The sequence below is a fragment of the Lynx rufus genome, unplaced genomic scaffold, assembly GCF_022079265.1.
Source record: "Lynx rufus isolate CCGP_SWC_20201006 ecotype Redwood Valley unplaced genomic scaffold, mLynRuf1.p SCAF_12, whole genome shotgun sequence".
NCBI classification, from domain to species: Eukaryota; Metazoa; Chordata; class Mammalia; order Carnivora; family Felidae; genus Lynx; species Lynx rufus.
The window spans coordinates 67,653,887-67,719,404 of NW_025814826.1; the positions used below are offsets into that span (position 1 = coordinate 67,653,887).

Sequence of the window (65,518 nt, forward strand, 5' to 3'; positions counted from 1 at the left end):
GGTGTGACGGTGGGCACAGGGTGGGCAGGGCGCCGGTCTGGAGGTGGCAGGCTTGGGGACCCTCACCCCCAGAGGTCCCCAGAGAAGTGGGGCCAGGTAACCTGCTGAGGGTGCGGGAGCGGGGGGCACTGATAGGCCGTGGGCAGCTCCACTGTGGTGCCAGATGCCGGGGACCCTCGGTCACCCTCCACCACAGTGCTTGCGGGGAGAGAGGAGGTGAGACTCTGCAAGGTTGAGGGGGATGGGGTCAGGGGTGTCCAAGGACTAGAGAAAATGAGCACTGAGGGTTCCGGGGTGTGGATGTGTGTAGGGGGAGGTGGGGGCCAGGCTGAACAAATGAACGATGGGTGAATGAACGGATGAGCTTCTGAGACGCTGACAGTCACGTCACAGACTCCTGGGTGTGAGTGGGGGTGCAGGGCGGTGGAGACCCCATCTGTCCCCACAGCCCACATCTGCCCCCCAAAGCTCCATTCCCCCGTTCCTGTGTCCTGCAGGTGGGACAGATCCCTTCCTGTCCCCACAGATGTCAGACCTTTGCCCCTCAGCCAGAAACACTTCACCCTTTCCCAGGTCTGGATCAGATTAACAGAGGCCAACACAGGGAGGATGAGGGTAGGGATAGAATAGGGGCTCCGAGCGCAGGACAGCACAGTTCCCCAAGGAAAGCAGGGCCTGTGGCCCCGCCCCCACCGTCTCCTCCTCTGCCAGGGCAAGAGGAAGTGTGCCCGGGGCCACAACTGGCAGGAAGAGCAGAATGACCTGCTGAATCCACATGGCCTGAGGGAGGCCAGGTCTGGGGGTGGGGGAGCCACCCACTGGAGCCAGCGCGGCCAAACTGGGGAGAGCAGGCAGGACCGGGTCCGTGCCGTGCAGGGGTCTTCGGGCAGGGAGCTGGGGCCCCGGGGCTACCCCTGGATATGGGCATGGCCGAGGGAGGAAGCCCTGACCTAGAAGGGCTCTGAGCCCAGGGCACAGGCCATTTACCACGCAGGCTCTAAACATGGGCCCCAGCCGCCAGCCCTGAGCCCTGTGGGTAGGGGGTGGCTCCCTCTAAGGGAGCCAAGTCCCCGCGCTGGGGTCTGCAGGAGGCACCGTGTCCTGGAACCCCGGGCTCAGACAGGTGCCGCCTGTGGACAGTCAGGGACACCGACCCAGAGAGGCCAAGGGAGGGGCCTGGGCACTGAGGCAGGCAGCCCCGGCTGCCCCAGGTCCAAGCCAGCGCCCTGCCCCACCCGACTCCTCGGTCCCACCAGGAAGGGGGGAGGGGCTCTCGACACCCCTTCAGGTCTGTGGCCGGTAAAGGAGGAGGGGTGCCCCCGGGGAGACAGGTGGGGGGCCTGCCAGGCTGGCTTTCACGCGATACACCACCAGCTGGAGGGCAGGAGAAGGGAAGGCGGGTCCCTGAGGCTCCCAGGAAGCTTCCCCCCCCCCACCTGCCCGGCCAGCTCCCACTCAGCAAGCAGCATGGGGAGAGGCCGGGGGTACCTCCAAGGTCAGGGAGGGATGGGGTGTGCGGTGGGTGGGGGCTGGAAGGCCTCCCCGAGGAGATGCCGTCTCAGCAGGTGAGGGATGAGCTCCTCGGGTACAGGCAGAGCTAGCTGCACCCACCAAAGCCTTGGGGGGGGGCGCATAGCGGGCACAGCCATGGTGTTTGTATTAAAATACTCTCTGAGCAGCTGTGGAACGTTGGCGAGGCTGACTCGGGGTTGAAGGTCAGTGATATGCAGCTTGAGGGTCCGGGACGCCAAGCTCCGGTGTCTGCACAGCCGGGGCTGGCTCCCAGGGGGCGCAGGTGCAGGGCGGGTGGGCAGGACGGCTTCCGGGGCCAGGTTTGCGGGCCAGCGAGCGAGCCAGGCTGGGGAGTAGCGGCACAGGTGGACAGGACGCCCCCAAGGCCGACCACAGTGACTTCCCGTTCCCCCCGGCCCCCGAAGTCAGGGAGGGAAATGGCCGTCCCTGGCCTGATGCCTGGCTCTGGGGCCAGAGTGAGGCCCATTGTTTGAGGCTGGAGCTGGGGGGGGCCGGGGCCCAGGGGCCTCCAGGAAGCCCCCAGAAGTGCCCTCTGTCCCACTTCCCACAGATCCAGCGCCTGAGCAAGGAGACAAGCACACAGCCCTGTCAACCCCGGCAGGATGAAGGTGCCCACGGCCGTCCTCCTGGCCCTGCTGCTGTGCCAGCAGCCAGGTACTGGGGCAAGGGGACACCCCTGCAGCAAGGGGGGGGGGCGGCATCGTCCGGGCCCACGGGGCCCCTCGGAACACCCAGCCTGGGGCGGGACTGGGGAGAAAGGGATCGGGCTGGAATCTGAGGCCAGAGGGAGGTGGACGTCAGCTGTCCTGGGCTCCCACAGATCCCCAAACCTGCCCCTCCCTAGCCCCAGATTTCACTTCTTCAAAATGCAGGTCCCGGTCTCGGTTTCCTCTTCTGCAAACTAGCCCACCCTGAGGGGTTCCGGGTGGGGGGCAGCTGCTGCAAAGGGCTGGCCCACGGCCGCGGATGCTGTCGGTAGAGACAACGCCAGGCCACACGCCAGCAGGGCCGCCAGCTTGGGGGTCACCAGAGGGGGCACGGTGGGGAGGGAGAGAGCACAGAAGTGGTGAAGCACAGGTGGGGGGCGGGGAGGGGACACAGCCTCGAGCGTGTGTCCCCTGTGCGCGGGTAGCAGGGGTTCACAGACGTGCCTGTGTGGCCAGGCAGAGGGCAGGTGCAGGGCGAGGAGGAGGAGGACGACGACGCGGACTTTGGGCTGGATGGCTATGACGATGACGATGAGGAAGAGGAGGAGGAGGCCAGTGTGACTGCAGGCGGCAGGGGCAGAGGTGCCCGTCTCCCCCGACCCGAGGGCGCAGGCACTGTGTGCGCCCCGCTGAGTGCCGGGCTCGCTGGCGGCTGGCATAGGGGGACCGTGTGTCACCTTGCCTGCCGGGGGAGGGGGAGGAAGAGCCCTGGCCCTCGGCACACCCGTCACCTCTCCCCTGGCTGGGACCCTCCGCCACCGTCCAGAGTAGGGAGCCTAGAGTCGGAGCCGCTGCGGGGCGGGGAGGCCGTAGGGGCTGGCGGAGCAGAGAGGGCGCGGTGGAGGCCCGGCACGGGGAGACTAGCGCAGAGGCCCCGGGCGCAGAGAAGGGGGGCGGAAGGGGTGCGGGGAGGCTCCTGCAGGGCAGGCTCTCAGAGGGGTGAGAGCCGGCAGCAGCACGGGCCGCAGGGGGAGGCGCGGGGGGCGGGCCGCGGCCCCGCCTGAGCCCTCCTCGCCTCTCAGCCGTGCTGCAGTGTTACTCCTGCCAGGCCCTGCACAGGGGGGAGAGTTGTGACCGGATTCAGAACTGCGTCCACAGCCACAGCTTCTGCAAAGCCATCGTCTCCCACGGGAACACCGGTGAGCGGGCCACTGGGGTGGCCGCAGCGGGAGGAGCCCCGTCTCCCCCTGCCGAAAGCGCACAGCCCGGAGCGGGGCCTCCCCCCTGCCCCGGCCCGTCCCGGGTGATCAAGCCGTTCCCTCCCAGGGTCGGGCCCTCTGACCACCTACTCGGCGTGGTGCGCAGACGCGTGTCAGCCCTTCGCCAAGACAGTGGAGGGGACCCTGATGACCATGACCTGCTGCCAGTCCACACTCTGCAACCTCCCACCCTGGCAGGACCCACTGGGCCGGGGGGCAGGGAGCCCCCAGGGCAGCCCCACTCTGGTGGCCACTGTCCTCCTCAGCCTCCTCCCGGGCCTTCAGGCCGTGGGGTCCTGAGTGGGTGGTCCCACCCCGACCCCAGCCGGGCTTACACCCTGGATGGCCAGCACTCACTCCAGTGCCTTACCCACCTGCCCATCCCCCACCCCCCGGCTTTGGAGAATAAACGTGGAGCGACTTCAGGGGTACGGCCAGCACTGGCTCCTCCCTCCCCCGCGTGTCCCCGCGTGTCCCCGCGTGTCCGATCTGTCTGGCATCTGCGGCCTCTCTCCCCACTGCCTGTGCCAGGACGTGGGCCTCAGGTCCAGGCCTCAGCTGCTCAGAGGGTGGGTCCACACGGCCTGGGGAGAGAAAACACGTGTCATATGCCGGAGTCGGGGGCGGGGGGGGGGGGGCGGCCCCATTCTCTCCTCACCCTCCCGCCACTGAAACGCCTCCATGCACGTGACTGTTGCCTGGGTTCCTGAGAAGTGGGCGGTGGGAGGGGCTGGGAAGAGAACCCAAGTGTGCCCCAGTGTCCACTGTGGCCAGGCTGGCACCGTTGGCTGCTGGGCTCTTGGCCTTCCTGACTGGTGCCAAGACAGAGCCCTGGGACAGGAGGGAGGAAGCCTGGGTCTGGGCCTCAGTTTCCCCATGGATAAGTGTGGAACAAGGCCCTTGATCTCCACCAGCTCAACATCCCCAGGGTAGGGAAGCCCAGGGTCCTCCACTGCCTGTCAAGGATCTCCAGCAGGTAGACAGCCTCCCACTCTCTGTTTCCTTCTTTCCTTATTAGTGAAAACCTCCAGGTCTGGTGGGGGGGACAGATCCCTGAGGTGGAAGTGACATGTCTTTCTTCTTCTCCTTCCTCCTTCCTGTTCCCTGAAATGGTGGCTGGGGCTCAGCAGCCACTTTGCACCATGAGGCAGCACACTGAGGCTAGTAGGGCAGCATGGAGGAAGGGGCCTGGATCGCTGGTGACCAGGAACCACTGTACTAGCCCCACGCTGCCTACCTTAGGACCCCTTTCCTTGGGAGAGAAATAAATTGCTGTGGGGTTGAAGCCAGTTGTCTGGGTTTCTCTGTCATTGCCTTTGCACATTCTATCATACATGTTCACTCCCGCACGTGCGTCCCTTCTCACATTACTCCCGCTAGTGCACACACTCATGGGCACACACCCACCCACACGGCCCCCTACTAAAGCACATCAGAGAACAAGCAGAGCTCGGGGGCCACACTGAGTTAAAATGTTAGGTAAGCCCAGGTGCCCGGTTCCACGACCCTGGGTGAACGCTCCATGACCGAGATGAACGCCTTCACCCCCCAGCTGGGTTTCCCTGTCTACTAGGTGGGAGGGGAGAAGGGCCCTCCTGGCCGGGCCAGCCTCAGTGAGGCCCCGGGGAACGCGACACGCCCGGCAGGCAGTGCGCACTCAGCAAAAGTGAACTGTTGTCGGTGCCACCCCACGGGCCCCAGCTCCTGTGCGTGCTGATGGGAGTCCCTCGCGACCAAAAGAGACCCGATTAGCCTTGCTCCTCCCCCCTTAGAAGCACTGGGTGCTTCTGCGTCACAGAATTCTCCCTCCAGCTTCTGCCTTAGAGCCTGCTCTAAGTGCTCTAAGTCTGAGTGCACAGGACCCCCCAACATCTCTGGAGCCGACCCTCTTTCACGGTCCTCGGCACCGGGTGCAGGCTACAGAGCCCGCCCTGGCCTCGGGCTCCTGATTCTGCGACAGCCTCTTCTCTGGGGTCCTGGGGCCCTGCCAGGACCTGCCCCCTCCCCATTCCTGCCCCTAGGGAAGCAGAAGGGGCAGCCTGACCCCTCCCGGGGCTCTAACCTGCTCCTGAGGGCACAGGAGGAGGCAGGCTCAGATGTGGTGAGGACTTCACGCGGCGCAGAGAAGCCTGCCTGCCGGGCACCCTGTCCCGAAACACTGCCCCTCCCAGCCACCCCAACGAGCCCAGTGTCCCCGCCACCCCAACAAGTCCGCCTGAACAAGGAGACACTGAAATGAAGGCGTCGGCAGGCTGTGCTTTTGGGAGCTGCGATGGCCCGTTTTGCGTGTCGGCCTGACTGGATGGCGGGTGCCCCAGGATGTCTGGGTGTGTCTGTGAGTTTCCAGAAGAGATTAGCATTAGAGTAAAAAGATCGACCCTGCCCGCGTGGGTGGGCCTCACCCAATCTGCCGCCGACGGGAGGGCCCGAAAGGACGAAAAGGCGGGAAGGGCAAGTTCACCCTTCTGGAGCTCGATGTCCGTCCTCCCCTGTCCTCAGGCACCGGGGCCCCCACTCCTCAGGCTTCTGGGTCTCCAGCTCGCAGAGGCAGGGGGGACACCTCTCGGCCCCCACAGCCACGTGAGCCACCTCCTGTACTCAGTCTCTGGCCAGTGCCGCAGGACACCCTATTGTTTCTAGCAAGGAGCCCCCGCTCCCTCGCTTCCTCATGGCCTCCTGTGCTCCGGCTCGCAGCCCCCCTCCAACCTCTGTCTCTGCACCGTCTTCTGCCTCAAATCTCCCTCCACCAACCCCTTTCGAGGGCCTTTGTCGTGACCTGGGACCACCAGATAATCGAGAACAATCTCTCATCCCCAGACCCTCAAGCCCATCACATCTGCAAAGGCCCTGTGCCTATGAGGCCACACGTCCAAGGCTCCAGGGATTGGGACCTGGATGTCAGCCAGTGAGTTTAGCACCGCCCAACACAGACCCCCTGGACGCCTGCCTGGCTGCGCGCTGGGCCTCGGACCCAAGGAGGATAAAGCCCAGTCCCAGGGCCCAGTGGAAGGGCTCACCTGGTCACAGGGGCCACAGCCCAGAAGTCAGGGGTGGCTGTCAGCCCATGCGTGGCCCCTAAGTATACACCTGCCATCCAGACAGGATTCAGACGACCCTGCCTTTGCTCATGACCGGATTCAGGCTCCTAGAGGGTCAGGAGTTTTTTAAAAAATTTAATGTTTTATTTATTCTTGAGAGAGAGAGAAAGACACAGAGCATGAGCGAGGGAGGGGCACAGAGAGAGAGGGACAAAGAATCCAAAGCAGACTCCAGGCTCTGAGCTGTCAACACAGAGCCCGACGCGGGGCTCGAACTCACGAGAGCCGTGAGACCATGACCTGAACCGAAGTCAGACACTCAACCGACTGAGCCACCCAGGCGCCCCAGGGTCAGGATTTTTAAGGTTGAATATATGATGGGCCGGTGGGGGAGGGCGAGCCCCCACGCTGCCCCTGTGGGCACGGCCGCCTGTGCCTAGAGGCTGCAGTCACGCCCAGCCTGAGGTGACAAACACCCTTCCCTCCGCCGGATGCGCCACTGCCCACACGCAGCTGTGCCTGGAGCCACGCGCCACCGCTGGCTGTCACAGAGATTCCAATAATTCATGGGACAGATTCTAACCACACCTCCCTCCCGCGAGCTCTAACCATCTGAGGACACAGGCACAGAGACGTGGGGATCTAATGCCCCCCAAGGAAGCGGGCGGCCCCAGGGTAGGGGGTAGGGGTGGGGAGGATGCAGGCAGACCCCAGAGGGTGTGAGAGGGACAGTGACAGAGCCCGAGGGTGACAGGCCTCCCCAGAACCCACCCCCCTTGGGCACTGGGGCAGCAAAGGTTACCCCAACGCTCACCCTCCCTTGGAACCAGGTGTCTGGGGAATGGGACTCCTCCCTGGTCCACACAGGCTGGTTGTCCCCGTGTCCTCACATGCTCGTTCCCCCCCCCCCAGCATGTCTGCTGCTCTTCTTGTAAGGACACCAGTCGGCCTGGATCAGGGCTCCCAGTGACCTCCTTTACCTCAATCACCTCCATAAAGACCCATCTCCAAGCACAGTCGCCCTCTGCGGCCCTGAGAGCAGGACTCAGCGTATGGATCTTGGGGACGTAATCCGGCCACTAACAAGGGGCTGAGACAGAGCTCCGTGAGGGCAGCGAGAGTGGCGTCAGCCCTGGGCTGAGTTTAGGGAGGTGTTTGCCAAGGATGGGGGAGATGGGGCCTGATGGTGACAGCCTGGCGCAGGTGGGGGGCCCTGCAGACAGATGGGGGTGCTGTAGCACATGCTCAAAAAGCCAAGAATTCAGCTCACAGGCACCAGGCTCCCGCCCGTGACCTTTATGACCACATTTGGCCACCAGGCAGGATTACATGCTCCTGCTGGCTTCCTCAGTACTCCCTCCATCTGTCCATCAGGGTGCTCAGTGACCTGTCATGGCCCTTGTCATGCCCGTGTCCCCCATAAGTTCTGCATCCACCTGGCCCGAGAGCACTGGGTTCTGCACACAGACCTTCTCTGTAAATGGAGACACGCCCCTCTCTGCAAATCCCACCCGCAAACCCCACCCCCACCACCCGATTCCCCAGGGTGTCCCTGTCCTGCAGAGCTGGTGGTCTCGATGGTGACTCGGCCTGGGCCGGCCTCAGGAGGCTGTGCGGTCGCTCGCCTGCAGACCCCATGCGCATGCCCCATAGAGAGCCCCTCCCGACCGGAAGGCGTCCTCCCCGCCTCAGCCTGCTGGCAGGTACCCCACCTGAGAAAAGTCAGGAAAGGAAACCTCACTAACATGGGAGCGGGGAGTTTCGGCAGGGGGAGCTCTCACACCCGCTACTCTCCCGCAAATGCAACAGGAAGAGAGCGGTCCTGGCGGTCCTACCACTTTCCCTACTCCTTTACCGCTGGGCAGGTGGAAGGAAGATTTCCTCCTGCCCCGGCAACAGCCCAGCCAATGAGAGGCTGATTCAGCCCAGCCAATGAGAGACTGCCACAGCCCAGCCAATGAGCAGCCACTACACTTCCAGCTCCCAGTTTAGTCCAATGGACTTTGTGTTTACAACAGCCCCTCCCAGCCCCGCCTCTTCTCTGTAAAAGAGCCTTCTCCTTCCTGGCTCTGCGGACTTACTTGCCTGCGGTCTTGCTTTGCCGGGGCTGCGGCCCTCTGCCATTCCCGAACAAACCCATTATTGCTGGTAAGACGACTGGAAGTTTTATTTTGAAGGTTAACAACTCCCAGGCCCCGCTTCCGCACTGGAACCGGGATCGTGGACCCGCACCACCGCCCTCGGGAGCTTGTGGCGCGTGTGGGTGGTGGAGCCCCGCGCAACTTCCGTCCTCAGAGCGGCGAGGATGCCGCGCTCCGGAGGAATCTGGAAGCTGGCGTGCAAACTGGCACGATGTCTGCGGTGGGGGGGGGGGGGGGGGGGGGCTGGGCCAGCGCGCCCTGTGACCCGGCGGTTCCACCGGAAGAGGTCGGCCCTGCAGACACCAGGCCCTCGTCTGGACCGGCCTCCTGGGCAAAGTGCGTCAGCTCTGCTGGCGCCGCCGGTGGGTGACGGTGCGCACTCGTGTGAGGTCCCCGCTTCTACACTGAGCAGGGGGCCTGAGGCACCCCTCCAAAAGCCCGGCTCACCCATCGACAAGGAAGGACACGTGTCCCAGAGGCCAGCGGCACAGGACAGCGAGAGGCTGCAGGCGGTGGGCCAGCCTCTGGGCCTTGGTCAGGCTTGAGTGACCTTCAGAGCCTGCCCCTCACCCCAGGGCACGTGCAGGTACTGGGACCCTCAGAGGGTGCTCCTCAAGAGCCTGATGCTGGAAACTTCTGGAGCCTGGTGGCCCTGGGTAAAGGCTCCGCCCTGAAGCGTGGGTGCTGTCGAGGCTTCCTGACCTTTGTCAGTGTGACACGGGAGCTGCTAAGACAACAGAGGAGCCCATGCAGCTCCGGGGCTGACTGCTGACCGCTGCGGGCTGTGTGACCTTGGCCACCCATGTAGCCTGTCTGTGCTCAGTCCTCTTGTCCACAAAACTGGAGAAGAGCAGAACCCGTCTCCGAGGGTCCGTGCGGAGGCTGCCAGGCCCCGGTGCTCCAATGCCAGGGCTGACTGTGATGGCCCCTGCTCTCACCCCTGGAGCTGTTCCTGGGGGTGAGGGCTCCAGGCCCCCTCACGCTGGCCTGTGGAGGCATCGCTTCTCTCCCCTCCCAGCACTGAGTCCACCCACTCACCCGGCTCCCTTCTGTTGCCTGACAAGTGACCCCTAACATGGAGTCGACAAACAAGGCCGAGGGACCCCTACCCAAGGTGCCTCGCCACCGCCACCTTGCAACCAGCCTGGGGCTGCCTCAGGGCGCTGGGTGCCCCATCCAGTCCTGACACTGGGAGCAAGCTGAGGAAGAATGCTGTGCCCCCTTCCTTTCTGGGCCCACAGGACCTGCCAGCTGGGGGAGGGCACGTGCAGATCCTCCCTGGGCACCCCTCCCCTGCAGCCTCCGTCCTCCCCACGACCCTGAGCTCCTCCCCTCTCCTGCCCCCCCATTGTCCCCTTGGTGGCCTGCCATTGTCCACTGACCCAACCCCACCCCAGGATTGAGTCCTAAGGTGGTCTCAGGACTTCCTTTCTCCCAACACAGGAAGCAGGTGGCCACAGTGCACTTCCTGCCCTTGTTCTCCCTGTGAGGATGAGGCATTGACCCAAAAGCAGGACGCTCCTGAGGATGGAGATTGCTGAATCCCGGCCCTCTGGTGACCGCCAGGTTTGCAGAAGCCGATGGACCCAAGGCTCATCTGGAACCTCCCAGAAAGGGGGGGATCACGGGCCCCCACCTGAGAGCTGCGGAGGGGTCTCATTGTGGTCAGTGTCCCCTGACACTCAGGCCTCCCAGCCTCAGAGGAGGATCCCTGCACAGAGGTGCATCCCACCTGAGGGAGCGGCAGGGGGGCCGCCTGGGCTCTGTGATGGGCCTGCTGGCAGGGGTGGGGGGGCCACCTGGCCACAGGCTCTTAGAGAATGGGGGGAGGGGGGAGGAATGGAGACACGGGAAAGCCTCACTCATGCCTTCCCCTACTCCGTGTCATCGGTCCTCCCAAAAGGAGCCTGAGATGAGCAGTGAATGTGGCAGTGTCGGGGCCACAACCCGGCTCTCATCCCACCGCAGAAGACGCACCTGGAGAGACCCGATCCCAGAAATCCTGACTTCGGAATGTTTGCAGAGGAGGAAGCATCGAATGCGCCAGCCACAGGCGGGGGGCCTTTCCTTCCAGACGGCACGCCGTCACAGAGTCACGGGCTCAAGTGAAGGAAACAGAGTCACAGAGTGATGCCACAGGCTTGAGGGAAGGAAGCTTACCTCTTGGAAGAAGCCGTGCGAGCAGACCACAGCCTCTCGGCCCAGGGTGGGCCTGACAGTGAATTTACGCTGCGGGGGACGCGGCGGATGTCACCTGGGGGTGGGGCTGCCCTGGCCTGTTGCCACCCACGCGACACCCTAGTAATTTGCCTCCGGGGGAACCTGTCCGCAGATGAACATGGGGAAGATCACATAATTGGAGAATGAGTGTACTTACTGCCCACCTTGTCATAAACTGTAGGCTCCAGGAGTCAGATGTGAGTTTTTCTAGGTGTGTGACCCATAACTGAGGAACAAGCCCACAGGTAAGGAATCAGCGTTTCTTGGAAGCATACTAAACCTGATGGCCTCTTATGTCTCCACCTTGCTCCGCGTCCAAGGCTTCACTGAGCCCCTTGTGCGTCGCCACACCTGTGCTCCCGAACAGCGTGGCTCTGGACCTGGCTGCCCAGTAGAATCGTCCAGGGGCACTTTAAAAAAAATTTTTTTTTTCAACGTTTATTTATTTTTGGGACAGAGAGAGACAGAGCATGAACGGGGGAGGGGCAGAGAGAGAGGGAGACACAGAATCGGAAACAGGCTCCAGGCTCTGAGCCATCAGCCCAGAGCCCGACGTGGGGCTCGAACTCACGGACCGCGAGATCATGACCTGGCTGAAGTCGGACGCTTAACCGACTGCGCCACCCAGGCGCCCCCAGGGGCACTTTTAAAATACCAGCGTTGGGAGCGCCTGGGTGGCTCAGTCAGTTACGCGTCCGACTTTAGCTCAGGTCATGATCTCAAGGTTCGTGAGTTCCAGCCCCGCATCAGGCTCTGTGCGGACAGCTCGGAGCCTGGAGCCTGCTTCAGATTCTGTGTCTGCCTCTCCCCTGCTCACACTCTTTCTCTCTCTCTCTCTCAAAAAATAAATAAGCATTAAAAAAAATTTTTTTAATGCCAGTGTTGTGTGTCCACTTCCCCGCCCCCACCCATCAGTTAGAACCCCTGGGAGGGGGGTCCAGGCAACGGTTCCCTAAGCTGTGCAGGTGTTTGAGATGCACGGCTTTGGCTGAGCGGCACTGCACCGAGGGGCCTGCCTTCTGATGCCCCCTAAGCTGACCGACCACGAGGGTCACCGGGGGGCCTCTATGGTCGTGCGTCACGGGGTTCAGCCCCTATGGCATTGCTTCACGAGCTCTTGTGTGACACCTGAAAAAAAACTTTTTCAAGGATGCTAGGGTGATTCTAATGGACAGTTTTACCGTGGCCCAGAGTGAAATACTATCAAACAGCATCACCTGCTCCAGAGAAATCGTTCGTGAAAGGAAGCGTCCGCGGCCGTAGCAAACTTCACGCTGCCGTCTTATTTTGAAACTGGCCACCGCCTCCCCGGCTTCACAGCCGCCGCACGGACCACCCAGCAGCCGTCGTCTTCGGGGCAGACCCTCGGCCAGCAGAGACGCACTGGCTGAAAGCTCAGCTGGCGGTTTTAGCAAGAGAGTATTTTTGTAATGAAGGTACATACATTGTTTTTTCAAAGACACAATGCTGTTGCACACTTAATAACTCACAGTATTGTGTAAACATAATTTTTATAGCCACTGGGAAACCAAAAAAAGTCATTTGACTCACTTCATTGCAATATTTGCTTTTACTACTATGGTCTGGAACCCAACCCACCCTCCTAGGTGCGCCTGTACGTGATAAACACACTGATAAGGAGATTACATAGTGTGTTAGTGGAACGTGTTATGAGAAAATGCAGGACGGGTGGGGGAGTCAGGGGTGGGAGAAGAGACCAACTATGGTGTTATGGACTCTGCTCCCCTCTCCAAGCGCAAGGGGCACCTGGGACTTGCTTCTAAGGTGACACAGGTCGTCACTCCTGCAGTTAGGTCACATTGTATGATGGTGACAGGAGATGCCTATGGTTCTGTTGTTATATGAGGAAGGTACCAAGAGGTGGCCCCCCCGGTTAGACTATGTTCTGTGACAGTCCATCTGAGCAACCTGGGAAGAGAGGCTCTCCCACTGGCCCTGAAGGAGCAAACAGCCATGCTGGGAACTGGCCTTGGAAGGGGCCACATGGCAGGGAATGGTGGGTGGCCACCGGGACCTAAGGTCAGCCTCTAGCCAAAAGCCAAAGGAAGCAGGCCCTCAGTGGCACAGCCACCGGGAAATGAATCCTGCCAACAACCACGGGAGTGTGGACGTGGATCCTTCCACGGATGAGCCTCCAGCTGAGAATGCAGCCACTGACGCCACGACTGCAGCCTGGCAAGAGCAAGCAGGGAACCAACTAAGCCACGCCAGGACATCTGGACATCTATTCCAAGGAAGTGAGGGAACAAACAAGTGTTTTAAGCAGCTAAATTTGTGGGAACCGGGAAACTAAGACAGAGAGCAGTCGGGGCTCCCTGGAGACGCGGCGCAGGAGGTGGGAGTGCGCCAAGGAGATAGCTGGGGATGAGCATCCGGGCAGAGGGAACGCTGCCAGTGCAACTGAACAGGCCAAGTGCACCTGCTGTGTGTGAGTAGCACAGTCAGGTGGCTGGAGAGGGGTGGGTGAGGGGGCAGGGGTGACGGAGGAGTCTCAGGGGTGAGCATAGAGATGAGGGACAGGGTGGAGGAAGGGAGGATGGAGTGAGGGAGGGGCAGGCGCGAGGGAGGGGGCGCAGAAGTGAGAGCACCGACGGGCGCGGAGGGTGGACGAGCCGGCCCTCCCAGGAAAGGGCACCAGGAGCTGGGGGCGGGGCCGTCCACGGAGTACCACTGAGAGGCCTGGGGGCGGGGCCTCCTCCTAGAGCGGCGCCGGAAGGGGCGGGCTCTTCCGGTCGGCGCCGAGGCCGGCTGCTGGGCCGGTTGGGCCCCGGTCGCCCCGCGCGGGAAGACTGGCGCGCGGCGGGGCCGGGCGCGGGGGACATCGTTCCCGGGCGCCTTGTGGCGGGCGCGCTCGCCCCGTCCTCCAGCCGGGGATTCCGGGTTCTCTGGGCTCCCAGGCGCCGCGGGGAGGAGGGCGAGGACCAGCTCCGTGCGGATCGAGGTGAAGGCGGCGTCCCAGGGCCCTGCACACTTGGCTGACGAGGCCCTGCCGTTGGCGGGGGTGCGTCGTGCTGCCCCCTCGGGGTCCCTTTCCCCCTCCTCGGCACGGCTTGTGGCTGCTGGCCCGCGGGGGGCCCAGCAGACTGTTGGGGTGCACGTTTGCCCGTGGATCCCAGACCCGCTAGTGATGCAGACCCCCCGCCCCCCGAGACCCCGGCTTCTGAAGGCAGGGGGACGGGGCCAGGGTGAGCGGGGCTTCCGGGGGCCCCGGCCGCGGTGGCTCCCCAACGCTTTGTGGCACAAGGGGCCTGGCCCACAGAGTAAAAGAGCTTACCCGACGTTGCGCGGCGGGCACCGGCCCTTGGGCCCTGCGCCCCTGCTCCGGCCAGGTGGATTGAGTGGTCTGTGCGGCTGCAGCGGGCACTCGTGTCCACAGGCCTGTGAAGTGAGGGGCCAGAACCTCTGGTCTACCCCGTTTTTAACTATTTAATAAATTGGCGTGCTGTGCACTTAGAGAAGTGGGTAAATACCGTTGCTGCCTTCAAGCACCTGCCAGCTCGACTGAGGCAGACAAGTCGATTATCTAGAATGTTTCCTGGGCACCGGTATGTGCTGGCTCCTGCCCAGTAACCAGGGATTCGGGGGTGAAAAAGCCATGACCCTTGCCCGCAAGTAGCCACATCTCAGGGCAGCTGCTGCCCCGGTGGCAGTCCTGGCTGGAGACCGGAGCACAGAGAAACCCCACGCAGGCCCTCCGCTGGGTGGGTCTTCACTTCATGTTGGTTCTTGGTTTTCTTCAGGTTCCCACTGAAGCTAGAATCCAGCCTCCTTGCCTGGTGCGGCGATCCTCTGCCCTCGGTCCTCTGCCCTCCGTCCACCTGCCCTCTCCAGCAGGGGTCCCCTCTTACTTCTACATGCTCCCCTCAGCCCAGATGAGCTGCCTTTACCTGCGATTCAGGCTCCCACCTGATGCTCAGAACAGCCTCCCAGAAGCTGCCTCCAGTAGAGCCTTTGGGGCCACATAGGCCTGAATCCCAATCAAGTGTAAGTAAACGTTGTTTTTTAATGTTAATTCTTAGGGTATTTCTTTTTGTTGTTGTTTTTTAAGTTTATCTTTGAGAGAGCATGAGCGGGGGAGGGGCAGAGAGAGAGGGAGACAGAGATTCTGAAGCGGCTTCTGCGCTGACAGCAGCCAGCCGGTCTCAGGGCTCGAACTCATGAACCGCGAGATCGTGACCTGAACCAAAGTCGGACGCTCAACCTACTGAGCCACCCAGGCGCCCCTAAACATTTTTATTTAGAAGAAACTAGATGGGGCGCCTGGGTGGCGCAGTCGGTTAAGCGTCCGACTTCAGCCAGGTCACGATCTCGCGGTCCGTGAGTTCGAGCCCCGCGTCGGGCTCTGGGCTGATGGCTCAGAGCCTGGAGCCTGTTTCCGATTCTGTGTCTCCCTCTCTCTCTGCCCCTCCCTCGTTCATGCTCTGTCTCTCTCTGTCCCAAAAATAAATAAACATTGAAAAAAAAAAATAAAAAAAAAAAAAGAAACTAGATTCTCAAACTCCTTATCAGGATGGGAAGTTTCTACAGTCGTCTTATGTATTGCCTCTGCATGGGGGAGAAGAGGAAAGGCTTGAAGAGAATTCAGAGTATACCTTAAAACATACATCACTTGGGGGTGCCTGGCTGGCTTAGTCAGTAGAGCATCTTGGGGTGTTGAGTTCAAGCCCCACGTTGGGCATGGAGCTTACTTTAAAAACCTGTGTTTTCACGCACAGAGTTGGATAGACACACAGATTAAAAGGATGGTAAGTAAGTAGATGATGGAAAGGAAGTTTCAAAGAAAAATACAGCACCTGGAGTGTTATCATGTAGGGCATCCCATTTGGGGGTAGGACAGCTTGTCAGGATTATGGGCCTCCTAGTAGGTACGGGTAGTCGTCACAGGTCATGAGATACCTTTGTTAAGAAGGTCTTAACAAGGAAGGTCTGCAAGGAATATTGGAAAATTAAAACAGGACCTGCCTTTGGAGCTTTTTCTTTAAAAAAAAAAAAAAAAAGGCCTTAATCTCATGGAGTATCTTCCACCAACAGTTAAAGAGCCTGCAGCCTGTCAAGGCTTTTTGCTAGAATTCCATCAGTTAGCGCTGAGAGAAGAGGCAGGTGCAGGAAGCTGACGGATGAGACAGAAAAGAGACAGGAGAGGGATGGCAGCAAACACGATGAGACGTGCAGGTGCTGCTTCTGCGAACACCTGGGCTGTGTGAACCCTGTTTGAATTCGTGGCGAAATTGGGATGCTGTTAGAGGGAGTTAGGGACAGGGTCCGTCAGGTGTTTCAGACATGACAGTGTGAGCCAGGTCTAGGTGATGGTTGCCTGGGCTTTGGCTCTGGGAGGAGTTCGCTCTGGTGAAGTGCTACAAGGAAGTCTGGGGCCGGGTCAGGGAAGAGGGAGTTGGGGGGCACTGGTTGAGTCCGGGAGGCCTCTCTGGGCAGGGCCCTTGGAGCAGAGCTCCGAATGAAGTGAGGGGCCGGCCTCGCAAAAACCTGCGCTTGGCCTGTTTCTGGAATCAGCCCGACACTGAGGCAGGAAGCGCTGGGTATGGATGAGGAGTCTGAAGAAAGCTGGACATGAGGACGGGAGTGAGGAGAGGGCCGAGGGATGGGCCCGGTCAGGCGCGTGTAGGGCTTGTAAGTATGAGGGACACCGGGGCAGGTACGGGGTAGGGGGTTCACTGGCTGCTCTGTGGACACAGACCATGGGGGGAGGGCAGGGTGCCCACTAGGGAGCCACCCCCAAGTTTGATCCATCTCAGACTCCAGGCTCTAAGTGACAGGCACATGCCACCTCTCAGCCTAGAGCCCCAAAAGCACATCGTCCGGTCCCAAATACAGGAAGTGGAGATGGGAGGGAGAAAATGGTGGGGGAAACTCCCGACTTGGGGACCACATGGGATTGCTGGTCATGGTACGTGTCAGATCCTACCAGACACAGGCCCGGAGGCACCGCCCCAGGGAGAGGGTTAGAGCGAGCGTCCCGTTTGGTCACGTCCAGTTTGGGAGGCCCAGGAGACGTCCAAGGGGAACGAGCACACAAGTGGGGAAGGGAAGGGGCCAAATTCCCCAGCGCGCCCCGCCCCCATCCGTCCCTTAGTGATTCTGTGCCACGAGAGTCCCAGCTGTGCTCTTCCCGGACGCTGGTGCGATCTAACAGTCCTGCTGTGGCTTCTCCACCAGCACAGGGGTTGGTGGAGTCTCTCTCTGGTGCAGACGTTCCGTTCCAGAGCTTTCGGTACAAGCTCGGACAGATGAAAAGCTGTGTGTAAAGAACGAGCTTTCTGCAGAAGTGGAGAATCCGGCCCGGCCTTCCCCAGTAGCCCTTCCCGGCTTCCCGTGGCCCCTCCTCCTGGGAACAAAGGACGATGGAAAAGCCCGTGGGTGGAAGGAAGGCCCAGACCCCAGAGGAGGAAGTGCATTCACTGAAGGACATACCCAAAGGAGAGAAAGCATCGTCTGGGGAGGAAAGGCCAAGTAAGAGGTCCACGTTGGCAAAACACGGCAAGGAACCCAGCCCGAGTCCTGAGGATGAGGAACATTTGTTTGATGCCTTCGATGCTTCGTTTAAAGATGACTTCGAGGGGGTTCCCGTGTTCATTCCTTTTCAGAGAAAGAAGCCCTATGGGTGCAGCGAGTGTGGACGCATCTTTAAGCATAAGACAGACCACCTCCGCCACCAGCGGGTTCACACTGGAGAGAAGCCCTTCAAATGTGATCGGTGTGGGAAGCTGTTCAGGCACAGCTCTGACGTCACCAAGCACCAGAGAATCCACACCGGAGAGAAGCCCTTTAAATGCAGTGAATGTGGGAAGGCCTTTAACTGCAGTTCGAATCTCCTAAAACATCAGAAAACGCACACTGGGGAGAAGCCGTACGAATGCAAGGAATGTGGGAAAGCCTTCGCCTACAGCTCATGTCTCATTCGCCACCGGAAACGCCACCCGCGGAAGAAGCACTGAGCGTGGGGAAGCCGTCTGCCGAGAGTCGGCGTTCGCGCCCGTGAGGACCATCCGGGGCGGGCCTGTCCCGCCGTCCCCCATCCGACGTCTGATGGAGGCCGGGGGCCCGCGGGCCGTGCGCTCAGTGCACCTGTGCTTGTGGGTCTCCGCCACCGTCGGGACGGTCAGCCCAACCCGGTACACACGTGCTGGAGTGGGGTACAGGCCATCTCCAGGTCGAGACACCGTGATAACATGGGAGACGCGTGCAGCTGCGTCACCAGAGACGGTGAGTGTGATTGTGTCACGGCCGTCTGGGCGGGAGGGACAGCTGGAGCTTGCGAGCGGCCCAGCACCTCCCCCTGCGGCCTCCCTGTGGCACCCGCTCTGGTCTCTGCCTTTTCACCTGCTCCTTCGAAGACTTCAGGCTGCAGACTGCTGACCTGCTGGGTCCCGAGCCCATCCCCGCACAGCCTGGCAGGAGGCCTGCGGTCAGGTCCCCACGGCGCTGCACCAGACACCTGCCGTCCCCACTCGGCTGGCCGTGGTGACAGTCCTGCGGTTTGTGTCTGGCTTCCCTCCTTGGGCTGGAGCACCAGCCCTGGGACTCAGCTTCCCCTTCCCCCACTGCATCCCCAGGAACTGGACCCCCTGGCCCAGCCCCCAACCCCGGGTGAGCAGCCCGACTCACCCAGATGGACCACTCAGGACCTAGATGCTGCCACCGTGGGAGATTCCTGCCCTGGACGCGTGGTGGGGGCCCCAAGGATGTGAGGGCAGCTTCGAGCCAGCCTGCATCTGCCGTGGGGGTCTTCAGACGTGAGGCAGTGTGTGTGCCCTGCCCTCCGGGGATCAGCTCTCCAGGTTAGTTTCACTTCCTAATGCCTGCCCTCCGAGTTCCATCTTATCCCCCGGCCAAGTCCACATGCTGTGCCCACCCTCCGTTTTCCTCCAGCAATGGTCTGGATGGGGTTCCATGCTCTGCAGAGCGGGGTGCGGTTTGTCCCAGAATTTCTTGACGGCACAGGGGGAGTGAGGTGACTGTCGGCCAGGCGGTAATGCAGCTTTTTACTAGGAAAGTGTTGATACCTACACTTGCAGCTATTTGGACCCCCGAAATGGGGATTCTGTCCTGGAAGAAGGTCCTGAATTCGGATGCAGGCGCGTTTCCCAAACAGGTGGTCCCAGACGCCAGAGCGCAGGTGCTCACGGAGGGAAGGTTTCTCCAGGTTAGGTGTTTGCTCCTGTTGTCTGTAAAAGCTACGATGTTGTACACGCCCCTGCCTGAGCTGAGCCCCCCACGCAGCAGGCCCTCCCACACCTGACCCAGCTCGCCCCTGGTGGGACAGGATGTAGAGGGGAGACACGGCGTATGAGCCTGGGCTGGAAGGGCAGCTGTAAAGGACACGCGTGGGACGTCTGTGAGACCTGTGTCCACACTGTCCACTGGGCAGCAGTGCCCTCGGTTTCAAGGCTTCCCGTGTTGGTGTGGCTTGTGGCCCATCTCAGATGTCGTCCTTGTAAAAGGTGCGCGCTAAGGTTTCAGGGGCACGGGGTCATGATGCCTTGAGTACACTCTCAAGTTCAAAGAAACAGACAGACAAGTAAGACACGTATGTGTGCTGAGAGCAAGGAAGCAAATCGCTTGAGTGCCGGTCTGTCCTGAAGCCAGAGCAAGGCCGGCGGGTGTTTTCTGTTGAGAGCCGGATAGTAACTGTGCTTGGCTGTGGGGCCCCACGGGCTCTGTGTGCACTCAGCTCAGCTGTGACATGCGGCAGCACTCACAGACAACACAGGCGTGAACGTGTGCCAGCGAAGCTTTATTTACAGAGACCGGCGGCAGCCAGTTTGAGCCTGTTCTGGATGGAAAGTGTGTGAGGGCCACCCGTCGGTGCGTGTCGCCGCCCTTCAGAACTGGGTGCTGGCAGGGGAAGCTGGGCGCAGAAGGTGGAAAGAAACCCTGTGGGGGGAGCCCATCTTGATGTACTGGAAGGCAGGGTGTGGGCACACGGACGTCAGCCATGGCCGTGGCAGCGCCCACGCACGTCCAAGGGTGTCTGAGGCCACTTCAGTTTCGTTTGGTTTTTATTTACTACAGTATTATAACACCCTGGGATGTGTATGTTAATACGTAACGTATCGTTACATAACGTGTATGTTACAACACGTGACGTACGAGGGAGCGAAACCACCGCTTTCTCTGTTATCCTGAAGGCCGCAGCCACTAGCACACCTTACTTGTACCGCTGCCTAATGGTGCGTTGACGAGAAGGGTTAACGGTTTCCTAAGAAGGGCACGTAGGCTGTTTCTGGTTTAGGGCATTATAAATCACGCTGAGATAAATATCTCGTCTGCATTTAGGGCCAGCAGCACAGATCCCCAGAAAGGGAATCGACAGGTGGAGACCATTCTGGCAAATCCCCTCCTCCTGGCCGTGCCGGATAGGCGCCCCCACAGCCCAAGGACGGCAGGCTTGCCCCGGCCTCTCCAGCAGCAGGCAGGTGGGTGTCCATAAAGAAACATACTCTGATTCTCTGGCTTTGATTTCTTTTTTTTTAATTTTTTTTAATGTTTTTATTTATTTTGAAGGAGAGAGACAGAGCATGAGCAGGGGAGGAACAGAGAGAGAGGGAGACACAGAATCCGAAGCAGGTTCCAGACTCTGAGCTGTCAGCACAGAGCCCAATGCAAGGCTCGAACCCACGAACTGTGAGATCATGACCTGAGCCGAAGTCGGACGCTTAACCGATGAGCCACCCAGGCGCCCCTCTCTGGCTTTGATTTCTGGAGAGGAAGCGAGTGGTGAAGGGCTCGGGCTCTCAGGCCAGGGGCTGCCGTCCTGAGCTGGCACTGGCACCATGGAGATAGGAGACCTTGGGCACATCACTTAACCTCCTTGTGCTGCCTCGGTTTCCTCAGGGACGACACAGGGATGCTGATGGTGCTTCACCTGATCCAGTGAGTTAGGACGGGACGTCCCGAGCGCAGGGCCGGCGCCCCCTAACTGTTGTAAGAACGTCAGCCCTTAGCGCGCCTGGCTGGCTCAGGCGGTAGATGGTACCTTGTGCAACTCTCCATCTCGGGGTCCTGAGTTCAGCCCCACGTTGGGCGTAGAGCTTCCCGTCACGTGTTGTGTTCTTAGCGAGGTGGATGTTAGCTCCCGTGCGTGAGCGGTGCCCGTGCCGCTGGCCCTTGGGGCCCCTCCCGGTAGGACCGCGGCTGATTTCAACAGCATCAGCCTGGAGAACAACAACAGAAAAACGCTTAAAAAAAATAGACTTGGAAATGTTTTTTAAATACAGCTTACAATCACGGGAAAAATCACGAAGTCAAACTCAGCTCGGTTAGTGGCCACTTTTGCCTCCCGGCGCTCTGGCGAGGCAGATGGGCCGTTTCTTCTGCGTTTGCCACCGTGGTATCACACCGCCGCCAGGCCCCAGAGCCAGATCTCCCAGATTAATCTCTGCCTTGATGGTTTTTCTGTTGTTGTTCAAACGAAACTCATATCCTAGGGAGAAAACCCTCTCAATAACCTGACTCAAAAGAAAAAAAATACATAATGAAAGTTATAAAGTCCTCCGGTCTCCAGGACGCTGAAACAGGACCTGCCAGAACCTCTGGGAGCCGCTGCAGCCAGCAGTGGGGACGCCAGCGGGTGAGCTAGGAGTCGGCTAGCTGGGCCTCCGGCTTCATAAGAACAGCAGCAGAAGGGGCGCCTGGGTGGCGCAGTCGGTTAAGCGTCCGACTTCAGCCAGGTCACGATCTCGCGGTCCGTGAGTTCGAGCCCCGCGTCGGGCTCTGGGCTGATGGCTCGGAGCCTGGAGCCTGTTTCCGATTCTGTGTCTCCCTCTCTCTCTGCCCCTCCCCCGTTCATGCTCTGTCTCTCTCTGTCCCAAAAATAAATAAATGTTGAAAAAAAAAATTAAAAAAAAAAAAAAAAAAAAAAAAGAACAGCAGCAGAAGGGGGCAAGTAGCATGCCCGAAAGTATCAAAACCAGTGGGAGTGGAGGCTGTCGAGAGAATTGCACAGGCAGAAGTTGGTTGTTTGAAAGGACTGTTGTGGCTTCTGGGCGCAGCTTGGTCAGCTGAGTGTCCGACTCTTGATTTCAGCTCAGGTCCTGGTCCCAGGGCCATGGGATCGAGCCCCGCATCGGACTCCGTGCTGAGCGTGGAACCTGCTTGAAATTCCCCCCCCATCTCTCTCTCTCGCTCTCTCTCTCGCTCTCTTCCCCTCTCTCAGCCCCTCCATCCCACTTGCACTCTCTCTATAATAAAATTTTAAAAAGGAAAAACGGATTGTTAAAGCTGGCACCGTGTGACAATAGAGTCCAGGAAAAGGGAAGGAGCCGGTAAACTGTTCTGGATGCAGAGGGAAGGTGACAGCAGGTCGTCGGAGGAAAAGACAGCGCACCGAGCCAGTGGATGTGAGCGCGTACGAGGCGGGTTTTAGGAGAAAGGGCAGGTGGTGAAGCCAGCACGAGAGGGTGCCGCCCAAAGACCCTGTCACTGCTGCACAGAGTGTGTCCCCAAAGAATTCGAGTCAGGTAGTGTGAGTTCAAGAAACGGAAAATTCTAGTCTTGTGTGGACTCAGATACTGGAAAGAAGAACCGGCTCACCTTTTATGAGCCACTAGAGCCGTGACAGCGCCACAGCCAGCGCCGCCTGTTCCCGGACAGAATAGCGACAGGCCGCGTCCAGCGCGGCGGGGAAACGTCGTGGAGCATGACCAGACTGGGTTGTTTCAGGAAGGCCAATGTGGCTTAAAACGGCTATCATTTCTCACGCTAACGGATATTATTATCTTAACAGCTGCAGAAATATTTGCTAAAATCCAACATCCGCAAATAAGGAATACAATAGAATTTTCTAAAGCCGATGCAGAATATCTCCCCAAACCGTAGCAGCGCTGTGCCCTAGGGCTCCGTGTGGCCAGTGCCCCGCCCCGCCCTCGGGGTTTCCCCTCGGGCCACCTGGAGCCAGGCCGGGAGTAACGTGTGCGCCTGGAATGGGAAACCCCTCCTGGGCGTGTAGCAGGCGATGCTGCCGTCTCCGTGGCATCTGACAACAGTCCCAAGTAAGGCGTCAGCGAGGGTGTAGCCCGTTGTCACGTTGAAGGTCGGCGGAGTTCACTGCGCTGTGTATGCGGAATCAAGCAGGTGCGTGGAGACGCTGGGCAGCGTCGTTCTCGGTGGCCGTCAGCGGACGTGCCCGGGAGTCTCACCAGATGAAACAGCTGCACGAGACGTGGTGTAGCCACACGACGAAATGCTACTCGGCCGAAAGAGGAACGAGCCCCCACGCCCGCCGCCACACTGCGGAAACGGTGCCGAGTGAGAGAAGCCGGACGTGGCCCTGCCGGCTGCTGTGCGGCGCGCAGACAGAACAGAGTGGAGGTTACCAGGGGCGGGGACGGGAGACCTTCACGGGTGCAGCGTTTCTGACGGGCACGGTAACCAGGTTAGGGGTGTAGATCGCAGTGGTGGGTACACAGCGTCGTGGGTACTTAATGCCGCTGAATCGTGCGCTTCCGATGGCTGAAGTAATCAACACCGTGTCGATTTTACCACAGGGACAGAAGCCCATTGGGTTTGATGTGCTGGTAACAATATGCAGTTTTAAAAAGCTATCTATCCGTTTGGCAGCAAAAAGAGCACGTCCCAGCAAGTTAAAGATGTGCCCTGTCGTGCTCATGTAGAAATTTCACTTCTTAAAATATCTTACAGAACTTTTTGTGGGTGCCCAGAAAGCCACGTGCAGCGACGTTTAGCACGCGGACTGTCAGAAAAGTTGGAAATAACTCAAATGTGCATCAACAGTGGGCAGACCCTCACCACCACCTGTGCATCTCAGAACGCTAAGCGAAGTCAGTCGGTCACAGGAGGTCATTATTATAAAGCCAGAACTGAACAGCACGTTGTTTGGAAATATCAGTGCAGTGAAACGAGACAGAGACGAAAGAACGGCTCACACCAAACTCAAGACAACGGCTCCTCGGGCAGGCGAGGCCACGTGGGCTCGGGTTTTTGGGTGGCAGCTAGTTCCTGAGCCGTGTGGATGGTAAGCGGGTGTCTGAGCTCTGTCCCGCACCACATCACATACGCTGCAAGTTTAGGTGTGTTTGACACAGTTAAACCTTGGTTTGCAAGCATAACTTGTTCCAAAAACATGCATGTAATCCAAAGCGAGTGTCCCCATAAGAAATGATGGAAACTCAGATGATTGATTCCACAAGCCAAAAACATTGGTATAAAAATGATTACAATATTGTAACATAATACAAAATAGAAAAATAACCTGCACTTGCCTTTGAAAACCTTTGTGCCTGGTATGAGGGAGACAAGACAGAGGAGGGTTACTGTGTAGGACCCCTTTCACCATCACTAACGGAATCACTGCCACCTATTGGCTCAATGGGATCTTTCTTTTTGTGCCACTTTATTTTTTTTTATTTTTATTTTTTAATGTTTGTTTATTTTTGAGAGAGACAGAGTATGAGCGCGGGAGGGGCAGAGAGAGTGGGAGACACAGAATCCGAAGCAGGCTCCAGGCTCCGAGCTGTCAGCACAGAGCCCGAAGCGGGGCTTGAACCCCCAAACCATGAGATCGTGACCTGAGCCGAAGGTGGATGCTTAACCGACTGAGCCACCCAGGCGCCCCTTTTGGTGCAACTTTAACAAGGAACCTATCCAATGACACTCGCTTTCGCCTCCTTTTGAGGATTTCGCGGAAATGTGACATTGCATTCGTAACAGTCCCTCAGAGAGAGAGAGAGAGAGGGAAGAACCGTTGGCTCCGTTGTGATCATGTGATGTTCGGTGCCACTTGTGACCCTATTGCGAGACATCGCTCATTTATCAAGGTAAAATTTATTGGAAATGTTGGCTCATCTTGCAGAACAAGTTCCTCACAACCCAAGGTTTTACTGTATTTTATCTTCTAACTTTCTTAGCTTTTTGAGAAACAGGGAGCACTTTTCCCCCGGTTCTGTCGCCTTCCAGGTCTGGGGCCCATCCCCCTGACGGCGTTGGCGAACACCAGCTTCCATGTGACGGAAGCCAGCTCCTTACTTGGGTAGTTGTGGCTTCCCGACAACGAACCAGGCAATAATTGCATTTCTTTGTTCAGAAGGTTTTCCTTGTCCGTTTCCAGTTGTGAGAGCAGATCACCCCCAGTCAAGAAGGTCCTGATGCAATACGCCTCAACATGAACCTCAGGCCTGACAGAATTCCGGTCATTCCCGAGCTCCGAGGACGGACGGAGATCTGTACGGAAGAGGAGAGGAAACCCCCGGGTGAGCAGAAAGAAAACGTCTAAGGGACAGGTGGGGACACGGGGCACAGACAGGACGGGCAGCTTGGCGGCAGAAAACCCACACCGGGAGATGCCTGCCAATGAGTGGAGAGAAGGGGTTCACGGGCGAACTCCCTGAGGCGGGGGGGGCGCCTTCACCTGGTTCCGAACCTGGACCCAGAAGGCCACAAAGTTCACCCCTCCGGTCCCGTCCCCCCAGAAGGCCAGTGCTGACACCACCGGCCTTCTAGGATTGCGCTGCAGGCAAAGTCCAGGACTCCCCAGCTCTCTGCTCCTGGAAAGTCCCAGAGAAAGGCCTTTTCCAAGTGTGAAAGCGCTGGGGTGGGGGGAGGGGCGCTGAGCATGGTTCCCGTTGCAGGAGGAGCAGTTAGAGGGCCCTGCCCTGAACGGAGGAGGGCTCTGCGACAGCAGGGGTGCCATGGAGGCCTTCAAATGGAACAGACACGGGGATGGCTGCGGATGTCCCGGGGACGCAACACCGATCGTCCTTACCACTGGCATCCCGTGAGTTGGGCAGCATCTGTCCCTCCCAGCCTCGTCTGGCCTCAATCTGAGGGAAGGTGGGAGCCAGCACCATGGGAGAGTGAGCAGTGAGGGCCAGTTGGGGGGGGGGGTCTGCTCCCTCTCCCCACAGATCGGGGGGCTGACCCGTGGCTCCAGACTCTAGTCTCTGCCAGGTCCCCTGCCTTCCTGGGGAGCCTGTAGGCACGGGGATGTCACCTGGGCTTGATTTCTAGTGACCTCTTGTGTCCATCCCTAGTCTGGACACCAAAGTGTCATTCCTTCCCCTGCAAGTGAGTTAGGCCCCCAGACATGCCACAGAGCGAGGCAGGACTGGAGGTGGTCCTGTGCTCGTGGCAGAAGCCTGTGGCACAGGGACACTTGGGACATGTGCTCTGGACCAGGGCAGGCGAGGGTAGGGTTCTCAGCAGGGTGGAGGGGTCGTCCAGGGAAGGGAAGGGAAACAGTATTGGGACCAGAAAGGGCCAGTTCGGGGCGGGAGTGGCCAGGACAGTGGTGGCCAGGCTCCGGGTCTGTGGCCTGAGGACATGGCTTTGCTCTGGGGCGGCCCAGGCCTTCGGGGACCTCTGTGCAGGGAGCTTAGAGTTCGTGGTCTCCTGGTGTCGTCCTTACAGACTCCAGCCGCCTGTTCCACAGACCACGAGCTGGTGGTCCACCCCCCCCCGCCCCCGGGCCCCGGGACCAGAGTCCTGCCAGGGTGCAGAGCTCGGGGGCAGCCTGGCGCTGCTGCCCGGGGACTCTGCGGGTGTCCGAGGCCTGCAGGGGGAGTACCTGGGGGGCTTCAGCCCCAGTGCACACGTGGATCCGGCGCTGGGGGCCCCACACGCCCCCTGTCCCAGCCCGTGTGCCCCAGGTCACTGCAGCCTTCCCCGCGTTGGCATTCCGGTGTGAACACGTGTTTGTTTCCTGGTGAGCTTGAGCACTGGGTGTACCGGGGTTCTCCTTACACCGCTGCTGAGGTGCGTGGCCCTGTCCATACGTGGCCAGGCGAGGTGGCCGCTGGACTGTTCGCACACAGGCTCGCACAGCTGGTGCCGGTGGGCCCGTGAAATGTAAATTTCCACCTAGTCACGTCTGTTGAACTTTCCTTCAGTCCTCGGTGAGTGTGTTCGACGTCTGGAGACCTGTTCTGTCTTGTTTTTATCCTGCTTCCTATGGTCTACACTTCACGCGCTTTCTTAATCCAGAAGGGTGTTGCCTGGGTTCTGCACTCCTTGCCGGCTGCTTCCCATTCATCCCAGAACACTCCTGTGTCCTATTTCCTGTGGATACTCTGTTTCCCTGTAATAAACCTCAGTTCTGACCCATTCACTGGGTCCCGTTCATCTCCCTGCAGTTTGGGGGTGCAGTCGAGACTCCCCAGGGAGGCGCTGCCTCACATTCACCAGACTTGTAAGAGACTGACGCGTCAATCAGAGGAGGATTTGCGGACTTAGCAGGAGAGTGGCCCCTCGTGTGACAACATACTGTGTCCCTCAATAGACACGGTCTTCTCGGCCCCAGATTCTGGGAAACTACCCGTTCCTTGGTGGCCTGATGCCTGCGGTCGTAGCCCTGGAGGGGGTCTGGGAGGTGCCCCGCCTGGGATCACCCCCTTCAGGCCCTAAGTCCTGAAGAGCTCAGGCTGGCCCACCCCCCACGCCCTCATTCACGTTGCCTTGCATGGAAGGCATCCTCCCGAGGGCAGTCCTGCCCCCAGAAGGGGATATGGTAGTATCCGGAGACATTTTTGGTTGTCCCAGCTGAGGGGAGGTGCTATACATGTGGGTGGGGGCAGGGAAGCTGCCCAGCGCCCCACAGAGCACAGGATGCCAGGTGGCAAAGGACCCAGCCAAGGACAAGACTCGAGTTAGACCCGAAGTCAGGCGATGGGCCGGGGTACAGACGGCTGTGGACGAGGCTTATGGGCTGGAAAGCAAGGTGAGGCAGCTTGAGCAGAAACCTGAACACCGACAGGATGCTGTTCGGGCTGAGGAGGCTGGTGGGACCGCAGGACCGGGGCCGAGTCCCCGGAAAGTGGGGCAGGGGCAGGTGGGAAGCGTGATTGGCCAAAAGGCTCAGTAGCAGTACCCCCCCCCCCCCCGCAGCTCCCCCTCCTCCTAGGGAACAGGAGTGTGCCCTGCCCCACTTTGAAGCTAAACCGGCAGGGCCACACACGGCTGGCCAGGAGAGGAAGAGGGACAGACTGAGGGGAGCAGGGAGAGGTGAGCCCCCAGCCACCGCTGGGCCACACGTGGGCCACACGTCCAAAACAGAACTTGGCTTGTGGCCAGCGACCCATCTCAGCAGACCTGTGGCCATACTCTGGACTGAACCCCGAGTCGCCATGCCCCACACCCCACCTAACTGCAGGTGCTGTCAGAATTTGATCCCCAACACGGGTCCTACCCAGCCTGGTCTCCATCTAAACCACCGGTCTCCTCCCACCTCCCTGCTGCCCCAAACCAATCTTAAAATGCACCTAAGATCTCACTCCCCTGCCCAGGACCTTCGGTACCTCCTGGTTCCTAATCGTGGCTTCCAGACTACTCATCCACCTTGATCCAGCTCCCAGCCTGCCTGGGCTCTTCCAAACCTTTGGCGACACTCGTGTCTCAGGACCTTTCACGTGCCCTTCTGCTTTGAATACTCTTCCCTCCAGCCTTTGTGTGACCAGCTTGCCCTACTCCATCCCCCCCCCCCGCCCCGTGATGTCACTTCCTTGGTGAGCTCTCCTTGGACCACAGAACCCTCGTGTGCTTCCTTAAAGCTTTTACACCTGTGGTGTGGGTGTGTTTGCCAATTTGTTGTTTCTCTCCCACACGCACTAGAATGTGAGCCCCACTGAGGCCAGGAGCTGGCCTGTCCCAGGTATACCCCAGGGCCTGGCATTAGGTCAGGCGGAGGGGAGCCGCAGGGGATTTTTACAGGGCCTGGCGGCTGGAACCCTGCGTGTGCGGGGAGTGAGGCTGGCGGAGCTGGGAGCAGGCAGCAGCTGTTCGCACCTTCTGCGTTTTGGCAGGAGTCAACTGCTGAGGGCTGGTACCGGCCTGTCTCCCCCGCCCCCCACACACACACACACAGCGAGTCCTTCACGAGCCCCTGGTCTTCCAGCTTCTCTCCTGCCTGGGGCCAGTGTCCAGATGCTTGGGCTTGGTCTCCCCTCCCTCCGCCCGAGCATCCCTGCAGCTGGGGGCCCCCTGGCTGTGGGTCTTCCCTTCCTGTGTTCATGCTGTCCACCCGCCGGGACTCAGGGCCAGCGCGGCAAGCAAATGCCTGGACGTCCATCCCTGCCGGGCTGGTTCACAGAAGCTGTTTCCAGCTATTTGCTTTTCCTAACAAGAAGGAGACTGACGCCTAAATTTCTTTGGGGGGATGTAAGAACGGGGCTGAAAAAGACTTCGGAGGAACAGCAGGAAGAATTCCATGTTAAGTTTGGGGAAATTTTGTAACAGCCGCTCCTCAGGCCCTAGGGTTTGGGAACATTTTGGTGGTAGGCAGTTTAGAGGGGCCCTTGAGACAGTCCAAAAAAGGAGAGTCTGTTTTCAGCCAGCTCCCCAGCAACCGGTGGCCGTCCAGAAGGAACACCGCGAGGGAAGAGGTGCCACTGAGGGTCCTTTGGGTGCAGCTCTTCGGTGGACTAGGGGCTGTTGCCGCCGGGACGGCTCGGGGACGGCGAGATCGCTGCGGGGCTGGGGGCGCCCGTCCCGCCCGGGTCAACCGGGCCCTCCCCGCGCCACGGAGGCGCCGGTCCTCCGGAGCCCAGAGCGTCCCGGAAGTGCACGCGCGAGGCCGGGGCGGGGCGAGGGCGCACTTCCGGCCGGCGCGCGGGCTGCCGCCTCCCGCTCGGAAGGTGAGTGGGCGCCGGGTGGCGGCGGCGGCGGCGGGGATGCTCGGCCCGGCCGCCCGCTCGCGCTCGCGTGTCGTCCCCGCGGGCCCCGCCCCGGGCGTCCCCGCGCCGCCGTGACCGTGGCCCGGGCTCGGCCGGTGGGGCGCGGGTGACCGCCCAGCCGGAGCGGAGGCCTCCGCGGGGTAGCGGGCCGCAGCGGGCTCACTGGCCCCTGGCGATCGCGAGGGTCCGCTTGCTGGGCGCCTCCCCACGCACCCGGAACCCCGGCGACGGGGTCGTCGCGGTGCCCACTTTGCAGGTGGGGAACGGAGGCTCCGAGAAGTCCGCAGTCGCGAGTGCGAGCGCCGGACCTCAGCCGGGGCGGGCAGCGCTCCGCCGCCTAGCGCCCCGAGAGCGGGCCCTTCCCCGCGGGGCGCGGGCTCCAGGCCGGGAGCAGAGCGGGGGCGGGGGGGCTGGGGGGGGGCGGGGAAGGTCAGCCGCTGGCCGGGGCATCTCTGTCTCCTCCGCCTCCAGTCGGTTGCAGCAGTGTGGCCCCAGAGTTTGTGCTCGCGTCCCGGTGGGCGTCCCTGTGTGAGCGCCACCTCCGCGCAGACGGCCCGGGGCGGAGGCGGGGGGCGGGTGCGTGCCCTGTCCCAGACGAGTCCCAGCAGGTTAGCCGAGTAACAAGATGAGAGTTAGGAGCGTGGGGACCTGCACCCAGATGTCATGCCTGCAGCCCCACCCCGTGTCCGCTTATGTCCACTTCCCTGAGTGTCTGTGGCCCTTCCCATCGCCAGGGACGGAGGGCTGCCCAGGAGGCGGGGGCTGACCGGGATGGCCCAGGCGCCACTGAGGAGCCCTGTTGGGGCTGCCTCCCCACTTCCTCGAAGCAGATACTGTTTGCAACTATTGCTTACTGTACTTTAACTTTTGTTCTTCCCATGCCCTCTTCACACCCCAGTAAGCAGTCCTGCTCCACCACAGTGTGAAAGAAAAGTTCTTCTCACGTGGGACCGAACCACTCTTGCAAACCACATCAAAGCAGAGTACCTTCCACCGCAAAGGAGGCTCGGGCAGTCAGATGTGGTTGGCAGCCTGCAGCCTCTGAGGGCTCTTCAGGGTCTGAGGAGGACGGTTTTCCTCCCAGGAATTGTGTTAAGATTTAATCTAGAATGTTTGTGCTCCAGCAGGCAGAGTTCAGTTTCCCACCCTCCTCCTCCTCCTGCGGTTCAGTACACCCGCAGCCCGCTGCTGTAGTGTGGGAGGTTTTCAGGAAGGTGCAGCGTGCCTTAGGGTGTGGGCTGGGAGGACACTGAGGCCATCGCTGGGATGAGGGCTCAGGTCCCCACACGTGTGCTGGTGCCGCCCCGCGGTGGGGTAGACGAACCGGGGGCCCAGCTGCCTCTCACCCCAGGTCCCACATGGCTCCTCTTGACATCCTTGCCCCTCTCCGCCAGCGAAGGAGCCCCCCACTCCCCATGGCTGATCGGCAGCTGGCATCGCCCCCACCCTCCACACACTCCTCCGACCCCCGTCATCCTGCCATGGTTTTCATTTCCCCAGGTCCCAGGTGTGCATACCTTCAGCAGGCCTTGGGGAAGATGGCGACCCTGGGGGACGGTCAGGAGCCCCCTCGTGTCCCGTCCCCTGTCAATCTTGCGTCACCAGGGACACCTGGAACCCACCGCCTCGAGGCCCGGCTTCACCTCCACGGTCATCAACACGGTACTCACCCTGCGCTGCGCTCCCTCCACCTCCCTGCACCACCCGCCCACCCCGCACCACTGGCAGCGCGGCCAGAAACAAGGCAGCTCACGGCTGCTGGGGCTCCTGCACCCTTGCACTTGGGTCGGGACATGGGCAGCCGAGGTCGAGGCCGGAGACCGAGCCTTGTGAGCAATGGCTCCCTAGGGGACAGTCCCCCAGGGCCATGTTGGGCAGGCAGGGCCCTGTGTCCTCTTGTCTCCCTTTATGAGCCTTTGCTCCCACACCAAGAAAATAGAGCACCCTGAGTTCCGGGCTGGCTGGTCTGGGTTGGGGCCCCCAGGGACCTGCAGGGATGCAGCTGCCAGCCTTGTGCTACCCTCCTGGCGGAGTCTCGGGATATCAAGTCACGGAAGTAGCCAATGACTAGTCAGGCGGCCGGTGCTGAGGGGGTGTCCACGCCCCGTGGCATGCGGTGCCCCCTGGGTCTTGCCCCTGCTCAGCCGTCAGAAGTCCCAGGGTTCTGTCCACGCCCATGTTCCACAGGAGGCCTGGCCTTACAGCTCAGGACACACATGAGCTGATGACAGCCAGGTCAGGGGTCAGCATGCGTTTCATCCCACCTCTGTCCTAGAGTGCGGGCACTGAGCCCAGGGGCGTGGCTTGGGGCATGGCTTGCCGAGTGCCCGGAGCCCTCCTTGTCGGGTCTCAACGTCACAGTGAGCAATGGGATGACGGTTGAGACATGCCAGGCTCTGTGCCAAGGGCTGTGGGTCATATCGAGGTCCAGTGACCACACTCTCTGGTGGCCATTAACAGATGAGGACAGTGAGGTCCACAGAGGTCACGGGGTGGCATGAGGTCACACACAGCTAGGGAACGTGTCATTCACCCCCCAGGTCAGTCCAAGGCCGGAAGGGCAGCAGCGCCTAGCTGGCCCCTGCCCATCCCTGGGGTGGGCCGGACTGGGGGTGTGGGGTGGGTACGGAGCTAGGTGCTGCGCAGAAGGAGCCGGGACGGCCGCCTCCCCCCGCACGATGGTTCAGGGCCTTGGCCGGGGCTCCCCCGTGGTTGTGCTCCTGCCCCGTGCGGTCGGGACTCTGAGGCCCACCCTTAACCTCCACATTTTCCCCCCACCCTCACCACCGCCTGCAAGGCAGGACCTATCCCCATGTTCCGGACAGGGACATGGGGGCCCAGACGGGAGCCAATGGAGGCCAGTGGGACTGAGAACACATCAGGCTGACTCAAGCCCATGCCCTCAACTCCCTCCCCTCACCGGGCCCAGCAAGCCGTGGCTCACGGCTCACAGCTCCTAAGTGGCATGGACACGGGACCGGGGCGGGGCTGTCCTGGAAGCCATGCTGACCACATTGGCTCTGCGGGATGAGAAGGCTGGTGCCCAGGATGCAGGCCCTCGAGCCCACGCGGCTTGGGGCTGCCCCTGGTCCAGTCTCCAGGTAGCAAGAGCCCCTTGGCCCCCTGAATCACATCCAAGTGCCTTGTGTGCCTGGGACTTTGCCCAGTGAGAGGCAGTGTTGGCCGCAAACAGCAGCCTCAGCGCTCCCTGGACCGTCCAGGGGCAAGTGGGCAGGGCCTGCCGGCCAGGGAACGAACCGGGGTTGACCCTAAAGAAGAGAGAGGCGGGGCCTCCAGCAGGCCCTCCTTGCAGGCTCTGAGGGGTGTGGTCACTGAAGGAGGGGGCGTGGCTGGAGGGGAGGCGGAGGGCGCGGAGGGAGGAGAGGCGATGCTTTCGTCCCTCCTGGAAACTGACCCAGCGTCGTCGAGAACCGGGCCCCGCCACCAGTCGGTTCCCCGGGGCAGGATCTACCCCTCGCGGTCTCGAGCTCATTTCCTCTGTTGGGGCGGTTCCTCGGTGCTCCAGTGTCTTCCCTGGAGAGACCCCAGCATTTCAGGAACCTGCCCAGGGCCCTCCAGCCAGGGGGGCTGGGACTTCTGGAGCCCCAGCTTCCCAACTCCCAGGCCGGAGTTGGTGAGGTGGGCCAGAAAGCACATTGGGGGTGGGGTCCACCCTGTGAAGCCTGGGGCCCCTCACACTCCCCCCCCCCCCCGGGACTGGATCCCATTAGTCTCCCACGTCCTCCTTACACAAGAGCCAGTTTCTAACTCTGGCTGAGCACAGTGCTGGCGGGTTGTGAGGGTGTCGGGCAAGCCGTTGGTCCGCCAGAGCAGGTGAAGGGAGCCACATGCGCACGGGGCACTTGGCTGGCCCCTGGGGGTGGTGTGGGCATAAAGTCGCCGAGGCTGCCCCTCCCTGTGCCTCCAGAGCAGGGAGCTGGGCAGGAGGGGTGCAGACACATTGGGAGCCAGATCTGTGCTGACCCAGCCAAGGGGCCTGCCACAACAAGGCTGTGCTTCCAGAATGTGTTCTGGAAGGTATGGTGTGGAGCCCTGCAGCTGGAGGGACAGTCCGTGGGCAGGAGCAAGTGACAGAGAAAGACACGTGGCCCCAGGGTGGGCGGGACGAGCTGTGTAGCGGGGGGCAGCGCCACCCCCCACCCCCAGCCAGGGGCTGGCCTTCCAGACCAGGCCCCTGGCTTTGGCACCTGAGACCTGAACTCTGGCTACCCCCCACCCCACTCACTCCTCCCCTCGTCCACACTGAGCACGGACTTCCTGTACCACTTTATGAACAAGGAGCACCCCTTCCTTCTAGAAAAGTTCCTGTTGCTCCGTGGCCCCAGAACCCCACCCACAGCCTCCCTCGCCCCCGGAAGGCCGGCCCCAGGCCTGGGCGCCTCCGCTGAGGTAGAGCAAGCCTCTCCCTGGTGCAGTTGCCCTGTCACAGCCTCCCCAGAGGCGGCCGGTGTCGGGGGACATGGCACTGAGCAGCGTGGGAGGGTGCTTCAGGATGGGGCCCCGTGAGCAGGAACCAGCATGTCCACCTGGTGGGACGCAGCCCGGCCAGGGCCCGCGCCCTTCACGGAGGGTGGGGGGCAGTTGGGGGCCCAGGGAGGGGAACGTGTGCCGGTTGCACCCCAGGAAGGCCCAGGCGGCTTTGGTTAGGGCACACACCCTTGCCCCTACTCCAGAGCAACCAAGCAGTGCCTCGGGACCCTCACGCTCAGGAGAGGGGTGTCACGTGGCTGCAGCATCTACCCAAATGGCTCTTGGAGAGCACCAGCTCCACGGGGGCACCACCCAGGAGCGGGTGGCACCTGCAGGCAGCTGATGGAGGCCTGGGCTAGATTGGAGAGGAGGGGGAGATGAGCCCCGTCCCCTGTGCCCCCAGACTCCCCTGGCTGCAGCCCTGAGGTGCTCTCCCAGCCACCGCAGGAGGAGGAGGAGCGGTCCCACCTGGATCTCCGAGATGTGGAGGAGGTCCGGATCGGCCGAGGTACCTGCTGGCCGGGTGGGTGAGCAGAACCCCGATCCCGGCCCTGCCCACGGGTGCGTCTCCCCACGGCTGCCCCGTGCCAGGCTCTGTGCCGCACCCGCCGCCGCCAGGACACTGGGTCCCACCTGTCCCTGGCTCGGCGTTCACTTCTGTCCCCAGTGGCCCCTACCCCGTTCCGTCCCGGCGTGTCGCTGACATTTCCCCAGGTTGTGAGTGCAGTCCAGAGCCCGTAGTCAGTCGGCGTCTTCCGCTCAACTGCGCTCCCATCCCCCTGCCAGCAGCCGGGGTGTCGCCCTGGGCCCCCTCTTTCCCCTGTGTAGTGCCCTCAGCCTCCACTTGTCCGCTGCTCTGGTCCCTCAGCCCTTTGCCACCCCCCACCCCGTGTGAAGCCGGCAAAATGCCTCCTCGGGGGCTCTGTCCCGTACACTGAGCTCTCCGGAGACGCCGGAGGCTTCAGAGCTTGGGTCCCTGGGAAGTCGACCCTCCCTGCCTCAGTGTCAGGAGGGGCGTGGAGGAGCCAGGCCGGGAGACAGCTGCCCCCGGAAGCGCTCCGGAGGGGCACGGGCCTGCGGAGCCTCGGGAGGAGGCGAACCCCGCATTTCTGCCGGGGGCCTGGGCAGCACTTTTGGGAGCGGGGGAGGGGGGGCGGGGCTTGGCTGCCTCACTCTGGGTCTGCCCTCGCCCTGGTCCCCAGCACTGTGGCGCCCCCTGCTGGTGCCATCCCGCTCTCCGTTTCTGATTCCAGATTCCGAGGCGGAGCCGGAGCCGGCTCCCTCCTCTCCCCACCCCCGCGACCCTGAAGAGGAGGTGCACCAGGACAGGGGGCCCCTGAGGACCCTTCTGAGGAGCCTTCCCCGTAGACCCAAGTGTGGGGACAGCTTTGGGCAGGAGTCCAGCTCGGAGCGGCCCACGGGCCAGCCGCCGGGGACCGCGCCCTGCCCCCAGAAGAGGGGCACCTGGCGCGTGACGCCGCCGCCGCAGGGAGCCTCCGGGACCGAGGGGGACCCCGAGCGGGCCGCCGAGCCGGAGGGCGGCTTCGGCAGGGGCCCGGGTCCCGGGGTCCGGCAGGGCGGCCCGCGGGCCGGGAAGCCGCACAGGTGCGAGGCCTGCGGCAAGAGCTTCAAGTACAAGTCGCTGCTGCTCAAGCACCAGCGCATCCACACGGGCGAGAAGCCGTACGCCTGCCACGAGTGCGGCAAGCGCTTCCGCGGCTGGTCGGGCTTCATCCAGCACCACCGCATCCACACGGGCGAGAAGCCGTACGAGTGCGGCCAGTGCGGCCGCGCCTTCAGCCACAGCTCGCACTTCACGCAGCACCTGCGCGTCCACAACGGCGAGAAGCCCTACGAGTGCGGCGAGTGCGGCCAGGCCTTCAGCCAGAGCTCCAACCTGGTGCGGCACCAGCGGCTGCACACGGGCGAGAAGCCGTACGCCTGCAGCCAGTGCGGCAAGGCCTTCATCTGGAGCTCCGTGCTCATCGAGCACCAGCGCATCCACACGGGCGAGAAGCCGTACGAGTGCCCCGACTGCGGCAAGGCCTTCCGCGGCCGCTCGCACTTCTTTCGGCACCTGCGGACCCACACGGGCGAGAAGCCCTTTGCCTGCGGCGCCTGCGGCAAGGCCTTCGGCCAGAGCTCGCAGCTCATCCAGCACCAGCGGGTGCACTACCGGGAGTAGCGCGCGGCAGGCGGCCTGCGGCCCCGGGTGGGGGTGGGGGTGGGGGGCGGCGGGGCGGCCCCCGATGGAGGGGGAGGCTCCGGAGAGAGGGCCCCCGCCTCCTGCCCCCGTCCTGCTCGGCGCCGGCAGCCCCGCGGGCCGAGTGGCCCGAATAAATTCTTTTTGATTGACGGAAGTAGGAGTCGCCCCTGCCTGTCCCTGGAGAGGAGTGTCCCGCGTCTGGTCTCCCGGGACCTCCTGGCGGTCCTAACTGACCTGGGCCTGGAGGCCTCATGACTGACCTGGAGCCACAGCCGGGTGTTTCCAGACGCAGAGAGCCAAGGCGGGGCGGGCGAGGTCGGGGCTCACCCTGCCTCTGCCCCAGACGGGGTGCCTCCTGTCGGTTCCCGCAGCCGCAGCCACGCGCCAAGTGCTCCAGACACCAGAAGGTGGGGCCCGGACCGTGCGCCTCCAGACAGGCCTAGGCCTCTGCAGCGGCAGCGGGGCCTTGCCTTCGGACTTCCAGTAGGGACAGAGCTCAGCCGGGTGGGGAAGCAGGCACCTGCCCCCTCCTGACCACTTGCGACCCCGCTCCGTCCCCACACTGAGGGGCTGCCTGGCCCTTCCCCCAGCTCAACTCCGAGCCTCACCTCCCCAGCTCCAAGCCTTGCAGCCGGGACCCTGTCCTGAGGGCCCTGCGGTTGGGCTGCCTCACCTCTCTGGGCCCCACTCCCAGGGCCCCGTGGCCACCAAGCACTTTGGACTCCCGCCATGCGCCCCCGCTCCAGGTGAGAGCAGCTCTAGGGGAGAGGAGTAGACGTCAGTCTCAGGACATCAGCTGGGGCGCCTCTGCTGGTGGCGCTGTGGCCTGAGAGAGGAGGGACGGCGACCTTCTTCGCACTCTTTGCCCTCCCTAATACCACAAGGGTTTTCGGGGCCTCTGCCCTCCAGCAACCAGGCCGCAGAGCCTGCACGCGTAGACCCCAGGGCATCCCGGGGAGCAGTGGCATCACACCGAGCACTGGAAGGGTCATCCTGCGGCCTCTACATGGAGAGTGCACTTGGACACCAGCACCAGGACCCGACCCGGCAGGCAGCCCCCAAGAGCAGAGCCTGGCGGTCCTCCACACCACCCTAGACTATCCCACAGACACCTGTGCCCTGCACACCTGTCTAGAAGGACTGGATGGGGCAGCGCCTGCATGAGTCAAACCGGACCTTTTTGTTCTAGTCAGGCTTTCAACTGATTAAATGAGGCCCACCCACACTGAGAGGCAGCCTGTTTTACTCAGTCTACTAAATGAAATGTTAATCTCATCCAGAAACAGCTTCACAGACATACCCAGAATAACGTTTGACCAAATTTCTAAGCACCCCGTGGCTCAGTCAAGTTGACACACAGAATTCACCGCCACAAGCAAGGATAAGAATTGCACCTGATGCCATAGTGTTGGCCCAATGCCTCCTGCTACAGGTGTGCTCTCTCACCAGGACACAGAGCAGAGCTTAAAGCAGGCCCAGATCCAACTCCTTCCCTTGTAGCCACCAGAGGGGCAAGGGCTATTCCCAGCCCCAGGCACCTTGGAACCATCCTGAGGAGGGGGCTCTGCTGGGGGCCCTGCCATTCACCATCCATCCCCGGGCCAGTGGCTGTGACCAGGGAGATGGGCCTTAGACACTGCCTTCAGCCTGACTCCTCAGTCACACCACCTGCCTGGGCGGAGCTGCCGGGATGGGCAGACGGAACCAGAAGCGTCCCCTGCACGTTTCCGATGCCAGTGTCATCCAGACACTTGTCTTTTTCGGTTGATGTGCAACATCCCGTATTGGGCTACCTCAGATCCCCTGGGGTTTCAGTCTGAGACCCTGGTTCATGGTGGAGAGCCCAGAGGCAAAACCAACACGTGGTCTGTGGAGCCATCTGCCGTGTGCCACGTGCCCCTCAGCAGGCGGGGAGGGATCTCCCAGCATCCAGCTTCTAAGGACATTCGGTCTACTTTGTAGCCCAGCTCTGCCACTCGCCCTGGGCCATCTTGGGCAAGGTACATATGGGTTGCACAGGTCTATTGGGGGTGACTCCACGTCACAAGGTTTCTGTGAGCACTAAATGAGATTGTGTGAAGAACCGGCAGACACAGGCCAGAGTCAGAAGTTAACAAGTATGGGTTCCTAACCCTCATGGCCTACCATCTGCAAAATAATTATCTTCCCTCCCATGATGGTTTGTTGCATTGTGTTCCTGATTCACTCATTCAAGAAACCTTTCTTGGGCCCCTGCACTGTGCTGGGCGTGTCCCCACCTAGGAGACTGAGTACGACACGGCAAGTTTCATCCAACTCGGTCCTCAGGGTGCAGCAGCACAGTGGTGGCTGTGTGCCTCTGCTGCACGACTGAACAGTCACTAGGAGTCAGCCAAGTGTGTCAGCGGTCGGATCCCCCGGCTCTATCTCCTAAACCCAAGGCTCTCCACTAAAGCACATCTGGCAGGATCCCGACGTTAGTGAAAACCAGGCAAACTGTTCTTCCGGAGACCCCTGTAGAGGAGTACTTCTGGCCGGGATCTGGGGGCTGGAGGAGGGCCGAGCTGGGTACAGACCCCGCCGAGAGGGTTTCTCCGGCCGGGGTCTCGGGAGCTGGGGAAGGGCCGGGCTGGGCCCAGACCCCCTCGCGGGGTCTCCATTATACCAGTTGCGACGCTGGAAAAACTGCAAGCCAGACAGGCAGTTGCGGAGAGGAGCGCCTCCGCCAAGCCAAAAAGCGGCGCCCGGACGCCACCGAACCGGAAGTCGCGAAGAGCAAGGTGGAAGCGCACCGGAAGGAGCGCGTCCCTACCTCCTCCCCGCGCCGCCCGCCGCGTCCGGCGCCCCTAGCGGCGGAGCCTCGTAGGGCGGCACCGGCGAGAGGAACCGGGGCGTGCGGGACCGGGGCGGGTGGAGGGGGCTCGTTTGGGAGCTGAGGGACCAACTCTAACGTCTGGTGCCACAGGGCACAGAGGCCTCCTGCATTTGAGTGTTATTCACAAGATAGATTCTAAAGGCCACAATCCACTCAGTGCTCAGATGGCCTCAGCCAAGATTTTGTGGGAAATCCTCACCCACACGCAGCCAGCGTTTCACAAGTCCCGCCGGTGTTCATAAGACCCGGGGCCGTGGATGCAGACAGCCCGTCGCTCAGAGCTGGAAACCGTGGGGCGCTCGACAAGGGGATGTGGTGACCGTGGAGGGCACAGGCGGAGCTCTGGTGTCATGAAGCACTATGTAAGCACGTGTAACCAAGGTGGACGGAACCTCCGATGTAACAAAACGTTAGAGCTGGGGGGTGAAGACCTCTGGAACGTCGTGACTGTGGGAGGGGTTCGGCACAGTCAGGCCAGGTTCAGCATCGGAGAATCTACACTGCAGAGAAGCCAATGAGTGGACTAGACCTGGCGCAGCCTTGGGTAGAGGGTCAAGTTGTCGGGGTCAGAGTTCACATGGAGAGAGACCCTGTGAATGTAGTGAGTGTGGAAAAGCCCGCTGGGCGCGCACCGGAGTCAGGAGGGGATTATGGAGGCAGGCCAGGTGGACACATCATGTAATCGGGGCTGGAGAGGTACCTTGTCACGGTCACCATGCAGGATACCACTGTCACTGAGCACGTTCAGCATCCGAGAAATACCACCGACAGGACCCCACCCCGCTGCAGTGCAGCGGCACAGCAAAGCCCGAGGCAGAGATCTTCCTCGGAAACAGCACCTTCACCAGGCGGGCAGCAGGAGGGGAAACTCTCCTCCTCTCTGTTCACACCAAAGCCACAGCCAGGGCGTTCACTCCACAGTGAGCCGGTGGGAGAGGACTCCGCAGGCCAGAGGGTTTCCTTGGGTTCATGGTCTAGAAAGGGGGCACATTCCTTGGACACTTGGGCCTGTAGGGTGTTTTTGGAGCAGCTTCTGAGACATCGTGTGCACACAGTGCGTTGACAAGGTCACAGAGATCTCCACACGCACGCAGCCTGCAAGTGTGCCCATTGCGGGGAAAACCCATTTCGGGGACTCAAGATCGAGAATGGAGCCCGTTCCATCCTCACACCCTGAAAGTGCCATGTGCCGGACCCATGTGCTGAGTCCAGTAAACCTTGTTTGGAGGGGCTGAGAACTGTCTCCTGTAGCTGCCACACGCCCCGTCAAGAAGTCCAAGAGAAGGAGGCTTCTTTGCAGAGTCTTTTGAGACAATGGATACACTTCCAACCATCTTCCACCGCCTCGCCCTCCTTTTTGCTCAAGCTGTATCTCTTCCTTGGAGCGGCTTCATACACCGCCTGTCTTGGCTTTGCGGCTCTCGTGCTGAGCTGAGCAAATTCTTACGAGGCACTGGCCTCACACGAGACCCCCTGCCTGGCATTTTCATGGGTGTGCGAACCCACTAAGGTACCAGTTACATCACCTGGAGAACCTGCGGAAAAGCACAGGCGCCCAGGCCCCGTCCCAGGGGAGAGAGACTAGGGCCTGGGGTAAAGTTGGGAATCCGGGCTCAGTCCCATCACCCGCAGTGCCAGTGACGGCGCCCCAGGGTTGGGAACCTCTGCTCTCATCAGCCCTCAAAGGAGGAGCACCGACACAGGCAGCTGCCCAGGGGAGACCCTGGCGGCCAGGCCCCTGGAGCGGAGCCTGCCCTCACGCCCGCGGCGGCTCCGGCCCCGCCCTCTGCCCAGCCTCGCCGCGCCCCTCTTCTGCTCCTGCGGTAAGACCTCGTGGTCGCCCGGGTGTCAGTCCGGGCTGCAGCGCGGCACCGGCCTCCGCAGGCCCTTCCTGCTGCCCTCGCCACCCCGCCGCAGGCCACTCCCACCACCCAGGACACGCTCCGCGTCCCACCCCCACACCCGAGAGGTCCTCTGAAGTCCCACGCCGGATGGGCTCCCTCGCTTCACAGAGCCCTTCCGACGGCCTTCAGGCCCCTCCACGCCAGGTCCCCTCGCCCATCCCCTTCCGGCGCCGGCCTCCCCGGCCACTTCCAGAGGCTCCCTCGCCGCGCGCACCCTGCCCCTCGGACCGCTGCAGGGACGCCAGCCCGCCTCGCGCCGGTCCCCGGGCGAGTCCTCCGAGCTTCCTAGAGCGCCCGGAAGTGCCGGCGGCGTGGGGCGGAGCTTCCGGGGAACGCCGCGCGCGCCCGCGGTTCGGCCGCGTCAGGGTCAGGGGCGCTATGGGGGCGTGGTTCCGAGGCGGCGCGCGCAGCCTCCTCGGACCGGACGCCCCAGCGCCGGTACCGCCCGGTGCAGCCGCTGGGCCGCAGGAGCCCGCCGGGCTGGAGCCGCGGCGGGGCGTCCGCGCAGCCGCAGCCCGGGGCGGGCCGATTCCCAAGGCCCTGTGCTCCTCACCCTGCGCACTTTAAGGCGTTCTCCCGCTGGAGGACTTGACACTCGCGGCCAGGCCGGGGCCCTCCGGGAGCGCGCGCCCGGGAGCGCTGGCACAGAGCTGCCTGAGTCCCGTCCGCGCGCCCCGGGGGCACCGAGCTGCCTGACCCCCACCCAGGAGCGCTGGCAGCGAGCTGCCAGAGTCCCGGCTGGTGCGACCCAGGGAGAGCCCGAGGGCTCTGGGCGCCGTCCCCGTCCCGCCGGGACCTCGGGACAGGCGGGCCCGCTTCGTCCGCGATGGCTTCTCTGGCGGCCTCCGGGACCTCGGCTCCTGCGTCCCCTGCCCAGGAGACACGGCCAGGCCCTCCTCTCCCAGAACCTGGGATCCGGGGTGGGGTGGGGGGCGATGCTTCCCTCTCAAGTACCAGTCCTTGTCGCTGGGGCCACAGGTGCTCACCGTGAGGCCCCTAGCCACCCTGTCCCCTGGCTGTCCGCCTCACCCCAGAAGTCAGCCAGGCCCCACATCTAAGGGAAATTTAAGTCTAGTCTTCAAGGAGCACAGATTTTAATATTCTTTTTCTTAAATAACCTTTGGGAGTTTGTTTTCATGGTGAGAGTCATTTCTGCTCTTTAAAGACAATTTGGAGTGGTGCCGGCGGGGGGGGGACACCGTCGTTTAGGCAGCTGACTCTGGTTTTGGGCTCAGGTCATGTTCTCACAGTTCCTGGGTTCGAGCCCTGCGTCAGGCTCTGTGCTGTCGGCGCCCTACTTGTGATTCTCTATCTTTGCTTTTCCCCCCGCTCTCACGTCTCTTTCTCTCTCAAAGTAAACATTTTTTAAATAAATAAAGACAATTTGGAAAGCGTAGGAAGAATAGAACACTCTCTGCCCCCAAAGAAATCAGTCATCAGCAAATCTAGGGAGGGTTTGCATGGATTGTCAGCCGCTCATTTAGGCTGCGGGTGGTGACTTACTGTTACAGCTCTTTAAACAATTGAGCCAAATGCTTAACCTCATCCTAAAGTAACATTCACATCTTGAAGCGCTCTGGTTGGCCGGGAGCGGTGCTAGAAGCCCTATGCACCCTATCACCACCCCCCTCACTTCGTCTCGGGCACCGGCCGCCCTCATTTACAGGCAGGAAGCCAAGGCTCAGAGAAGAGTTACCACAGGCTCAGTGTGAACCCAGATCTGGGACTCTGAGGCCCCTGCTCTCCCACCGTGCTTCCAGCTGCCCGCCCTGCTTCTCCCTCACACAGTTTGCTGTAACAGTAAGCCACCGCCCAGAGCCTAAATGAGCGGCTGACAATCTGGGCAAACGCTCCCTAGAGTTGCTGATGACTGATTTCTTTGGGGGCAGAGAGTGTTCTATTCTTCCTACGCTTTTCAAATTGCCTTTATTTATTTGTTTTAATGTCTGTTTATTTTGAGAGAGAAGCAGAGAGAGAGAATCACAGGTAGGCTCTCCTCCCAGGCAGAGAGCACAGCTTTCCATCCTGGGGCCTGGCACACAGTGCTGATGGCTCGTCGGCCGCCCACAGCACGGGGCAGTGAGAGACGACAGGTGTCCGTACGTGTCCGTGGCACAGTAACTGAGGGCTTCAGCCCCGTCTTAGGTCTCGGGCAGGTGAAGTCCTTCGCCCAGATTATGCAGCTAGTACCTGCCGGTGCCGGCGTCTGACCCAGGTGTTCCTGACCCCGGGTTCGGGCCTTCCTACCCTGCCACCCTGCATTCCGTGTGCAGCGCCACTGCACGGCTGTCCCTCTCTGTTACACCTGACCCCCAGGGTGCCCCACGGGTTTACAGGGCAGCAACCGGCCAGAGAATGGTGGGTGGTGAACAGCGCCCGAGAACGAGATGGAGCGACATGTTGGCACAAAGGCCAGACTGCTTCCCTGGACTCTGATCCACTTGTCCCCCCAGCAGGACCCCTCTGGCAGCTCCTGCCTGCGGCACAGGGCTTCAGGGCTCCCTTTCTGTGTTGGAAGGACTGTCTCACGGTCCCTCTGCTGGTCTTCTTCAGAAAAGCCATCTGGAAGTATCCCGCTTGCCCGGCTCTGCCTCCCTCCCCTTCCCGTCTTCTCCAACTGTCGTTCTGTTCTTTCCCACCTCACTTTGTGAGGCTCCTTAGATCCGTCTTCCACGCCCCTGACCTGGCCTTCTGTTGTGTTCATTCAACTTCCCCTTCTTCTCGCGTGGCTTTTACTTCCGATACTGCCTTTTCGTTTCATAGGAATAGACAGTAAGTAATCAAACACATTTTCCTTTTTCACAAAGCGGTCTAGAGGAAGAATGGCCAAGAAATTAACAAGGAACAATGAAAGCCCCGGAAGCTATCCTGGCTCCTGCTTCAAAGAGGACTTTACATCCTAAACAGCTTCTCAACGCACACCGGTTTGCTTTGACCCCTTTTTACTTCTCCAGGTGGTTTCTTTGCTGGAACCCGCTGGCCGCCCCTGGGGGATCAGGCCCGGGCCCTTCCCCACGTTCTCTTCTGCAGCGGAGCCCCCCCCCCCTCCTGCGGGCGCTTCAGGACCTGCTCTGGCGGTGCCCGCAGGCGGCTCTCCCTGCGGAGTCGGCGGCTCCGTTGCCTCCGCGGCTGGGGAAGCGCTCTGCGCACCGCTGTGCCTCCGACGGTCTCCCTTCTTCGTGAGCCCCCAGGGGTGGGCGTTGAGCTGCCCTATGTGTGCATCCCCAGCAGTCCTCGGGGCAGGTTCCCCCGGATCCCACAGGCATCATGCGGGTGGAGATGAGCCTGGGCAGCTGCTGGGTCTCAATGTGCTGCAAATCCTCCCCCTGCTCCCCACCCCCCCGCTGAACTGGAATTTTCTGCTGTAAAGCCTCCAGGGTGTCTCCCCACCCCACGCCCCGCCCCGGCTCTCTCCCAGCCCATTTGTTATCGCTCAGACTCCGGGTGGGAAGTCCGGTGGGGGCTGCCTGGGGCCTCCCGCTGGCCGCACGTCCTCACCTGCAGCCCTGCTCTAACCTCTTCGGGTGCTTGAAGGATTCAGGTCCTTGGGGCTGTGGGGCTGATCCCTCGGCCCCTGGAGGCAGCTCGCCGGGGTTCCTCTCTTGTGCTTCCTCCTCCAGGACACTGGTGATGCCTCTCCTTCCATTTCTTTCTGCGTTCTGCTGACTCAGCCCCTTCTGTGCCACCAGGTTCCTTTGCGTGGGCTCTTCATTTTTGTTAGTGATGCCACTTGCGATTTCTTCATTGCCGTTTGAGGAGCGATCTCAGGGCGTCCCAAGTCCCTTAGGTCTGCCCTGGGGGAAGGCAGGGGTGAGGGGCAGCAGGCAGCTGGGTCAAACCCACCCTGACTGCAGCTCATTGCTCTGTCGCCTGCTCCGCCGTGTCCCTGCTGGAGGCACCTGTCCTCCAAGGGGGAGTGACCTCAGATCTGAAATACTGTGCCCCCCTCACCTGGGGAAGTCCCCCGCAGCCCGCAGTCACATGCTGGCGCACGCACGCGCACTGGGCCCCTCGGGGCGGAGGGGGGGGGGGCGGCGCTCAGCCAGACCTGCCAGAGGCGGGGCCTCTCGGGCCGTGGTTCTGGGCTTCCTCTCGCTGCTCCCCATTCTTTACTATCCCTTTAGGTTTGAGGGGGAAAGGGAAGTAAAAGGTCTCTACACAGTTATCTTTGAACAGAAGTCCTGGTTTATTTTAGGAAAAGTACGCCGATTCTAGATACTCTTAGTGATGCTGCTTTGTCACATCAGCACAGAGAGGGCCAGAGACAGACACCGAAACGCGAAGCCGCACGGGCATCTCTTCAGTCTGCACCGGGACACAGGCCGTTCTGCCCGGCGCCCTGGGCCGGGCCCAGAGCCGGGCTCCACGCAGCGCAGGGAGCGGGCGCTCGTTCCGGCCGCGCAGAGCTGTTTCTGCGGCTTCCTTGTCTTGCCTCCAGGGGGTGCTGCACCTTCTCACTCGCAACCTGACCGCGCCGGTCAGCCCTGGCGGGTCGGCTCTCTTACCACAGCCCTGCAGGAACCCATGCGTCCGGCTCACGGATCTCCCACGGGAGGCGCATCTGGGAGGGAGGCCAAACTCCGGGATGGGAGTTGCACTGACGTCCGTGCGGGAGTCAGGATGTTCAGATGCACACCGCCAGCCCTTTCCCGTGCCCCGCCACCTGGCCCTGGGCCCTTCCCCGCCTGCCTCTGGCCTGGCCTCCCCGCCCTCACCTCAATCCCTGCATCACCCACCACACACCCCTTCCCACCCTGGGAATCTGTCCGTGCTTCCTTCCTTCCTCCCCCCCCCGGCGCCCCCCCCCCACCCGGGCCCCAGCACCGGAAGCTTCCCGGCGGGGAGAAGCCTCCCGAGGGCGCTGAGCGCGGGGGGGCTTTGGGCCGAGGCCGGCCGCGGTGGACCATCCGCACGGGCGCGGGAAAGCCTTCGTGCCGGCTCGCACTTCCCGCCGTCGGCGGCCGGGAGCCCGCTGCCCCGAGTGCGGCCGCGCGGGGCGCGGGGTCCTCCGGACAGGCGCCCCCTCCTCCCCACCGCTGGCCGAGCCCTCGACGGAGGCTCAGCCGGCCCGCCCGGCGCCCACGGGCGCTTTTGTACGGCCACCGGGCCACCGACGTCTTTACAGGATTATTACAAGAGGTTTAAAGGATTATTCCAAATCGCTGGTACTGTCTGGCCCCTTACGCCAAGTGTGCGGGATTGAGCTCCGGGGCCTGTCCCCCACACAGTCCCGTCCCTCCATCGGCGTGGCTGCGGGGACCGCTACTAGGCAGCTCGGTAGCCCTTGGCCGCGGGGAGGGCGGGAGTGAGGGCCGGGCGGCCTCTAGGTCGGGGTGGCTCAGCCCCCTACCGTCCGGTCCCAGTCCCTGCCGGGACGCGGGATGGAACCCGAAAGGCTGGAGACAGCGAGGGGCGTGCCCGAGCTGGACTGTCCAGCGGGCGGTGGGAGCCAAGGCTTGCGGGCAGGAGGCAGGACTTGCCGTTCGCAAAGTCGCCTGTGGGAGGAGCAGCTCTCCAGAACACCCGAGGTATTTCCTTGGAAGGCAGAGGGAAACCTGTTTCTCCACTGAGATCATCCTTTTAAATGTTTTAATTTTTACGTGTTTTTTAAAATAATTATTTACAAATAAATAATACAACATATATACACAACATATAGTGGGTGTTTACCGATGCCACCTGCCCTGAAAAAGCTTCTGCACAGAGGACGTGGGGGGTGGGCTGGCCGGCTGCTGCACTCGGGGCTTGTAGGAGAGGCGCCAGAGGGAGCCGGGGTCTGGGGGAGGCCAGAGGCGGGAAGGTAGGGGGCTGCAGGGTACTGAGGGAGCTTCTGGGTCTCCCCGCCTGGGATCTCCATTCTGCCCTCTTCTCTTGCATTCTGAAGCTCCTCTGGGGCCAAAAGAGGCAACTGTCCTGGCAGGGAGTGTGGGTTCAGACCACCGGGGCTCATTCCCTCCTGGCACCACTGTTGGCCACCGGCCAGCCCTGTCCTCTGTGGTCTTGACTGTCATTTTTTCTTCAGGCCACGGTAGGATCGCACAGCCCAGTTCACCTGGACCTGGCTGTGCCTAAGGCCTGTACTAAAAGGGAACCACGAAGAGCCCGCAGGCCTCCCCCGAATTCTTTCTGCCCTCCATCTAGTGACCAGCCGTGTTCCAGCAGCGCCCGCGCTGGGGGCCCAGCCCCGGAATGACAACGACCGACAGAGCAGAGCCCACCTACTAGCAACGCACGTGGGCCACCGTGGTTTCCAGCCACAGAGACTGGGTGCCTGTCTGCTGGTAGAAAGTAGCCGGGATTATCCCAGCCAAGTGAGGCGGGTCACTTCCTTTTTCTGTGTGCCAGCTCGTTCTTCTGGAAATCCAGATTTCCTCGTCTGCAAAGTGGCATCTCAGGGTTCTTAATACTCGAAGAGGTGGTTGGCACAGTTGGGGCTACAGACGGGCCGCATCAGTGGAGGGACAGGTCACATGCACTGGCTGGGGCCACAGGCCAGTCAGCGTGAGTTTGGGCCTATTCCCTCAGCACCTGCCCGGCCCTACTGAAGAAGCCCCTTGGCTCCTCAGGGCACTTGCCAGCTCTCGGGGGCCCAGGGCCTGGACCCTTGAAGTCAAGCGGACAACCGCCAAAGCAACAGCGTCGGCAACAGGAGCTCTTTGGCACCACTGGGGGCACGCACAGGCTTCAAAGGGCCTCGGGCAGCCCACGCGGTCAGGAGCTGCTTCAGCAACCCAGGGAATCCAGGCTTCCTGGCCGGGACCAGACCCTTGATGTGGCCAGGTCTGTCACTTTCCTCTTCTTTTTAAAAAATGTTTGTTCATTTTTGAGGGGAGGGGGAGGTGGCAGAGAGAAAAGGAGAGAGAATCCCAAGCAGGCTCCGTCCCTCAGGGTTCCTTCCATCCCACGAGCCATGAGATCATGGCCCCAGCAGATCAGGAGCCCGACGCTTAATCGACTGAGCCACGCAGGCGCCCGACCCCCGTCGCCTTTCCACTTCTCATCCTACAGGGCCCGGTGTGGCCTCGGCTCCAGAATGATCTAGGGGGGATCGGAGGGAAGAGGAGCACTCCCCAGAAGGAAAGCTGCGCTCTCAACAGAACGCATGAGGGAAGGGATCCTGAGCAGAAACAAACAACAGCCACCCTCAGATGCACCCCTGAACCTGCTGGAAAAGAAGAATAACCCGCAGCCCAGGATGAAGTCACCGTTCTAGCCGGCAAAGAAAAAGCCCCCTTCTGGCACCTGGTTGTGGGAGCAGCACACGCAGGGCAGGAAGCGACCCGGACGCGCCTGAAGAAGAAAGCCGTTCGCCATCCGTTTTGATGATTTAGAGAGTAACACCCGTTGTCCACCTGGCCTTTGGTCGGACCCTAGCCTAGATTCCCGAAGCAACAGTGCCCTGGGCCCCTTTCCAGTGTGAGCCCCTCACCCCACGCGACGGGGAGAACCCCTCTCCTTCCCGGGTCCCCCGGACGTTTCGCGGCTACCGTCTACCTCTGCTCAATACGCCGTTTGCACTTTTCTCCGGCTCGCGTTTGATTTCGGTCCTGCGTGAAGCCTAGAGCCCCCTCGGCCGGTCCTGCGGACCCTCCCCTGGGTCTTCGGGCAGCGCCCGCCGCCGTCAATGTGAAGCCCCCACTGCAAGCCGCTGGCGAGGGCGACCGGCAGCAAGAGGGGGTCTCCGCAGCCGGGAGGAGGGCCGCGATCGCGAAGCCGCCCCGCCGCGGGCGCTCCCGGCCCGTCTCCGGGGAGCGGGCCCCCCGGGCCTCCCTCGGACGGCCCTCTGCCCCCGCGGCGACGCCACCGCTCTCCACCCGCACGCGCCTCGTCGGCTCGTTCGTTCGCCCCGCGGCCGCCTCGGCCACCGTCTGGCCTCACCCGGGCCCGGCTGCAGGCGAGGGAGGCAGGGCTCGCAGGGGGTCGCGGCTCCGGGAGGCGGGCGGGGCGGGCGAGGTCCCCCGGACACCGCCGCGAGCGGAGCCAGCGTCCTGCGCGCGCAGCCCACGCGGGGAGCAGCCGGGGCGCGCAGTCCCCCCACCCCCCCCCCCGCGGCCTAGAGCGTCACCGAGAGCCGCCCGCGCCGCGGCCTCCCGGGCGGCCGAGCGCACAGTCCTCCCGCGGCCTAGAGCGTCACCGGAAGTGCCCGCGCCGCGGCGCTGGGGACGGCGGCGCTTCCGGCGGACGGCGGGGCTGCAGGTGAGTGGCGGTGGGCGGCTACGGGCTGTGCCGGGGCGGGAACCTGGCGTCCGGGCGGGTCCGTGCGTGTCGGCCGGGCTCTCGTTTGGAAGGAGCTGCACGTGCGCCGTGGGGAGTGACAGCCTCAGGGGCGTCTCCCCGGACCGGCGTGACGGCCTCGGGAGCCCCCTGACCAGTGACATGGCCTCAGGGGTCGCTTCATTACCAGCTGCTCACGCACTTGAACCTTCCCTTGTTTTTAGTCGAAATGGCGTCATGTCCAAGGCTTCTTCCCGAGCAAGTTGGAGACGAAATGTCCGTACAGGCAGGTCTCTGCCAGCACCCGTGATCTCACTGTTGGGGTGACTCCCCAGAAGCGAAGTCACAGTAGGACTGTAAGGCCTTTGTAAGTTGTCCAGCGCCCCCCCCCCCCAGCGGGGCACTTACTCTCCAGCGTTGGTGGAGGACCGTGCCTGTCTCCCCCAACCTTCTCCTCGCCCCCAAGGTGCTGCCACATTAGAGTCAAAAGTGATATTTTAAATTCTATTTCTTCAAAAAAAATTTTTAACGTTTATTCATTTTTAAGAGACAGAATTTGAGCAGGGGAGGGGCAGAGAGAGAGGGAGACACAGAATCCGAAGCAGGTTCCAAGCTCTGAGCTGTCAGCACAGAGCCGGACGCAGGGGCTCGAACTCACAAACCGCAGGATCACGACTTGAGCCGAAGTCGGACGCCGAACCGACTGAGCCACCCAGGCGCCCCTAAATTACATTTCTCAATTGCAAATGAGGTGGGACAAATGAGGGACTTATATTAAAAAATATATTGGCCACTTGTCTGCTTTCTTTTTGTGGTTACTTGTTTGTGACTTTTACCAATTTTCACGTTTTCTCATTAATACGTAGTGGTCTTTATACATTAAGGATATGAATCTTTATGTTACAAACATACCCCCACCCAGTTTTTTTTTTCATTTCTTTGTTTATCCTAAATTTCTTTGTGTAGTTAAATCTGTCAGACTTTAGTATCAAGCATAGCAAAGTCACTTCTCAATCCAAAAGTGCACCAGTCAAATAACGTTTGTAAGTTTATTTAGTTAGTAGAGCATGTGAGAGTGGGAAGGGCACAGAGAGAGAGAGAGAGAGAGAGAGAGAGAGAGAGAGAGAGAGAGAATCCCAAGCAGGCTCTGCGCGGTCAGCACAGAGCCTGATGTGGGGCTCGATTCCACGAACCATGAAATCATGGCCGGAGTTGAACTCCAGAGTCGGATGCCTAACCGCCTGAGTCACCCAGGCGCCCCTCAAGTGACTTTTTATTTTTGGGGGTTTCATATTTTTATATTCAAATCTTTACGATTATCAAGAAAAAAGTAATTCCCTAGACGCGTCTCCAGACGTTTGAGCGCTGACCGGAGGCCTTGTGGGCTTGTTCCTCATGGAGCGAAGCCACCGCAGGCAGCGAGCGAGCAGGGGCTGCCACACCCAGCTGCGCTCTCCGTCTGCTGGGGACAGGACGGGGGAGCCAGCGTGGTCCAGACGGCATTCCCAGGGGGTATCCTCCGGGACACTAGTTCCTGGGGTGTCACGACTTTGATTTCTAGTGGCAGAAACAGGCACAGTGGATGAGGTGGCTCCTTCAGGGTCTCCAGGAACAGCTCTGACCTCTCTGAAGGCATTCTGGGCTCGTCCCCACTTTCCAAACTGGCATTTTCCTCCCCGTGTCTTCTTTCTTACTCAGGCAGGTGTACCCGCTGCTGGCGTTCCCACAAGGCACAGCGAGGCGCGCCCCCAGGTCTGGTCTCCAGCACACCAATGAGACGGCCACCCTGATGGACACACACACAGGTGAGGGGTGGACAGGCAGGTGGGGCTGGGGGGGAGGGGACAGCTTAGGAATCGGGGCCCCCAGAGGCCACCTGCCCAGCGGCTAGGGATGTAGCTGGGATGGGGCAGCACCACCCCATCCCCTCTGCCCGGCCCGGTTCCCACCCCGCTGCCTGCTATCCTCGCCACTGCCTGCTGTAACCCAGCTCTGCACCCCCCTCTCTTTGTCTGCCCCCCCCCCCGCCTGGAGACTTCTGAGAATGAGACTCTTAATTCTGGCCCTGTTTCTCAGCACCCCGGCTAGGCTAGCTTGGGCCCAGACCAGGTAGCCGGAAGAGTATGACGAGTGAGAATCTGGCTAGCCTCCCGCCCACTGCCCTCTCGGGCTCCGGGCTCCCTCTGTCCTGAAGACTTAAGGCCATGCTTGAGGGCTGTCGAAGCTGAGGACTCCTATCCAGTTTACCGCTGTTGCTGCGGTGTGGGACAAGTGGCGCTCGGGACAGCACCGTCTCCCCTCCGTGCAGACACACGCGCTGCCTCGGGCTCTGCCACCACATACGCTGTCTGCTGCATCGGGGGGCGGGGCCTGGGTGGAGTGTGGCCACGGCCGCCAGAGCATTCTGCAGAACCCCACACACCTGCCTCTATTCTCCCTTGAGATCAAAGAACCCCAGTGTCCACGAACAAACACTCACCCCTTCTTTGGGCCCTGCCTTGATGCTGCCCTTCCAAGTCCCGGACGTCCAGGCTGGGCCTCTCCCTCCCCCACCCGACCTTAACCCTGGCCAGATCCGGTCCACACAGGGCTCTTCACAGTCCCTCGCTTTGGGATGAAATGATTTTAGCAAATGCCAACGCACACAGAGTGGCGGAAGAGAAACGGGTTACAGCAGGACACACATTTTCAGGGAATAAAGAGCACCCTGTGTTGGTTGCTGGCCCTGAGCGCAGGCCGTGAGATCTCTGGCCTGCGAGTGGGATATGGGCGAGCGTGAGGCCAGCGCTGCGTGGATGGGCCTCGTGCATGTCAAGCTGGGGACAGTTCTCCAGTTACAACCATTCGGGAAGACTTCCTTCCGGCAGGGTCTGTCAGCTCTGGCATGCAGACATTCTGGGACAGAAGACGCCTTCTGTAGGGGTGTTCGTGCGTTCTAGGATACGCCCCAGCACCCCCGGCCTCTCCCCACAGGATGCCAGGATGACCCCCTCCCGGTTTTGACAGAGATGTTTTCTGACAAAGCCAGATGTGCCCCGGGGGAAAGCCGCCCCCGGCGAGAACAAGTGCTCTGTGTTCAGGGGTCCTCGGGGACCCCTGGGAGGTTGTCACTGGGAGGGCCCCCTGCACAGGGCTGCCCCAGGAGGCAAGCAGGTCACAGGACCGGAGGCCTGACCAAGTGGAACCGGAAAGGGTATTCATGCTCCCTCCCTCCAATTCTAATTCTGAATGACCCTTGCCTCATAACCAGTGCCTATGAGACCCTTTCTTGAATTTCTAAGTCTGCCAAACCACAGGTCAGTCGGGGCCTTCCCAGGGGCCTCCTGTTTCTTAGCCGTGTGCTTGGGCCTGGCCCCACTGCCCTTGCTCAGTTGGACAGCTCCCTTCTTAGGGAACCGATGGGGAATGGCTGTGGGTGCCCATGGGCCCTAACCTGCCTTGCCCCTGCCCCAGCTACGCAGGGGGCTTTATCACCTGTGCCCAGCTCTGGGGGCAGAGCGGAGACGGGACGTGCCCCAGTCCGGCAATACAGGCACAGCCTTCTTCGGAAAGCTGGTCTGCAGGCTGATGGGCTTGCCCTGGGGGCTGCCCTCCCCTGGGCCACCTGCAGGGAAGCATCCTTGTCCCCCTTGCCAGGTACCCCCTCCAGGCCCTGCGAAGGTGGCAAGAACCTCCCCGCATTGTGACCTCCCAGTGTCCTGCGACCACGTCCCTAAAGGCATTTGTCTAAGTGGGGGGCGTGGTCTGTGCCCGGGAGCCAGCAGGGCCTAGAGCTGGCAGCAGCCTCCCGCTGGGCAGCCGGGCCCGAGGGGGAGCGGGAGCGGGTTTCCTCAGCCCAGCGGCTCTGTCCCCCGTCGCTGTTGCTTACTCTTGGCACTGACTTCTGAGTAAGCCTTCTGTTGCTTGTGCGGGCCAGAGGCCCTGTGGGTTGTGGGGAGTCTGGGGTTGTAGAAGTGAGCTGGGACCGGGACGTGGGCCACCAGGCGCTCTTAGCCCGCTGCTCCCGGTATCTCTACTTTGGTGATCTTCTATTTGCTGCCGGTTTAGTCTGCCTCCCGGGCCATACGGCAGAGCCCAGGCGTCTGTCCCCTGCCCTCCTGAGACTGTGGGTAGAGGCTCAGGCCACCCTGGAGTCACAGCGGAGGGTCCCGATCCGCCCTCTCGTGGCCTTGCCCACTCCTAGGAGCACGGCTGTTAAGGAGGGGGGAGAGCTGGCAGGAACCGCGCCGGCAGCGCGCAGGTGTCTGCTCTGCGCTGTGACCGCGCCCCTCGCGTGCATGTGCGCTGTCCTAGAGCTTCCTTGGGCCTCAAGTCACACGTCTCTGACCCTCTTTTCCAGCGTCCCTGGCGCCGGCGGCCGGCGGCCGTGCCGCTTCAGTGGCGGAGCGGGGGGCTCCGAGCACAGTGCCAGCGCCGAAGCAGGAGGCTTCCGAAGAAGGGGGGTGCCGCGGGGAGAGCGGCCCGGGGCCGGCCCGGGGGCCTGCGCGGGCGCCGCGGCTTCCGGACGGTCGTGGGGACGAGGAGGCCGGAGGCTCCCCCGGGCCGCCAGCCGTCTCCGGGAAACCCGGAGGGGGGGCCGGCCGGGACAGCAGCGGGGTCGCCGCCCCCGACGCAGGCTCCGCGGCGGGGGGGGCGAGGCCCCCGGAAAGGGCGGCCTTACCAGTGCGGCGCGTGCGACCGCAGCTTCCAGTGCCACTCGGACGCGGCGAAGCACCGGAGCATTCACTCCGGGGCGAAGCCGTTCGCCTGCAGCGACTGCGGGAAGGCCTTCATCCACAGCTCGCACGTGGTCCGCCACCAGCGCACGCACCACGGCGAGCGGCCCTACGTGTGCGAGGAGTGCGGCCGCGCCTTCGGCCAGAGCTTCAACCTGGTGCGCCACCGGCGCACGCACACGGGGGAGAAGCCGTTCGGCTGCGCCGAGTGCGGCAAGGCCTTCGGCCAGAGGTCGGACGCCGCCAAGCACCGGAGGACGCACACGGGCGAGCGGCCGTACGCCTGCGGCGAGTGCGGGAAGGCCTTCGTCCACAGCTCCAACGTGGCCCGCCACCGGCGCACGCACCGCGGGGACAGCCCCTACGTGTGCAGGGAGTGCGGCCAGGCCTTCGGCCAGAGCTCCAACCTGCTGCAGCACCGGCGCGTGCACACGGGCGAGAGGCCCTTCCGCTGCCCCGAGTGCGGCCGCGCCTTCAGCCGCAGCTCCTTCCTCAGCGAGCACCGGCGCATCCACACCGGCGAGAAGCCGTACGCCTGCGGCGAGTGCGGCCGCGCCTTCAGGGCCCTGTCCGGCTTCTTCCGGCACCGGCGGGTGCACAGCGGCGAGAAGCCCTTCCGCTGCGGCGAGTGCGGCCGCGCCTTCCGCCTGAGCTCGCACCTGATCCAGCACCGGCGCGTGCACGGCGCCGAGTGAGCCCCGCCCCGCCGCGGCCCGGGGAGGGGGAGGGGGGAGGGGGGGAGGGCGCAGCGCCGGGAGACCGCGGGCCGGGGAGGCGGGGGGCGGCCTCCGGGCTTTCCGTGCTGTGCCCGCGGCCGCCCTGGCCCGCGCTCGGAAGAGGAAGGGAGCCTTAGGGGAGGCTGGTCTTCCCGGACGGGACGCAGGCCTCCCCGAAGACGGGGCTCTGATGGGGACGGGGCGGGGGGTCCACCGGAACTAATCCCGCGTCCACACGCCTCTTGCCCAGGTGTGATTCGCGTACGGTGCAACGCACGGATCTCGCGTGCGGGTTTTCGGAGACTGGACAAACCATCTGATCTGACCTTTAGAACCATCATTCTGTCCAGATTCTAGACTATTTCCGTCGCCCCCTTCAGCCGTCAGCGTCAGAGGCGAGCAGCGACCTCGTTTCTGTCACTATAGTTCTGCTCGGTCTAGAACTTGATGTAAATAGAATGACTTAATACCTACTTTTCTGTCTTCCTTCTTTCCCTCTACTCCAGGTTTTTCAGATCCGTCTATCAGTGTTTTGGTTTGTTTTTGTTCTTGTTTAGTTCTTTTAAAAGGCAGGAGTCACTGTCGACTTTGTATCAAAGCTGTGTTTATGTCTGTGTGTCTCCACCCAAGTACAGCCCTTGGTACAGAAAATGCCAAAGCAGAACAGACTCCACGGAAGAGGGAAACGTGTAGGGGAGTGTGTGAAAGATGGCACACGGAGGAGAGCGCAGGCTGGCGGGAGGCGGCGAGAACACAACTCTGCTTTCGGTGAGCGCAGCTTGGAGAGCTCTCTCTGCTCAGCCTCGGAAACACAGTGCAAGAAAAGGGAGTTTAAGATACCGGTACTTTGAACAAGTGTTTCCCCAGCACACACCTGTCCAGGCTTTGTGCCACTGTGCTGGGAGAGACAGATTCGTGTGACATCTGCACGCAGGGACTTCGCAGGTTAGAGAGGTTACAGACCAGGGTAACAAGCCATGCGGTGCCCAACAAAAAGTCCAGGAACAGAAGTTCCTCCAGGGGACGAAGCACAGGACAGAGGTGCACACCCATGACAGGACAAGGTGAAGACGCCGGGAAGGGCTCCCAGGAGAGGTGACGCCTGAGCTGGTTCTTCAGGAGTTTTAATCAACAAATGGGCTAAATGTGTTCAAAGCAGGTCAGGGTGCACTAGGGGGTGTGAAGGGGTATGAGAAATGTGCTCACCCACAGGACCTCGCAGTCTGCAGTCAGAAAAGGCAGGAAGTAAAATTTAAGTGAATTCACTGTTCTTGACTTAACCTTTCATATCACACTGTGACAGCGTCGTGGATATATGTGTCACCTGCCAGGTAAGAATGGTGAGATGTCTTTGTCGCATGTCCTAGAACTCTGCCGTAATAAATTGAGTGAGGTCCTGTTGTTGAAAGTTTATCGTGGAAGATAAATCTGAGCAGTCACCTGGCCATGAGTCCTGGGGTCCAGCTTCATGATCCAAATCTCTCCTGGTCAGGCTGTGGTTTGGTGCCACCTCATGGGTAATTGTCTGCTCTACTTTAACTACTGATGGTGAATCATTTGGGGTCCTGTTACTGGCTGGGACCTCAAAAATCGCACAAGTCTAGGGCTCTTGAGGGCACCTATTGAATTCTTTGAGAGAGAGTGTGTGCATGTGCCAGTTGGGGAGGGGCAGAGAGAGGGGGAAAGAGAGAGAATCCCAAGCATGCTCTGTGCTGTCAGTGCAGAGCCCGATAGGGGGCTCAGTCTCATGAACTGTGGGATCGTGACCTGAGCTGAAATTGAGTTGGTCACTTAGCCAACTGAGCCACCCAGGCGCCCCTCCACCTATTTCTTTTAAGATGTGAGTTTTAGGGGCACCTGGGTGGCTCAGTCGGTTGAGCATCTGACTTTGGCTCCGGTCATGATCTCCTGGTTTGTGAGTTTGAGCCCCACGTTGGGCTCTGTGCTGACAGCTCAGAGCCTGGGGCCTGCTTCAGATTCTGTGTCTCCCTCTTTCTCTGCCCCTCCCGCACTCATGCTCTGTCTGTTTCTGTCTCTCTCTCTCTCTCAGTAATATAATAAATGTTAAAAAATTAAAAAAAAAAAAGATGTGAGCTTTGGCCCAGGGGTGTGCAGCCTGTAGGGGCAGAATTGCCCTCAGAGTGTATTCAGTGGCACCACAGCTATTGAGCTGCTGGCTCTTGGGCCAGTGAGGTGGGAAACCGAGCGTGGGACTCCCATGCTGAGCCAAGATCCTCAGATAGGCTGAAGGGTCCCAGGTTCATGGTGCCTCTCAGATACCAGTGGAGGAAAGCTTCCCCTACTTAGATCTGTAGTGTTCCTGTTTATAAAGTCAGGCGGTGAGCTTACAGAGATCACCAGGCACACAGAAAGCTCTCACTGAATGAGGGTCAGAGAAAACAGCAAACGGTGCACATCAACCTCAGAACTCAGATAATGAAATTACCAGATAATGCAGGCAAGGGAGTAGTTCTGTATGAAGTGTGTACAGGAATGAGAAAGCAATAAAAGGCTATCAGGTATGAGCAGGCACAGTTTTTAAAAGACAACTTTTAGAAATTAAAAGTATAATTGTTGATAGAATTCACTAGGTAGGTTAAATATCAGATTAGACACTGCTGAAGAAAGCATTAGTGTAGTGGAAGATACATCCAAGGAAATCCAGAATACCACACACACAAGGAGATGGAAAATATAAAGGAAATGTTAAAGGATTTGTAAAGCAGAATAAGAAGGTCTGGCATGGACCTGACAGGAGCCCCAGGAGGAGAGAGTGAAGGAGAGGACACCCAGTGAGGGCCTGCAGTGACAAGCCTCACGATTAGGCAAATTCCAACTGCATCAGCGGCTGGCTGCCACAGCCCACCCGGTCCCTCTGCTCCAGCCAAGCTCAAGCTCTCATATTGTACAAGGTTAAGGATGGAGGTGAAGGTAGGTCAGGCAGGGAGACGTCATCCAACCCCACCAGGGGAAGATGAGTGTTTGCACTCCCAATTTTAACCAGTCCAGTCTCCCCATAATTGGGCCAACAAAAATAATCAACAATAGGAAAAGGACATTGAAATCATTACCAACAGCCTAGAAGTTCCAGACACCCTCAAGACCCAAAACCATCACCTTCGATAGTTAAGTCATAAAAGGCAACTGCAAACAAGTAGTGCCAATCCACAGCTGAGAGCCTGGAGGGGGCTGGCATGTATGCAGGCTCGCTCCATTCTTCACGAGGACGAGATGCTGCGCTTCACAGGACTGAACTGTTTTGGAACCCCATTTACAGTATTCCTACGAGCTTTTCTTTATTTAATGAAAAACATAAATTCCCAGGTCTGGGAAGCATGATGTAGAGGAGGCAGCATAAATAAAGAGAAATCCACACCTAAACACAACACAGTGAAAGCACAGACCAGCAAGAAGAGATCTTTATGTCCGAGAGACTCAATCACCCACAAAGCAGCCATGGTCACACCATCGGTCGAGTTCTCAAAGCAACAGAGGCAGCAGTCGGTTGGTGCCTTCGACGTGCTGGGAGGAGACCCCTAGAACTGCATGCCCGGCAAAATTATTGTTCATAAAGAAGGTGAACATGGACATTTACAGACACATAAAATATAAGACAGTTTATCACCGGAGCTTTGACTGAAACAGCCTCTCCAGTTTACCCTGCAAAACGAAGGCAAATGATAGAATAATGGTCTTCGACACGAGGTGGAGCGGTGAGCAAACAAAATGACTGATATGAACTAGGTCCAAGCACCACATGTATCGAAGAGGGACGTCGACTGAAACACTAAACAACAAAGCACGTCTGCTAGAAGGGGGTGTAAATGCTCTGAGATCCTCCTACAGTTGGGAAGGGGTGTAAGACTCTAATACTTGATAAATATGTGTAATATAGGGGTTCCTGGGGGCTCAGTTAAGTGTCCAACTCTTGGTTTCGGCTCAGGCCACGATCTCACGGTTCATGAGTTCGAGCCCTGCGTCAGGCTCCGTGCTGACAGTGCAGAGCCTGCTTGGGATTCTCTCCCCCTCTCTCTGACTCTTCCCCATTTGTGCTATCTCTGTTTCTCTCAAAATAAATAAACTTTAAAAATAAATAAATAGAAGCACGTGGGTGGTTCAGTCGCTCGGGTGTCTGACTTCAGCTCAGGTCATGATCTCAGGGTTCGTGAGTTCGAGCCCTGCATGGGATGAGCCCCACTTCTCTCTCCCTGTCTCCACTACAGCACAGCCACCCCTCCAGGGGTGCAGAGGGGCCTACTGGGGCCAGCCTCCCCAGACACAGCCCAAGTATCCACCATGCGGGCCTCATGGGCGACCCGGCCGTGCTGACACCTGGCGAGCGGGCTGAGCGCCTCGTGGGTGGGTGGACACAGGCAGCCTGATGCTCAGGGTCACCACACCACACGGGGCTCCCTGTCCCCCTTCTGGCCTTACCCTGTTCCACAGTTCTCGGGGAAGGAAGACAGGTGACAGGGGACTTGGTGTCACAGGCATGCTAGTCAGAGAGGTGCCCATCCTACGAAGGGCCTGTGCTGACCGTGGGGGCCCAGGAACCCAGACGACGCTGACCCAGGCCGCCTGCTTTCCCTCCTTGTCTGTGGCCTGCACGCTCAGTCTCGTGAGCCGCTCCCCCAGCTTCTGTGGGAATCTGGTGAAAGAAGGGCCACACTTCCCAAACTGGCCCCTGGCCCGCCCACCGGCCAGGTAAGGCGTCGGCCCACGCGCCTCCCTCGCTGCCGCCCTCCCAGAGTGGAGGGTGAAGCCCCGGGGCCGCAGGGCCACTGCCTGCGCCACCAAAGAGCCCTCCACAGGATGGAGGGAGAGTCATTCCAGACTTGACTTCACAGAAAGGGACAGTGCAGGCATCTGAAACACGATGGGCAAAGGGGCAAACAGAAAAGCCTTTCTACGCTTGAGAAGATGCTCAGCCCCCTTCCACCTTGTGTGTGTGTGTGTGTGTGTGTGTGTGTGTGTGTGTGTGTGATTTTTGAGAGAGAGAGAGCCTGAGCGGGGGAGGTGCAGAGAGACAGAGACAGAGACAGAGACAGAGAATCTGAAGCAGGCTCTGCACTGACAGCAGCCAGCCCGATGTGGGGATGAACACATGAACCCCGAAATCGTGACCTGAGCTCAACCGACTGAGCCGCCCAGGCACCCCCCACCCTGTTCCACCTTTTATAAGAAAATCAAACGTGTGGCAACTAAGGCCCCCTTACCCTGCTCCACACTCCTTGAGAGATGCTGGGTACACGCGGCCCTGGGATGGCACAGGGCAGACGACAGCGGTGCACACGGGCTTCATCCCCAGTCCTCCTTCCAGGAACTCACATTCAAGTGTGCCTGGACGTGGGTACGAGTGGATGTGTTGCCGGAGCGGTGTGAAGAGACACTGCGGCACAGCAGCTTGGAAAGTGGGCATCTGTCCCCAGGCAGTTGAGGAGTGTGGGCTCCGTGTCCAGGGGCTGCTCTGGACGACTGCCAGGACAGCTCAGGTGAAAATGCCAAGGTGCCCGAGGGCAGAGGGAGGACAGAAGGCATTGGGGGGAGAACAGAGGGAGGAGGGGGAGCCCAGAAGCCTCCAGCAGCTGCCTCTGGGGATCCGGAGGTCAGGAGCGCATGCAGCCTTATTCAGATGAATGTCCTGTGGTCTAATCACTTGGCATTCCTTACACACATCCCACTATGAGAAACTCCCCTCTGCCTGTGAGGACACTCGTCACAGTGAGAAAGCTTCTAGAACCACAGCCACGGCAACGGAGCATAAAGGGAACACTTCGGTACAGAAACAGGAAGGGTGAGAAGGGCAAGCCAGGAGCAAGTATGCCGACAAGTCGGATAGTCCAGGAGAGAGGGACTAGCTGAACAGATGCGAACCACCAAAACTGATGCAGGAAGAAACGGAAAATCCAAAAGGCCTATCACAAGTAAGGAGGATGAATCGGCAATTTCCAAACTTCCCACAAAGAAAGGCCCAGGCCCAGATGACTTCACTGGCGAATTCTACAAAACACGTTAAAGAAGAAGCAACACCAGGACCCCTGGGGGCTCAGTCGGGTAGGCGTCCGACTTCGACTCAGGTCATGATCTCGCGGTTCGTGGGTTCAAGCCCCACATCGGGCTCTGTGCTGACAGCTCAGAGCCTGGAGCCTGCTTCCTATTCTGTGTCTTCCCCTCTCTCTGCCCCTCTCCTACTTGTGTGCATGCTCGCGCTCTCTCTCTCTCTCTCTCTCTCTCAAAAATAAACATTTAAAAAAATTTTTTAAGAATGAACACTAATGCTTCACAAATTTTCACGAAACAGAAAAGGAGAGAACACTTCCCAAGTCAGAGACCAGCATTACCCTGATACTAAAACCAGAGACATCACAAGAAAACCGTGGGCCAGTATCCACTGTAAATAAGAAGCAAAAATTCTCCACACAACACTAGTAAGCCAAATCCGACAACATATAAGAAAGGCTACACCACGACCCAATAGGACTCGTCCCAAGGACGCGAGAACGGCTTAGCCCCGGACAGGCGGTGAACGGAACGCACCCTACCAACGGGAAAAGGAAATACGCGGCACCTCAGGAGACGCACAAAAAACATCTGCCCAAATCCAGCCCCCTTCCACGAAATCCTAAATCTGGGCAAACCAGGAACAGAAAGGGACGTCCTCCACTCGGTAAACGTCATCTGCGAGAGCCGGCGCTGGCCGCGGCCTCCGAACGGGACTCGGCCGCCTGGGTGGACACCGAGCAGGAGGCCCAGCCAGAGCGCTCAGACGAGAGAAACGAATAAAGGCACCAGACTGGAAAGGAAGAAGTCACCGTCTGCAGGTGACGTGCTTCTAAGTCCCGAGGGACCCGCCAGAACAGCACTGGCGCCAACAAGGGAGAGAAGCAGCGCTGCCAGCCGCCGGACCCGCGAGGCGGGCAGGGGGGCAGCACGGCCGGCCTGACCGCCCCGGAGAGGCCGTGCCCCCAGGGCCGCGCCGCGCCGCCCCGGCTGGTAAGAGGGCTCCCGGGCCCGGCGTGTCCACACGCACGCACTTGACGCCGAACACCCCGCTTTCCTCCCGGGCGTCCGAAGTTTGGCGCGTGCCAGGCGGAGGGCGCCTGTGTGCCCGGCCCTGTGAACGCTCCGGGGGGCCGAGCGTCTAGCGAGCGTCCTGGTGGACGGTGTCCCACGCGTGTCGTTGCAGATCACGTCCCGTGCGACTCCGCAAGCTGGCGCATCTCTTCCCGTTGCTGAGCTTGCTTTGTATCGTTTCGCTGCACGAAGTCACGGCTGTGACTCTGTGCCGAGTCCTGGGCTCCTACAGAATCACCACAGTGAGAAGTGCTCCTGGGGACCCTTGACAGGGTGGCTGTAAAAGTGGGATTCCCTAGCGCTCAGACTCACCGACTCGTGCGGAGAGCCTTATTTTGCAAAGGAAGGATGAAGGGGTGAGGCGTGACATACCTCTGGTGCCCGGGTGGCCGTGAAATCGTCCGTGGCGTGAAACACCGGCTGAGCTGCTGTCTGTGGTGAGGGTACAAGTTACCTGTGGGACCCGGAAATGACAGATCCAGTCCCAGGAGAGCGGACTTGGGTCCCCTGGCTACCGGGAGGGGGACAGTGCCACGCAGGTGATGCTTGGGCTCCTCTTCTCCAGGTGGGTGGGAGGAAGCGTCCCGAATTCCCACGAGTGGGCTTTGGATGGGCCGAAAATGTTCAAAGTGTGCATTGCCCTTCTCTCCGAGTGGGAGAAGGAATGTTAGATCAGGTCCCTGGCCTGGAACAAAGTTTTAGATAAGACTGCTGCTGCGTCCCCCCCCCCCCCCAACCTCCTATTCCAGCTGGGATCTTCCCAGAAGCTCTAAGGTTAGCCCTGGAAAGACCGTAACTGTTAGGGGTGTGAGGAAATTTTCAGTAAGAAAAAAATGGAATTTTGGGGCATCTGGGTGGCTCATTCAGTTAAGTGCCAACTTCGGCTCACGTCATGATCGTGCCATTCCCGAGTTCGAGCCCCGCGTTGGGCTCTGTGCTGACGGCTCAGAGCCTGGAGCCTGCTTCGGATTCTGTGTCTCCCTCTCTCTCTGCCCCTCCCCTGCTCACGCTCTCTCCCTCTCTCTCTCAAAAATAAACAAACATTAAAAAAAAAGAAAAAAAATGGAATTTTTGTAATGACTTTATTTTGTGGCTACTGCATCCACCTGTGTAGTAAAATATTGACACAAAACGTTAAATGTTGGTAACTTCATAAATGCTAAAGGGATCGTCCCACTCAGAAAAAGTGCCAAGAAAAAGCATCAGTGGAACCCCACATCCTTGTGTCGTGCAGCCAGTGGGAGGGTCAGAATCTAAGCTCCGAGTATTGGAAACTCGAGTCTCCCTAAATGATGGCTTTCTACCATCGTTTCCCCTACTGGAGCCTCTGGGGACACAGGTGCGCCCTGCGAACGGAGACACACTTGAGTCTGACAAGCTGGTGGGGCGGCCGATGAGCCCTTGGCGGTGACTCTCTGGCCTGAGGCGTGTCTCTGTGAGCAGGCGGGTTCTGACCTCTGGACAGACGCTAATGAGGGCCGGGGAAAGCCTTGCGCTTGGACTCACAGGGTCTCTGCTGTGCGGCCGCGGAAGGCAAGCTGCCCGTCCGCTTGGGATCCTAATTCAAAGGTCTTGTCCGGACTGGCCCCCAAGCAGAGCCCAGACACTAGGGCTGTGGGAGTTTCAGCCTCAGCAGAACAGGGCTGACAGAAGGCCCCAGGCAGGCCCCAGACCCGGGGGCGATGCAGATTCAGGCCACCGGCGCGTGAACTGCGTGAACTGCACAAACGTCAGGGCTGCGGCTGGACAAGCCCACAGGAGAAGGCCTGTGTTCCGGAGGGGCCAACAGAGATCAAGTGTGACGGGCTGTGTGCTCCAGACACAGGCTGCGTGCATCCCCACCAGAGTCCTGCACATCTGCCAGAGCAGGTGGGCACGGCCTCCACACGTCTCACCTTTCGACCTTGGACTTTGCAGGTAAGTGCACCGTGCAGAGGGGGAGGGAGCGCTGGCCTCCATCTCAGCTGCCCCTGCTGCTGCACACACGCAGTCGGGCGGGGGACTGTCAGATGCGGCCGCTCCCTGGGTCAGCAGAAGAAGAGCCCCACGCACGTTTAGAACTTCTGTGGAAACTGAGCACTCTGTCCTGCCCAAGCCCTGGAAATGTTTTTCTGTGGACATGCTTTTGTCCCCCGTGCACAAAACCCAGACGAAAGGGTCTGGGGGAGAAACAAGGGTGACTGAGGAAATGCCAAGTCATGATGACTGAACACGAGCTCCAAATCTGTAACAATGAAAGCGAACGTGGGGTGGGGGCCGTGACCATCTCGGAAACCAAACAGCTACACCTGAGTTATCTGGGCCGGCCTGCGAACCCAGGGCACCGGAAGCTCACAGCTGGTCTCTCCGAGCTCCGTGCCTTTTTCCTTTCGCCGCAACCCATCTTAGTGGCGCCAGGTCCCGGGAGGCCTCCTAGTGAGTCACTGAACTAGGGTGGTCTTGGGGACCCCAACAGAGCTGGCAACAAACATCCCAAAAAATGAAATCAAGAAAACAATTCCATTTACAACAGCAGCAAAAATGAAAATACTTACAATACTTCCCGAATCGATCAGATTCAAGGCAATCCCTATCAGAATCCCAGCTGGCTGAACCCTCAAGTTCAGGTGACACTTCAGCGACCCCGAAGAGCCAAAAGAACCTTTAAAGAGAAAAGCAAAGTTGGAGAACTCACACTTACTGACTTCAAAACTTACAAGAATCAAGACACTGTGGCACTGGCGTGAGGACACACACACGGATAAACATGCACAGGACTAGGGTCCGGAAGTGACCCAAACACCTACATGTGGCCACCTGGCCCTCAGCAGGGGCCACGACCCTCAGTGGAGAGAGGAGAGTGTTTCCAGCAAACGGGGTTGAGACAGCTGCACGTGCACGTGCAAAAGAACGGAGCTGGAGCCTTACCTCACACCACATACAGAAGTTAACTCGAAATGTATCAATAACCTCCACTTAAGCATTGCAACTATAAAACTTGTAAGAAACTGGGGATATATCTTCATGGCCCTGGGTCAGGCAAAGCTATTAAGCACCACACCTAAAAGAATAAGCAACAACAAAAAAAGATTAATTGGCTTCATCAAAATTTTAAAAATTTGGGGGCGCCTGGGTGGCGCAGTCGGTTAAGCGTCCGACTTCAGCCAGGTCACGATCTCACGGTCCGGGAGTTCGAGCCCCGCGTCGGGCTCTGGGCTGATGGCTCGGAGCCTGGAGCCTGTTTCCGATTCTGTGTCTCCCTCTCTCTCTGCCCCTCCCCCGTTCATGCTCTGTCTCCCTCTGTCCCAAAAATAAATAAACGTTGAAAAAAAAATTTTTTAATAAAAAAAAAATTTTTTTAAATTTGTGCTTCAAAGGATACTATCAAGGAAGTGAAAAGGCAACCCACAGAATGGGAGAAAGTATTTTCTTTTTTTTTTTTTTTTTAATTTTTTTTTTCAACGTTTTTATTTATTTTTGGGACAGAGAGAGACAGAGCATGAACAGGGGAGGGGCAGAGAGAGAGGGAGACACAGAATCGGAAACAGGCTCCAGGCTCTGAGCCATCAGCCCAGAGCCTGATGCGGGGCTCGAACTCACGGACCGCGAGATCGTGACCTGGCTGAAGTCGGACGCTTAACCAACTGCGCCACCCAGGCGCCCCGGAGAAAGTATTTTCAAATCATATGTTTGAAAAGAGACTTGTACCCAGAATGAAGAATGAGCCCTTACAGATCAACAGTGAAACGACATCCCAGCTGAAAAGTGCACAAAAATGGGGCACCCGGGGGGCTCAGTCGGTTAAGCGTCTGACTTCGGCTCAGGTCATGATCTCGCGGTTCATGGGTTCAAGCCCCGTGTCGGGCTC

General features: G+C 60.4%; 3 protein-coding genes across 12 annotated transcripts; all 3 read left to right on the forward strand.

The window, feature by feature from the left end:
• The first annotated feature begins 2,122 nt into the window (after positions 1–2,122).
• GPIHBP1 (glycosylphosphatidylinositol anchored high density lipoprotein binding protein 1) lies at positions 2,123–3,952 on the forward strand. The gene is made up of 4 exons (XM_047073838.1): positions 2,123–2,187; positions 2,697–2,822; positions 3,263–3,379; positions 3,507–3,952. Exons 1-4 carry the CDS (start codon positions 2,136–2,138, stop codon positions 3,737–3,739), a joined length of 528 nt encoding a protein of 175 aa, XP_046929794.1. The 5' UTR covers positions 2,123–2,135; the 3' UTR covers positions 3,740–3,952.
• A 10,803-nt stretch (positions 3,953–14,755) lies between these two features.
• ZFP41 (ZFP41 zinc finger protein) lies at positions 14,756–17,833 on the forward strand. 4 transcript variants are annotated; one of them, XM_047074270.1, is made up of 3 exons: positions 14,756–14,843; positions 16,371–16,487; positions 17,034–17,833. In XM_047074270.1, the coding sequence occupies exon 3, from the start codon at positions 17,219–17,221 to the stop codon at positions 17,810–17,812; it is 594 nt and encodes a 197-aa protein (XP_046930226.1). In that variant the 5' UTR covers positions 14,756–14,843; positions 16,371–16,487; positions 17,034–17,218; the 3' UTR covers positions 17,813–17,833. The 4 variants fall into 4 exon arrangements, with proteins under 4 accessions (XP_046930226.1, XP_046930225.1, XP_046930227.1 ...); XM_047074269.1 differs by lacking the exon at positions 16,371–16,487 and having other exon boundaries at positions 14,758–14,843; XM_047074271.1 differs by lacking the exon at positions 16,371–16,487 and having other exon boundaries at positions 14,762–14,843; positions 17,039–17,833.
• Positions 14,762–36,348, forward strand: LOC124507851 (zinc finger protein GLI4-like). 7 transcript variants are annotated; one of them, XM_047074263.1, is made up of 7 exons: positions 20,206–20,293; positions 23,517–23,850; positions 24,943–25,084; positions 25,463–25,608; positions 30,998–31,159; positions 34,392–34,515; positions 35,242–36,348. In XM_047074263.1, the coding sequence occupies exons 3-7, from the start codon at positions 24,997–24,999 to the stop codon at positions 36,171–36,173; spliced, it is 1,452 nt and encodes a 483-aa protein (XP_046930219.1). In that variant the 5' UTR covers positions 20,206–20,293; positions 23,517–23,850; positions 24,943–24,996; the 3' UTR covers positions 36,174–36,348. The 7 variants fall into 7 exon arrangements, with proteins under 7 accessions (XP_046930220.1, XP_046930218.1, XP_046930219.1 ...); XM_047074264.1 differs by lacking the exons at positions 20,206–20,293; positions 23,517–23,850 and adding an exon at positions 14,762–14,843; XM_047074262.1 differs by lacking the exon at positions 23,517–23,850 and having other exon boundaries at positions 20,204–20,293.
• Positions 36,349–65,518: the final 29,170 nt, after the last annotated feature.

What these genes read in the sequence shown, in the direction of transcription:
- ZFP41 (XM_047074270.1), top strand. Translation starts at nt 17,219, where the DNA reads ATGGAAAAGCCCGTGGGTGGAAGGAAGGCCCAGACCCCAGAGGAGGAA.
- LOC124507851 (XM_047074264.1), top strand. Translation starts at nt 24,997, where the DNA reads ATGAACCTCAGGCCTGACAGAATTCCGGTCATTCCCGAGCTCCGAGGA. An exon ending in CCTCCACGGTCATCAACACG is followed by an intron (nt 31,160 to 34,391) that starts GTACTCACCCTG and finishes CTGTGCCCCCAG; the next exon opens with ACTCCCCTGGCTGCAGCCCT. An exon ending in GGTACCTGCTGGCCGGGTGG is followed by an intron (nt 34,516 to 35,241) that starts GTGAGCAGAACC and finishes TTCTGATTCCAG; the next exon opens with ATTCCGAGGCGGAGCCGGAG.
- GPIHBP1 (XM_047073838.1), top strand. Translation starts at nt 2,136, where the DNA reads ATGAAGGTGCCCACGGCCGTCCTCCTGGCCCTGCTGCTGTGCCAGCAG. An exon ending in GCTGCTGTGCCAGCAGCCAG is followed by an intron (nt 2,188 to 2,696) that starts GTACTGGGGCAA and finishes CTGTGTGGCCAG; the next exon opens with GCAGAGGGCAGGTGCAGGGC. An exon ending in CGTCTCCCACGGGAACACCG is followed by an intron (nt 3,380 to 3,506) that starts GTGAGCGGGCCA and finishes GTTCCCTCCCAG; the next exon opens with GGTCGGGCCCTCTGACCACC.